The 69,482-nt window shown below is 37.3% G+C and overlaps 2 protein-coding genes across 3 annotated transcripts; one reads left to right on the forward strand and one right to left on the reverse strand.

Annotated features, from left to right (window-relative positions):
- Nucleotides 1-26,066: 26,066 nt before the first annotated feature.
- ENKUR (enkurin, TRPC channel interacting protein) lies at nucleotides 26,067-49,331 on the reverse strand. Its single transcript, XM_084869029.1, has 6 exons — nucleotides 49,226-49,331; nucleotides 48,868-48,970; nucleotides 40,281-40,426; nucleotides 38,668-38,891; nucleotides 32,158-32,304; nucleotides 26,067-27,173 (listed from the first exon to the last, which is right to left on the reverse strand). The coding sequence occupies exons 2-6, from the start codon at nucleotides 48,942-48,944 to the stop codon at nucleotides 27,000-27,002; spliced, it is 768 nt and encodes a 255-aa protein (XP_084725155.1). The 5' UTR covers nucleotides 48,945-48,970; nucleotides 49,226-49,331; the 3' UTR covers nucleotides 26,067-26,999.
- A 329-nt stretch (nucleotides 49,332-49,660) lies between these two features.
- Nucleotides 49,661-59,326, forward strand: THNSL1 (threonine synthase like 1). 2 transcript variants are annotated; one of them, XM_084868363.1, is made up of 4 exons: nucleotides 49,661-49,785; nucleotides 50,160-50,247; nucleotides 55,326-55,389; nucleotides 56,975-59,326. In XM_084868363.1, the coding sequence occupies exon 4, from the start codon at nucleotides 57,028-57,030 to the stop codon at nucleotides 59,257-59,259; it is 2,232 nt and encodes a 743-aa protein (XP_084724489.1). In that variant the 5' UTR covers nucleotides 49,661-49,785; nucleotides 50,160-50,247; nucleotides 55,326-55,389; nucleotides 56,975-57,027; the 3' UTR covers nucleotides 59,260-59,326. The 2 variants fall into 2 exon arrangements, with proteins under 2 accessions (XP_084724489.1, XP_084724488.1); XM_084868362.1 differs by lacking the exon at nucleotides 50,160-50,247 and having other exon boundaries at nucleotides 49,672-49,785.
- Nucleotides 59,327-69,482: the final 10,156 nt, after the last annotated feature.

The following is a 69,482-nucleotide window of genomic DNA, read 5'->3' on the forward strand; positions in this document are numbered from 1 at the left end:
TAGTATATTTTAATATGTTGATAATATTTTGTAATTTAATTACAGTTTTATACTTTGAATAGCATTTATATAATAATATTAATACTTGATGTCACAAATAATATTTTCAAGGACCAATACCCAAGAATAATAATTCATTTGTTCAGGATCTATTCTTTTTAAAAAATATATATTTTTGTTGTTTTCAGAGAGGAAAGGAGAGGGAGAGATAGAAACATCAATGATGAGAGAGAATCATTGATGGCTGCTTCCTGCACACTTCCTATTGGGGATCGAGCCTGCAACCCAGGAATCGAACCATGACCTCCTGGTTCATAGGTGGATGCTCAATCACTGAGCCACACTGGTCGGGCAAGGCAAAATTCTTTTTAAATCTCAAATCATTGTTACATGTCTAGTGGAATAACTTCTAGTAGGATTCCATTTTTTCTAGTCATAATCCATATATGACCTTAGCCAATGAGGCTAAGGCAATTATATTAATAAAGTATACGTCAATGTTCTCATCTGTAAGAGGGGGAAATACATTTCTGTTTTATTGTATATGATGATGAGACTAACATGAGATAACATACAAGAGAATTATTTCAAAAATTCTATAAAACTGTAAGGTGTTATTAGTCTGAGATGCTGTAAAAATGTCTGAGCAAATGTTTGTAAAGTCATTTGATGAGAAAAATGACAGTAATTGCCTTTTAAGATGGGTGTAGGGTGACCAATCAGAAACAAGCTGAGGCTAGTAAGAGAATGGATACAGTGAAATAAGAAAATTACTAACATAAATGGAATTTATTTTAGCTCAGCCATCTTCTGATACTCCTTTGAAGAAGCTGTAAAAATAAAGACATACATCTTTACAAGTAAACATCATTGCATTTTTTTCTGTCATTCTCTTTATCCCATTTTTAGTTGTTAGTTTCCAGCATTTTAAATTGTGCCAGTACCATGGTGAGAACATAAATGTTTATATTTACCCAAATTCTCCCCTAGGCTAAAGACGTTTGTCCTGGAAGTTTATACTGATCTTTTGACAGTTTGGTAAATTTTTTACTTTAGCCAATACTAAAGGCATAATTCAATCTATGCTCTTAGTTGCTCAGAGCTAGTTGCTTACTGACACTAGATTCCAAATACAGAAGAGCATTTCATTCTTTCTGAGTCCCGAAACATGAAAATAAATTTAAAAGAAAAGAAACCTCTCAGCTTGAGAATTGTGTTGAAATACATAAACATATGAAACTTAATGACTCAGATCGTTAGCCACAGAATCACTGGTTAGGCTGGATGAGATCCACTGTGGACAAAGGCCAGTCATAATGATGATGATATTTTGCTTTTCTTTAGTGCTGAACAAAACCCTTTACAAATGTTACAAGTACAAAAGAAAAAGTGGACGATGCTTTCTTCCAGTGTTCAGGCTAAGTAAGAATCTTGCTACCTTTGAGGTATTTTTCTTCCTAAATACAGAAGAACTCTAGTTGCAAATAATTGTAATACAGAGTAACTTAAGCAAAAGCCTCATTAGTATTCAATTAGCATATTCGCCCTCTTTCCTGGCCTCTTATTTGAAGCAGATTGAATCCAATGTGTAGTTTTAGAGTAAAGAAAACAATGGCTCCTTAGTAGTTCTTACAAATAAATCCAGGAGCTACATTCAGAATCATATTTAGTATTACTACTCTGAAGAATACACTGTGGGGTAGATTTAAGCCTATTCTTTTGCAATAATGTCAGGCGTGAGTAATATCACCCACAGTAAGTGCTGGGCTCCTTCAGAAATATCCTCCCACTATCTCCCCATCTGACCGGAACAGGAATGGATAGCTTCAGAGCAAAAGAATAATGTGTCCATGTGTTTCTCCAGATCTCAGAGTCCTGGCAGCCAACCTCAAGTCTCTTGGCCACCATAAAGCAGCCATTGAAGGGACACAGCTGCAGGAACTAGCACTAAATAAATCCACAGGGCTGGAGGCACAAGTCATGTACATGACCCTAACACAATACCTTGTGGTTATGGATGATCGGATTAGCATCTAATGATGCTGTGGCAGCTTATGCAAAATTAATTGGAGCCTCAGCCAGTGCTGAGTTTCTAATGGAAAGATGTCCACTTAAAACACACACACACACACACACACACACACACACACACAAAAGAACAAAACACCACCAAAAAACTCCAACAACAATAATAACAAAATCCAAGGGTCTTCTTTAGTTGATAAAGACTTTGGCTGGTGTTGTGGGGGAGACCAATGGGAATGGGAAGTGAGCTGCTTATTAAAGGTACATGAATTCTCTTCAGATCAGAGTTGATGTACAATATCCTAGGAATTGATCGAATAATTATTGCCAGGCTCTTGGCTTATTTTAGAGTTGAGGTTAGAGAGCTTGGGAAAGAGGTTGGGGAAATGTGTCTTGAGGTCTAGAGTTTTCTCCCATGGGGAAAAAGACACTAATCTAACAAGAATAACACTTCCCAAAGTTATGTTAAGGTGTATAACTTAACTTGATTTACTTTTGTTTATATTTGAAGATGTTGTGGTTTATTAAGTTTGAGAAACAACAAGATAAGGTAAACACACACACATGGCTGTAGAACTTCTAGAAGCCTTTAATATGCCAATGAGCACTACCCGTATTCAGGAAGACTGGCAAAGTGCACTGTTTCCCAAACGTTTTTGATCATAGAAATCTTTTTAGGAGGTGTTTACAGAGGTTTTTTTAAATTGCATTATTATGAAATATTAAAATTTATACCTTTAGTGTTATATCAAACTAAGGGATTTTAATGGTCTTAAAAATACACTTTAAAAGACTATTTAAAATATAACATTATTTTGAAATTGTGCATTGATGTCTCTTCCAAAATATACAATAAGAACTAAATGGACATGGCTAAGGCTACCTCTGAAAGGCCCTGTATTGTAATTTGTGCCATTCTTCAAGTTGATAGGAAACTTTGCATTGTCTTATAAGACAAGAAACTTATTCCTACACACCTCCATTTGTACACACCTCCATGTGTACATTCCCACACACCTTGTTTTGTTCATTAGCTTCTACATGTAAGTGAAATAAAATGGTATTTGTCTTTCTATGACTGTCTTATTTCACTTATCATAATACTTTTCAAGTCCATCCAGGCAGTTGCAAAAGGTAAGATTTCCTTCTTTTGTACAGCTGAGTAGTATTCCATTGTGTAATATACCACCGCTTTTTTATCCACTCATCTGCTGAAGGGCACTTTGGCTGCTTCCAGATCTTGGCTATTGTAAGCAACATTGCAATGAACATAGTGATGCATATATTCTTTTGAATTAGTATTTCAGCTTTCTTTGGATATATTCCCAGAAGTGGAATCTCCATGTCATATGGCAGTTTTAGTTTAAATTTTTTTGAAGGATTCCATAATGTCTCTACCAATCTTCATTCCCAATACCAGCACTTGTAAATAATATATATTCTGGTGCTTTGGGGGTGAAATGCTCTGAAGATATTAACTGAATCTATCTGATCTAGTGTGTCACTTGAGGCTATGATTTCCTTGTTGATTTTCTGTCAAGACTATTCTATTCATGTCAAAGGGCTGTTAAAATCCCCTATTATGACTGCATTACTATTGCTGTCTCCTTTATCTCCATCAAGATTTGCTTTATATATTTAGGTGCTCATATGTTGGGTGCATAAATGTTTACAAGGGTCATATTCTCTTGTTGGTTTGCTCCCTGTATCATTATGTAGTGTCATTCCTTGTTTCTTAGTATAGCCTTTATTTTAAAGTCTATTTTGTCTGATATAATTATTTCTACCCCAGCTTTGTTTATTTCAGTTTGCACAAATTACCTTTAACCATGTCTTTACTTTTAGTTTGTGTGTCTTTCCTTGTCCTGAGGTAGGCATCTTGTAGATAGCAAATATGTAGGTCATATTATATTATCTATTCAGCTACCCTATGTGTTTGATTGGGGCATTTAAGCCATTTACATTTAAAGGGATTATTGACAGGTACATATTTATCACCATTTTATTCTTTATAACTATGTTCTGTTTTTTTCTTCTTCTCCTTAAGGAAGACCCTTTAACATTTCTTATAATACTTGTTTGTTGGTTATACATCTTTTAGCTTTTTCTTTTCTTGGAAGGTCTCTATTTCTCTTTCAATTTTAAATGACCACATTGCTGAGTAAAGTAGTCTTGGTTACACAGTATCAATAACTCAGAAGTTATCTATATATATAAAAGCCTAAGCGACTGTCCAACCATTCATCCGTCCGACTGGTAGTTATGATGTGCAATGACCACTAGGATACAGATGCTCTGACTGTTAGCTATAATGTGTACTGACCACCAGGGGCCAGATGCTCAAGGCAGGAGCTGCCAGGCTGTGGTGACTTGGCAGCTGCGGGTCTCGGGTGATGCACCTGGAACCAGAGAGGAGGGAGTCTGATTCTCAGTATCACCTGAGAACTGCCCTCTCACAATCCAGGACCTCTTGGGGGATGTCAGAGAGCAGGTTTCAGCCCAATCCCTGCAGGCCAGGCTGAGGGACCCCACCACATGTACTGGGCCTCTAGTTTATTTTATAATAAATCTGAAATCTATACACTAAAACTTACTTATTAATATGATTTTGTTTAGTATATAACCAAAAATGGAATTGCTGGATCATATATTAGTTCTATTTTTAATGTTTTGAGGAAACTCCATACTGTTTTATTGTGATGACTGTATCAATTTACATTCCCACCAACAGTATACAAGGATTCCCCTTTCTTCACATCTTTGACATTTATCTCTCTCTTTTTATACTAGGCATGCTAACATATGTGAGGTGATATCTCATTGTGGTTTTGATTTGCATTTCCCTGATGATTAGCAATGTTGAGCATCTTTTTATATGTCTACTGGCCATTTTTATATATTCTTTGGAAAAATGTCTATTCAGATTCTTTGCCCATTTTTTAAAATTGAGTTATTTGTTTTGTGCTATTGAGTTACTTATATATTTTGGATATTAACCCCTTATCCAATAAATAAGTTGCAAATATTTTTTTTCTATTCTATAGATTGCCTTTTCATTTTGTTGATTGTTTCTTTTGATGTTCATGGCTTTTTAGTTTATGTAGTCCCACTTGTTTTTGCTTTTTAAATTGGAAAATGTAGAAAAAGAGAAATAAAACATAAATGCATTTTATTTATTTTTTTTTATTAAATATTTTTATTGATTTCAGAGAGGAAGAAAGAGGGGACAGAGATATAGAAACATCAATGATGAGACAGAATCGTTGATTGGCTGCCTCCTCCTACTGGGGATAGAGTCCGGACACGTGCCTTTGACTGGAATGGAATCTGGGACCCTTTGGTCCCTAGACTAACACTCTACCCACTGAGCCAAACCAGATAGGGCTAAAGGCATTTTAAACATAGTTTGGTGTCTTCCAGTTTTGTGATTAATGGAAGTTCATCTTACATAGTCTGTCTAAATGTTTGCTCTATATTTCTATACCTTGGTTCTCTGCTTCATACTCTAAGTAAAATAAACATACAACACAAGTGGTTTTCCAATTTATAATAAACTCTAAATAAATATTACCTGAAACAGTAATGCCATTATTTATTTAATCTTCCCCCAATGTATTTTTATTACTTCCAAATTTTGGTCATATAAATATATCTAAATAAATATGTTTATAATAAGACATTTATATGCATTTTAACAGTTTTAGAGGATAAATTCTCCAGAAATGAAATTTCTAAGAGAGTGTAATATTTTTAGACTCTTGATATATATGTATTGCTAAATTTAGCTTACAATAATAATGTGTTTTCTTGGAAAATTATAGTAATTCTTATGGGATTTTTAACTGAACATGGATAATATTTTATTGCAAAAACACTTTTAGGTTTGAGGGAGAAGAGTATTAGTTAACATATGTAAAAACTGGGTAATTAGAACTAATAATGAAAGTCAGTTTACATTTGTGATTAATTCTTAACTGTAGACTACTTTAAACAATGTGCTTTTATTGTGGTAGTCCATAAAGTAATACCTAGACTAATGAAAAGTTTATGGTGCTCTGTGTCAGGCTTTTGGCTCCAAGTCAGGCAGACTCGGCTTTAAACTTAGACTTCACCACCTACCACCTGGCCTTGGGCAACTTTTTTAACTTCTTTGCCTTATTTTACAACATCTGTTTAATGAAGAGAACGTTAGTTCCTTTTTCTTACAGTTACTCTGGGATTTAAATAAAATCATGTATTCAGAGTACTGAGTACCTAGGAGTGCCCAGTACATTTTATCAGTTATTAGAATAATTTAAAATGGAATTTAGTATTCAGAATTCAGTTAGAATTTTTGCATTAATAAACAAATCAGTTGGAGAGTTTCAAAGAAATAAACCTACAATTTATATGTTTCTTCATGTAAATAAGCTATCATTTTCCATGAAATTACATTCATTGTGTTAAAAACCTGTTCTCTATATCATGTGTGTCTGTGTGTGTGTGAGTAAAACAAAAGTAAGTTATAAGAAAAGTTTCTGTCAGTACAAACTGTGGTGAATTCTGAATTAACAGGCCTATTTTTTTTAATTTATTGTTTTATATTTTTAAATTTTACACTAGAAAGAAAAAAAATAGCTTGATTTTAATGCTTTTTAACATTTGAAATATGAAGGAAAACAATAAAAGTTTACTTCAAAATTAATAAATATACTTCAAATAAGCTTATATCAAACATAAATGCGTCAAAAATCTCCATATTTACAATTTAGACCTAAGGAACAAATGTAAATGTATCAAACAGAAAACATAAAATTTTCCTAAGTGTTTGTCTAAGGAGCCCTCGGTGAAAGCCTCGGAGTGAAAACTTGTCTCTGCATGCGCTACATTGGGTATTTGTGTGAAGCAGTATTCTGTTTCCATGGGCCGTTTTAGATGCTATTTGGTTACTGTGGTTAGTGGGATTCTTTTTCTTTAGTACTCACTTTACCTCAAATTCTCCATAACTTCTTAGCTCAGCAAGGCTATCATGATGCTCCTGAACTTGAAGCTCAGGCCAACATTGTCATTATGTGACTGTCTCTTGGCTTGAGAAATAACCTTTGGGTTCTCTCTGTTTCATACCAAGCCGAAATAGCAAACAACCCTACAAAGTCAGGTGAGAAATTTCAACACACCTTTAAATTAAGGCCATCCAAAGGAATAAGAGACCAGAAATACCTAGTTTGTATGGTAAGTCCAAATTCTAACTAAGGAATTATTTATTTGGGACTTTAGGATTGATATTATTACATTTTATTCTCAAATTTCTCAGCAGGTTCTGCACAGTCAGTCACAGAATTTATACCCAGGTCACCTTTTACAGAGCATAAAGGAATGAGAGATGGGTGACTCAAGCTTCTCTGTGGGTCTGGGGATTTTGCCAAGGTTTAAGTGATATAGACAGACTGTCTTTGAGATTATAAATGTCATACCTGGACTTTGTACTCATTCCCTTTCCCCTTGATAGTCAAGTTATATTACCTTTTACATTATGGCTGTTTGGGTTACCTGTGACCTTCCTGTATTCACTTTCCAACTTTTTTTTCTCTAGGTTTTAAAACTAGTCTGTGTTTCTAAGTTATTGTGTTAGGCATACTTCCTGAGTTCAATGAAGTTGTCTAATCAACTGGATTAAAATTTTAAAAATAGACAACTTTAAAAAGTGATACATACTGAGACTGGTTACTAAATTTGGTAATTGTTCAGAAACCTCTTTGTGTTCATTCAAAAAAATCTGAAACATAGGTTGCCAATGCTTTTTATTTTTAGGGAGATTAGACATTTTAAAAAGATTTTTTTCCCAAATCTTCTTCTTGTAAAATAATAATAAAAAGGAAAACTCTCGTCTTAAAAGCAAACCATGAAAATGATATAAAATGTCAGACAAGCAATAATTCTCCAAAGTCAGCTTGCTTTGAGCAATGAGAAAAATAGAGAAAGAAGGTGGCAGAAATAATTATCTAAGAAACATCCCATTTCATGCAGCCCATACTATGAACTTGTGAAAATTAATGGAGAATGCAGGGAAAATGTCCCTGTCCCTCAGTAAAAATCTCTAGGCCCCACCACCATGCTGAGAGTCTCTAGGTTTGGGGGTTTAGAAGGTTTTGCCAGTGGTATGCAAGTTCCTGTGCAGTTTAAGTGGTCTTAGACCAGGGCTTCTCAACTTGAGCAGTACCAACACTTGGGGCTAAGTGTGGGAGCTGTTGTGTGCATACAGGATGTTTAGCATCATCCCTAACTTCTATTCCTTAGAAGTCAGTAGCACTCCCAGATTCAGTCATCAAAATATCCCCAGGAAGTGCCAAATGTCCCATATGCGGGAGGGATACAAAATCGCCCCCAGTTAAGAATCACTTTCCTAGAATAACAGCTCTGATGCTGGCCTCAATTGTTTCCTACTCTGTTTTGAAGACATAAAGGAAAACGTTTGTCCAGGAGCCAAAAGACCCATAGGGAGTGAGTCTATAGCCTCCTTGGCTAGGCACTGATGTGAGAAGAGTTTCTGGGTTTTCTTTCCGTCCTGCTTCCTGGAATAGCGAGACGTAATCAAACATACAAAAATATTAGTTATGCTTCAAACTTAGAGAAACATATATCAAAGTTTAGGTCAAAAGCAAACCCAAAATTTGGTTTCTGCACTTTCTTTGTCATATGAACTCATTGGATTGTTTTTCCATTTTCTCCTAGTCCTTCAAAATAGAAATTTTAGTTTATAATATTACTAGTTCTCTAAGGCTTATTAATATTATTTCCATTTCATATAGAGGAAGGCGAGTCTCAGATGAGGCTGAGCAATGTACTAAGCCTGCCCAAAGCAGTGCTATTTTAAATTTAAATGGCGTTTAAGGCAGGATTGGAAAGTGAGTATCCCTTCTTAGGCTTGTCTTCTTTACAGAGCCGTCCCTGCTAGGCTGAGCGAGCCACTGTGCAGGTGAGCCCGCCTGATAACCTAGGCAAGCCTCGAATCAGGAGTCACAACTCGGACGCTACCTGTGCCCCGCCTCTGCCCCTTGCCCCTTGCTCCTGGACTCATTACCCTGAGAAACAGTTCCTCAGTGTGAAAATGGGAACAACCAGGATTAACTGGTGTGATTATTGAGCTGATTACATTACTATCACAATCACTGTCACACGGATGCCTCACTTCTCCTCCTTTCCCTTCATTCTGCTCCACTTGTTTCTGCCCTTGCACACACCTGCTCCCAGGGACCACAGTGTTGGCACTCTCTCCTCAGATTCCGTGGCCCAGCACTGGAGAGCTGCCAACACCTCCCTGAGGTTTTAGAAAACTGAGTGTGCATGCTTCATAGAATCAAGCGAGAGCTTTGTCTATCTTTCAGTTTCTTACTACTTGAAATGGTTTCGTTAAATTTCCAAGTGCTTAGATGTCTAGGAGTAGAAAAAATTAGGTTTTCTGTAAAAATAGTGACTGAAGTCTTAGAGCAAGGGCAGGAGCAATGCCAGAGGTTGTGTGGCCCAGCCAGGAGTCCTAGATAGCCCTCCTGACATACAGCCGGAAATCTTTCTCTTAGGAGGATTCTGTCCTTTGTGGGCAACTCATTTCATTTTTGAGAAGTTCTAATTATTGGGAAGTTCTGATACTGTTCTACCTGCTCCTTTGAGGTTTTCTTCTGGAACAATACTGGTTATATCTCCTTCTTTGTTCACTAATGAACTATCCAGTTGTCAGCACGTCATGGGCCTATACATTCGCTGCATTTAATGACTTGAACTGTGAAAATATCAAATACAAAATAATGAAACATTTTACAGACACACAAGCACTTGAAACCTAGTCTCATTTCTTGCATTTCATGGGGGTTGTGTAACTTGAAGACTATAGAACCTTCAGATAAAATGTTTATAATGAGTATGGCCATCAAAACTTCAGCATAAGAAATCTAATTGGCAGATGAGTTATATTTGTTTTTTAAAGTATATTTTTTATTTCAGAGAGGGAGGGAGAGAGGGATAGAAGCATCAATTATGAGAGAGAATCATTGATCTATTGCTTCCTGCATGCCCCCCATTGGGGATTGAGTGCCCTGACCAAGAATTGAATTGCAACCTCCTGGTTCATAGGTGGATGCTCAACCACTGAGCCACGCTGGCTGGGCTGTGATACTTGGTTTTGTCTGCAATACAATTTGTCTCACCATTCAGATACTGATTTCATAGAGGGTGCCTGTAAGAATTCACAGCCTTCTTCCAGAAGAATGTGTCAAACACACTCCAGGGGAGTATGGACTAGAACTTCCATGATATGCCCAGAAAATAACAAAAGAAACTTTAAAGATGACTCATGTAATTTCATATGGGCGTCTATGCCACCTTTGTAATTAGAGAAGAAAAATGAAATATGTGCAAAGGTCGTAATACTAAAGTGGCTAATAAAGGAGAGATCCCATTACATGTGGTATGTGCAATGTTCCCGTTAACTTTAAAATGCAGTGTGGACTGCCGAAACCGGTTTGGCTCAGTGGTAGAGCGTCGGCCTGCGGACTGAAAGGTCCCGGGCTCGATTCCGGTCAAGGGCATGTACCTTGGTTGTGGGCACATCCCCGGTAGGGGGTGTGCAAGAGGCAGCTGATCGATGATTCTCTCTCATCGATGTTTCTAGCTCTCTATCCCTCTCTCCTCCTCTCTGTAAAAAAAAAATCAATAAAATATATTTAAAAAAAAAAAATGCAGTGTGGACTTTCTGTTGGATGAGAACACTTCTGGTATCCTCTACCCTTTCTCCCCGTGCCATGGACTTTTTCTGAACACCAGAAACACTTTCCACTGAGACACTTCCCAGAACTAACTGGACAGCCTGTGCTGCCAGCCCAGTTCCCCAGGTCCCCTTTTCACTGTGCAATCACCTTCTGTTAGAATGGGCCATTCCACGTGCACAGGCACTCAAGCGGATGGAATATGGTACAAGAAAGATGTTAGAGATTAAGTGAAATCTTGGGGTGTATGCAGTTACCCTTCGGGTGCCTAAGTATGTACTTTGGTTTATGAGCCTAAGTACCCCGACATCAACACTTCCATTGCCAATTGTAAATGGTGAGATCTTGTACCATTGCTTAACCTCCCTATTGCTAAAAGAGAATGATTGTCATACTTATATCTTTAAGTTATTATGAGGATACAGTGAGTTTAAGTTAAGCATTTAGAATAATATAGAGCCTAGAACTGGTATATATGTGTGCTATTACAGAGAAGAAAATTGGCAATGTCTATGTTTCTCATTTTATTGGCTATTCATGGCTTTGAAAAGTCATATAATAATTTAAGTGTTTTTAAAAAAAACCTAACTTAATAAGCAGATTTACTCTCCACTGTGAGCAAGTTCTATTGCTCTCATCATAACAGATCAAGAAGGTTTTAGATTTTAAGGATACCAGGTTCAATTTCTGCCTCCACAAATTTAGATATTCTGAATCCTTTTGCTGGAGTGTGTGTTTGTGTGTGTGTGTACGTACACACGCGTGCACACACACACACACACACATGCTGAAAAAGTGCTGGAGATGGAACCAGCTGGCTGGGACTGCCCATTCTTGTGTCATTATTCTACATAATGAAACGATGTGATTTCTTTCATTATATGCAGCTGCTACCACCTGGTCTGCCTTTAATGGATGCCTTGCTCAGAAATGATGAAAGTTTTTGGCTCTTACAAATGAGAATATCCCTCCAAATGAGCTGAATACTCACAGTGGAGGTAGGACATGAAAGACCGTGAATTCTTTTTTCTTCTTTCTGTTAAGCCCTAGTAGTTTTCATTGCATTACTCTTTTCTTAATTCTATATTTAGATCCTTGAAGAAAAATTTTATAAGACACTTTTTAACAGTCTCACCATGATCCTGGCCCTCTTTTGTCCCCTTGCTTGGATAGTAATGACACATATGTATATAGGACATGTATAAAAGCAATACACACTTTTTAGAAAAATGATTTTAACAGATGCTCATAGACCAGGGTTCCAATATTTCTGGCAATCAGGTATATTCTCACTCAGATAAGAAATAAGATGTTGGGCTACACCATTCCTTCTCCTTTCTCATCCTGATATAACGAGTGGGGTTTCCCCAGACTCAAGAGGAAGAAGAACTATTCTCGTTTGCCCGAGCAAGAGTCCTTTTCCAGAACTGATGATCAAGGAAAATAAAGTGTAAGCCTAGCCATCCTGAGGTGTTCTGCCCATCAGGTCTGAGATGCACTAAGTTGCCTTACATAGCCAACAAGGTAAATGTAGAAAATAGGAAAAGCTTTCTATGTTCTTTACCAATCTCCTCCTTGCTTCTGATGCTGATACCCCCATGCTCCTCAAGCAGCTAATCCTATATAATAAAAGAGCAATATGCAAATTAACCATCACTCTGATACACCCACAAGCCATGCCTATAAGCCACACCCACTAGCCAATCAGGAGCAAGTATGCAAATTAACCAAGATGGCTGCAGCCATAGAGAGAGCAGGAGAGAGGCTTGGGTTTCCCTGGCGATGGAGGAAGCCAAACTTTTTGCCTGCCCTAGCCGGCCCAGGCTTCCACTTAAGACTACAAAGTTTCAATTATAGAAGATAAATAAATCCCAAAAGAAATGGTGGCAGCCATGGAGTGAGCAGAAGGCTTGGCTCTGCTCCAGGCTACAAAGTTTCAATTATAGAAGATAAATCCCAGATACTTGGGCCTCCTCTTGGGTCACCGGGGGGTGTGGCTGGCCTGTAAACCACCACAGACCCCTTGCTCAGGCTGCTCCACGCCCCAAGGGAATCCCACCCTGATGCGGGACACCCTTCAGGACAAGCCACCTGGCCCTCATCCTTGCACCAGGCCTCTATCCTACCTGATGCAGAGTGACCATCACTCCAACACACAATATGGCTGCACCCATGTGGTCAAAGATCCTGGCCCCATGTGGACACAAGATGGCCACCACAAGAGGGCCTGCAAGGGAGGGCAGTTGGGAGAGACCAGGACTGCAAGGGAGGGCAGTTGTAGGTGATCAAGCCTGCAGGGGAGGAAAGTTAGGGGTGGCCAGGTCGGCAGAGGAGGGAAGTTGGGGGCAAACAGGCTGGCAGGGGAGCAGTTAGACATCAATCAGGCTGGCAGGGGAATGGTTAAGGGGTAATCAGGCTGGCAGGCAGAAGCTGTTAGGGGCAATCAGGAAGGTAGGCAGGCGAGCATTTGGGAGCCAGCAGTCCTAGATTGTGAGAGGGATTGGTTAATTTGCGTACTTGCTCCTGATTGGCTGGTGGGTGTGGCTTATAGGCATGGCTTGTGGGTGTATCAGAGTGATGGTTAATTTGCATATTGCTCTTTTATTATATAGTTTGACTAAATGGGCAGTCAGACACCTCTTGAGGGGTCCCAGATTGGAAAGGGTACAGGCTGGGCTGAGGGACAACCTCCCCCCCCCCCGTATATGAATTTCGTGCAAAGGGCCTCTAGTGTCCTTTATAATAAATAGCCTTTGTTATTCAAGGTCTCACAGTGGTGCTATAGCCAGATACACTTTGGATGGTTTCATTGCACATGCAAGACTCTTATTCAGTTTCATATGCTGCCATGACTCCTTCATGTGCCTTCTGACTCCTTCAGTTGGGGCCCTTCAAACTACTTGGGTAATCTAACTCAGTAAAACCTGAGAAGACTTGGTGGTGGCTTTTCAGACACTGTAGCAAGTTGATGGTGGTAGGCAGAAAATTTAGAAACCCGTAATATCACATAGGAAGGCTGTGTCATACTGAGGGCTCATTGGTTCACAGGGACTGCTGCTTGCAGAGGCATAAAAATGGAATCAGGTCTGACCATTCACTCTACTCTCCCAACCCTTGCATTTCAGCTTCTCTTTAAGTAAAACTGGTGTTTTCAATTCTTAAGGAAGTCCACAATGCATGTCCCTTTAGATATGAAGAGTCATTATTTTCGAGTCTATACATCATGTTTGCTGAGGATGGGCATTATGAGCTTAAGATATTATGAACATGTGTCATAACTCTTCTTCTACATGTCTATCACAGAACTACAGTCTATAGATCTTCTAACAAACACTAAAGGTTGTAGTATTGGTGTATTTATTTGCTTTAATAAGATTGTTATATAATTTTTAAAGGGAGAAAACTCATAGAGTCAATGAGTTTGAAGAAAAAGATGGAGAAAACTTTTCATTTGCAAAAATGCAAATAAGAGCATTTTTTAAAACTGCAGTTTATGTGATATCAATAGTCACCAAACCCTTGGAATGGATGAATTTTATCATGTGGTAACATTTTAGGCCATTATTGACATTTATCATTTCTTATCATGAACATTCTTAGATCATTCCCTGAGGAATTCTAAATTTTTTAAAAGAGTTTTGCATCATTCTAAAGTAGCATTTGTTAAGCTCGAGTGCCTTAGGAAAAAAACCATTGTTTTATTATTTTTTTGCATAGCAACATCCCAAACACAGCAAACATGATGAGGAGGCATGGAAAATGGAGAGTCTGAGAGAAAGACAGCCATGAGAAACTGGTCGCGTGTGTGCTCTCAGCAGCCACTTGAGGACCATGTTGCAGCTCTCCCAGGACAGCTGCAAGGGGCTAGGCCCATTCGTGGTTCTCATTTCCTGAAGCTCTTCCTTAGCAAGTCTCACAGAGTTTTATTTTATTCTGAAATTAGGTGAAAAGAAAAAAATGAATGTTTATTGAAAGAAAGAAAAATCCTTTCAAGATGATGTGTACTCCCATAAGGACGGGTTGCATATTTTAGAAGTATAGTAAGTATGCACTGTTCTAAAACAGTTACCATAGAAACAAAACTTTCTCCCCATTAGGTGGAAGGGTAATCACAGTAGTAAATTTCCACACAAACATCTAAGCTACACAAATTAAGCATCGGATGGGAATCAAATCCAGTAGCCTGTGGATTTAATAGGCAGATGTTAGAGGGGGAGGATAAGTGCCATAATATAAGAGAAAATGTTTGCATATCCAACAATCAAAATATAACTTTGCTTTAAATAACCCATAAAACTGGACACTTTGATGCCCACTGCCTTTTATTCTGCTCTAATTTCTCAATAGAGCACCACCCCAGCTCTGAGCTAAACAGTATTAAAGTGGATTCTTTCAACCTAGTTCATAAGAATTTATTCTGAAAAAGACCTGAACAAAACCAAAGTGACATACCACTGCATACGTGCATAGTAGGTATGTCAAGTGGGTCAAGAATCATGGGAGCTTCCATATGAGCTGGACTGGAGCCAGGTTTTTAAAAGACAAAATAGCATTAAGGAATATGAGGGATATTTTGGTAGAAGATCTGCTACCATATTTCATCTATCTCAGGATATACATTTTTCACATTTGAACAGCTCTAAAATGAGGCTATCAACCAGGTGGCAATTGTGATGTGACATGATACACATGTGAGCAAACGTGGTCTTTGTCCCTTTAACTGAGTTTTGTACATTGTTGGCTCTGCATATGTTGAGTTTAATAGATATTAGACATTTAAAATGTCTTATAAAAGATTCTGGCCCCATTAATTCCTGAAATTAAAGTTTTTGTATATACAGATAGTATATTAGTTGAAGGATGTGGTTGCCATTGGATGAAGACCAATATCATCAAAATATGCGGAAGAAGGGTAAGTAGCTGGGAATAAAATCTCAGAGACAATTTTGGAGACCTCTGTGTCTAATGTATCACCCACATTCCTGATAGTCCAGAAAATGGTAAGGTATGGACAATGATGATTTTGCATAGAAAAGTGATAAAGATGAGTCCAGCTCTGAATGTAAAGACATTTTATGATTACCTTATCCTTCATCTTTTTACTTCACATAGGAATACATGGGAAGTTTATATCTAAGTTAAAAAGAAATCTAAAATAAAAATTATTAGTGTTAAGAGAGCACTAAGACAATTTGTTCGTTTTATTGCCTTCTTAGTGGTACATGAGATAGTGATACATCCTACTATAATGGCATTTTAGGTTTAATTATATATGGATATGTGAGAAAGATAAGATGAATATGATCTCAAGAACATTCAATAGAAAAGCAGAAGTTTAATATAGGCAAGAACCATACTAGATAAGCTACCCAGGAAAATATTCGTTAGCAAATATAATATAATAATTTTTAAATTAGTTTCTCTTAAATACTTGAATAAGCAACATAGAACATGTAAATTCTGATGGAACTATTAAAAACAATCTAAAAGTTTTAAGTAGTTTAAAAATCTATTTTAAGAACATTAGTCTCAATATAATAATATCAACCTCAATACTCACTATAATTTCATTCCATTTCATGAAAAATACCTGTGTTCTTAAAAGCACACACCCAAATACCATATGATGAATTAATACCAGATAATTACATAAAATAAACTATAACAATGATAGAATAATGCATCTTTCACAAGGAGAATTATTCTGATTAAGGCTCTGGTTTATATTTTTCCTTTTTGAGAAATTTCCATTATATTTAATTTTAAACAACATAATTGTCAATTGTCATCAACTTGTTCGGCTTATGCTGAAATAATTAAAAGTGTAAAAACTTAGAATCATGGCACATTCTTTATTTTACTTTTTATGTTTATAAAATATATTTAGGAAGAAACAAGAGTCTTTTAGGTTTTATTACTGTGTGTCTTTTAGGGTGTGTCAAAGGGAATTTTATTTTATTTTTTTAAGAAAAAAGCTTTGGGTGCATTACAAAAGGACTAGTAGCAGTTTAATGCTATGGAAAGATGGTTACCCAAATTCTAAGATAATGTTACAATTTAAAGCCTTGCTTGCCAATCTCACTGTTTATATCACCCATACCCTATATGGCTCTCATGTCACTGCTAGTCATCATCTTACTATGTGGGTGGCAGTTGCCTGTCATCTCAATAATTCTGTGGAAAAGCCAGGGAATTTATTTTAAAGTGTTTGTCCAGATGAAACCACATATGGCCTCCAGGGCTCTCCGGGCCTGAAGCCTAAGCCTGCTGGCTGTGTTGAACCATAGAGAGAGCTTGTCCAGAAGAAAATTCTACTGTCTCCTGAAAGCCAATAAAGATAAAAGGAACTTATGTTAGTCCAAAACAGCAGAGCTCATGTGTGGGAATTGCACAAGATGAGGGTTTGTCCTCTGAGCTGGCCTCAGAAAGGCCAGGAAAGTAGACAGCTGCTGGGCCCCTCAGTTTCATCATGTTGCTTGCTTAGAAGAAACTTTTGATTGGATAGTTAACTTGGTCTTGATTAACCCTATTGGTGTATAGGGGGCCTTGTGCATGTAATAGCAAACTCTGGCTCTTATATCTACTTAGATGATAACACTAGCCACACCTTCGGAACAGAATCCTATGAAAGATAATACTTAACAGGCTCTGTGGGCCTTGAAAATATTAAATTTCTCTTGTCATTGAACAGGGTGGCATATAGATGATAGCATAGATTCTTGGGCAGTCTGGAAAGCTATTGACCCTTGTTATTCCACGACAATATATTTGATAAAATTGTCACATACTGTTACCAAAAATCCCCCCACCACATTCCTGTTTACACCTTCATGGGGAGAATTGCTTGGAAAAACTCCAAATATTGTGGTGGGTTGGCTGCTCTCTTCTATTCTTAGCAAGATACTATGAAAGAGAAGAACTCAGGCCAGGGGGGTACAATTTGCACAGAAAGGTGTAAATGAGTAGAGTTGTGTTAAGGGAGATTAATGGAAGAATTAGGAGAGAGATGTCATTAGAGACAAGACTAAGATCATCCAACCATTGTATTCCCAATTACTTTGTATGGATGCAAAAGTTGGACAGTGAAGAAGGCTGATAGGAAAAATATTGATTCATTTGAAATATGTTATAGGAGAGCTTGAGTGATATCCTGACCTACCTGAAAGACAAATAAGTGGGTTCTAGAGCAAATTAAGTTTGCAACATGTAGAGGGCCGCCTGGGAAGGCACACGGGCATTTCTTTAAATTGTTGTCAGCTGAGTCTGAGATGACTGGCAGAGCCGTGTCTCAGATACACATTTCCCCAAGATGGTGGAGAGTTAAATCAGCTTGGCCTTCATATCAGCCCAGGTGTGGTCAGGGGCGGGACTAGATATGTAAATCCAGGCATGCTAGGGCCTACTCAAGAATGCAAATAAACTCCTTTGATCCTAAATTTTGGTGATAATTCCTGGAATTTGGGGTATAAAATAAATGCACTGCATGGACTCATCCTCGCTGCCTCTCCATCAGAGAGAATGGTATCCCACCTGGCTCCCAGCTTTATAAATCTATTTCTGCGGCTTTCTTTCTTTCTTTCTTTCTTTCTTTCTTTCTTTCTTTCTTTCTTTCTTTCATTCATTTCTCAATCTCTGGCCACTTCCACTTAGAAATGGTTCATTCATCTCTCTTTCCGTGCTGGACACAGAAAAGGGAGATCCCCACCATATCTGACTCTATGGCACATAACCCACAAGGGAGTCTCTGAAGGTGGCCTGTGATCTCAAGTTAATGTATACCCTTCCAGTGTTAGAAAAGACAATCAAGAGAGAAGAAAGCACAAAACATAGGAAGCAATAGATACACCAGATGGCATAGGAAAGTAGATACATCTCAGATGGTTATAATGAATCCAGACTGGAAAATTCAACATGGTGTGGCCTAGGAAAGGACAAGGTCCCATATTCATGGTCTTTCTTTTATCCAGAATGAACACATAAGCATAGTGGAAGTCAATAAAACTATTGTTCTCTTGATGGGATCCACAATATTGATGCTGTGTGAGAAAGTAATAAAAAAGTTATTCTTTATATGACTGCTTACACTGATCTATGATGCATCTCTTGGCAAGAGTCATCTGATCTCCATAGACTGTGACAAAGAAACCATGTATCTGTTAAATTGAAGTAATTCTCCAGTAGATATAGCTATCATTATTTTTATGTTACTGGTATATATATATACACACATGCATGTTATATTGCTTGAAAAGATACACAAGAATCCAGTCACAGAGGTTGCTTTTGGAGAGGGGGATTCGGTGGCTGTAGAAAAGGAGCATGAGGGAGAGTTCCTTCCTCATACTCACCTTTGGGCACATTATGAATTTAAACTATAATATGTATATACATCACCAATCACACACACACACACACACACACACACACACACACACACACACACACAGTAAAAAAAAGTACTTTGAATAAAAGTACAATTGCACATATCTTCTGACCTAGTTATTTTTCTCCTGGGAGTGATTTTAACCAAATGTATAAAAGATGAATGTTCAGAGTCACCGTGTCATTGCTTTTGTAGCAAATATTGAAAACAACTTAAATGCAGTAACTTAATGTCCATTGATAGGGCACTGGTAAAATGTTTGTGCAATTTAATACTATGCATCCACAAAAAAAAAATGAAAAACATTTTGTATGATTAAAAAAATGCTCTACAACATTATTAACGGAAAAGGGCAAGTGTTATTGCATGATCTCATTTGAGTTTTTAAAAAGTGAATTATGATATATGACTATGTATATATTTTTGAGAACATATATATTCATTACTTTTATAAGATATTTCTGAAAGGTAATACAAATTGACAATACTGGCAGTCTCAGGAATGGAAAACTTGGCAGCAGAGGTTCAGGGGTGGGGTGGATACTTTTATTCCAAAAATTCCACAGATGCTTTCGACGTCATCAGCAGCATTTATATCAGTGTATAATATATACTTGTCCCATAGACAACACACATGTGAGTGCCTAAATTAAGGCAGTAAAAAAAATATATGTCACCACCCAGACTTACGTCCTATAGAAGCAGCATCCTTTAGAATAAAAATGTCTGCATTTAAAAGCTATTTTTACATGTGAGTTTAAAAATAATATGTGCATGGCCTTTTACACCAACCCTGTGAAACAATATATTCAGGTTTATGAAATAATCAGCATTAGTCTTGCTAACTTCAGTTCTTTCTCATCGAGCACATTGTGTGTGAAGAATAAATGCTGCTCCCTCTGACCTCATTCTGCAGTGAATGAATCAATTTATTATTATGAAGACACTTATTTCTTTTTTTTTTTAATCACAGATATTTTCTAAGAGCATAGACGCTGTAGCACAGCCAGAGAGTATGTTCTTCTATAATTAGAATCACTCTTTCCACCTAAAAGACATCCAATTTCTTTTAAAAAATTCCTCCTGTCCCTCTCCTCATCTTTCTTCTCTCCTCTTTCTTTCTTTCTTTCTTTCTTTCTTTCTTTCTTTCTTTCTTTCTTTCTTTCTTTCTTTCTTTCTTTCTTTCTTTCTTCCTTCCTTCCTTCCTTCCTTCCTTCCTTCCTTCCTTCCTTCCTTCCTTCCTTCTTTCCTTCCTTCCCTCCCTCCCTCCCTCCCTCCCTCCCTCCCTCCCTCCCTCCCTCCCTCCTTCCTTCCTTCCTTCCTTCCTTCCTTCCTTCCTTCCTTCCTTCCTTCCTTCCTTCCTTCCTTCCTTCTTTCAGCACTAGTTTCCTAAAGAGAACATCTATTTAAACTCCAGAGTGAAGAATGCTCCATGGTAAAAATCCTCAAATGGCTTAGATTTAGAAAGTTTTCATCTAAAAAGATCTGAAAACTACTGGTGGTTTTTGCTCTACTTCACATTCTCTTTTAGTATGTCAAATGGCGGGTTGGTCTGATGAGGTTGGTGTACATTGTTGGCTCTGGATCCTAGAGCTTACCTGCAATCTGATCAGTTTGGAGACCAAACTTTTGCTTAAACTAAGTTGAAAATAGTCATATAGTTTTATAGTGATGGACATTAGAATGGAAAGGAGGCGTGGACAAAATCTAGGTCAGATTTTTCTGTTTTACGGACGAAACTAAGGTTGAAGGACAGTAAGTGATTTCCCAGGTCACATAACTTACTATCATTCAAATCTGCTGATTTTTTTCACCATGGCACATTTCAGCAGGAAGCAACAAACCCTCCAGGAAAAAGGATCTTGCTCTTTTTTGTCCCTTATCTATGTTTGTCTCCTACTTGTCATAACCAGTGTTTATGAATAAATCACCTTCTGGAGGTTATTAAGAACTTGGAAGTTAAATTATTGCCCTCTTAAAAGCTAATTATGTTATTAACCAGCATTAGCCTCCTTAACTACTGAAAAATTTCCTTCAGCTATTGAAAAGTTCCTTTCACTTTGGTGGTCAAATTATGTTCACGTGGGCTGTATTAATAGCACATTTTGTCACGTGCTAAAATTATGACATTGGTCAATGAAATCAACATATCTAGAGAGATAAAAAGAATTACAATAGAAGAGTTTTGACTGCAAATAAAAATTGGAGCAGTAGAGTCAATATAGATGCTGACCTGTAGCCTGCTCAGAGCAGGGAAAAAAAGGACTAAGCCAGGGTGTTGAGAGTTGCATTCTCTTGTCAAGGTTCTACTTTAGGGAAAGGATGTTCCTATCTTGAAATTTATTGGCTTCTTTGTTTTCTTCTGACCTCTTAGGACACTCTTGCTTTAAAAAAAAAAAAAAGATATTTTATTGATTTCAGAGAAAAAGGGAGAGGTAGAGAGAGGTAAAAACATCAATGATGAGAGAGAATCATTGATCAGCTGCCTCCTGCATGCCCTAAATTAGGAACCAAGCCCATAACCTGGACATATGCTCTGACCAGGAATCCAACTGTAATCTCCTGGTTCACAGGTCAATGCTCATCCAGTGAGCCATGCTAGCCAGGCAGGACACTCACTTTTTTTTTTTTTTTAAATAAATTTTTATTGTTCATATTATTACAAATGTTCCTTTCCCCCCCCTTCTCACCCCACCCTCTGTCCTTTCCCCACCCCCCATTGTCCTCATCCATAGGAGCACAGTTTATGTTCAGTCTCTTCCCACATCTCCCTCTTCCCTTTTCCCCAAGAATCATCAGTTCACTCCCCTTCCATACCTCTGATTCTATTATATTCAACAGTTAATATTGTTCCTCAGATTTTTTTTTTTTAGTTTCCTTGGTTTTTAGATTCATTTGTTGATAGTTACGTATTTGTTGTTCATAATTTTTATCTTTATTTACTTTCTCTTCTGAAAGAACCCCCTTCAGCAATTCATATAATTCTGGTTTGGTGGTGATGAACTCCTTTAGCTTTTTTTTATTAGTGAAGCTCTTTATCTGACCTTCGATTTTGAGTGATAGCTTTGCTGGGTAGAGTATTTTTGGCTGTAGGTTCTTACTATTCATCACCTTGAATATTTCTTGCCATTCCTGTCTAGCCTGCATGGTTTCTGTTGAGAAATCAGCTGACAATCGTATAGGTGCTCCTTTATAGGTAACTACCTGCTTAGCTCTTGCTGCTTTTAATATTCTCTCTTTGTCTTTTGCTCTTGGAATTTTAATTATGATTTGTCTTGGTGTGGTCCTCTTTGGATTCCTTTTATTTGGAGTTCTGTGTGCTTCCTGGACTTGTAAGTCCAATTCTTTCACCAGGTGGGGGAAGTTTTCTGTCACTATTTCTTTCAGTATGTTTTCGATATCTTGCTCTCTTTCATCTTCTGGGACCCCCATAATTCTGATGTTGGATCGTTTGAAGTTGTCCCAGAGGTTTCTTACATCATCTTCAATTTTCTGGATTCTCTTGCCTTCTAGCTTCTGCAGAGGAGTGTCTTCTGGCTTTTTATGTTCCAAATCTTTGACTTGATTCTTGCGATCTTCTATTCTGTTTTTAGGACTCTGTAAAATATTTTTTATTTCAGACAATGTATTCTTTATTTCTTGTTGATCCCTTATCATTTCTTGTTGATCCCTTTTCATATCCTCATAGGTCTCATTTATTTTATCGGCCTTTTCTAGGAGACTCTTGAAAAACTTTATAAGTGTGGTTTTGAACTCTATATCCAGTCGCTTTTTGTCCTCCATTTCTTTAGTTTGTGATCTATTTGGTTTAGGCATTTTCGCAGGCAGCTTTCCTGATGGGGCAGGGTTTCAGGGTGGAGCCTACAGCCTTGGCTTCCGTCAGCCCCGCCCTATGCGACTCCTGAGACTCAGGGTCCTTCAGTACTTGTTGCAAGCGCCTCTGAGAGAAAGGTGCCCTCGATTTTCGCCTGCTGCCAAACTGTCTATGCTCTCCCCCAATGAGTCCGGTATTGGGGTTCAGTTCAGTTGGAAGTGGAGTTGGAGGTGGCGTTCAGAGCAGTCTGGAGCCCCTGTCTCCTTCCCGTCAGGGCAATCCCACGGCACAGCCGGCCGGCCCTTCTCTGCGCGCACTCTGCGCGCCTCCGGGACCTCCTCTCACCGTTCCCTGGAGTTCTGCCTTACAGCCCAGCTCCCTATGGGTGAGCCTGGGTCCCCAGGGTCTGGCCTAGAATTGGGGTTCAGAGCAGTTGGAGCTGGGCCCAGCACAATCGGAGCTTTTCTCTGCTTCCCGCTTGGGAACGCCAGCCAGGCACTCGGCCTCCCTCCTCTCCGGCTCCGTCCTCTCCGCGCACCGCGTGTCTCCGTACCTTAAGCTTTTACAGCTCCTCCGCGCTTCCTTCTGGTTTTCTCCTTGCTTCTTGTTGTAGGATTTCCAGTCAGTCAACTTTCCTGTAGTTCTGGGTAATGTCCATTCTATATTTTAGTTGTATTTTTTGAAATTGTTGTGTGCGGCTGCGGCTAGTTGCCTACCCGAGCAGCAGCCATCTTGGATTCTCTTCGACACTCACTTTTTTATCTACTTGATCCTTCCTGCTCTCCTATCTGAATTCTAAATGAAAGATTTACTGAGACCTCATGCATTGTCTTCTCACTCAATATGTGTCCCAAATATTCTCATTCATGCTGTTGAATTCCTAGGTTAATTATTCTACTGACTGAAATTATCTATCTATCTATCTATCTATCTATCTATCATCTATCTATCTATCTATCTATCATCTATCTATCTATCTATCTATCTATCTATCTATCTATCTATCATCTATGCAAATTTCCAATTAGATATCACAAGATTGTCATAAACATGTCTATAACCGTGTTCTTGATCTCTTCACTGTAACTTCTCCCAATCTGCAACTCCTTTAGATTTATTTCTCCAACTTAGAAAATGGGACTTCCATAGCTCCCCAGTTGCTCAAATAAAAAATTTGGCTGTCATATTTGAAACCTCCCTTTTCTTTTTTCAATCTCTCATCAATTACATTTTTATTTCTTAAAGTCATCAGCTGCTTTTGTCTTCACTACCACAGTCTTGGTCTATGCCACTCACTTTTTCACCTGGAAGATTATGATGGTCTCCTAAATGGCCTTTCCCATGCATTCCTTCATTTCAATCTATGTAGCAAGTGAGCTTAAAAATATTGATTGCATCAGGCCACCTTCCTGCTTAAAACAGGTCAGTGCCCCCTGATTCCCTCTTCATCTTCAGCTTGTATCTAAGTACAATCCCACCCCAATGCTGCCTTTCTCCTATGTACTGACGGTTTCCAACCCGAGATACCTCAGACATTTTATTCTTCCTGCTTGGAGTTCTTTTCCCTCCACAGCTCTTCTCTTCCCCATCTCTCAAAACTTCTACTAATTCTTTAGTCTGTTTTGAAATGTCAGATCTCAGAAAGGCATTCTTAGAACGGCATCTCCTTATCTATAAAATCTGATTTAAGAATACCTCAATATTCTCTAGTATAGCTTACTACTTTTTTTTCAACTCAATAATTTCAATATATAATTATAAATGTACTATTATTTGTGTGATTATTTCTGTCTTCCAACACAGTTATTTCATTTTTCTGTCGAGCAATCAGAACAGTTCCTTGCAAGCAATATACAGTATTTGTTGAATGATGAATGTTAGCTGTAGAAATTTTTATAGTCTAAATTTCTTTTTTGTTTACATGGTTCTAGTCAAGATGCCCTCTTGGTTATGAATTGTCTTTCCACATAGCTTGATAACTAGGAGAGAATTCATTGATCATTCAGATGAAAGATATTTCTTAGTTATAAAACACACACACAACCACACATGAACACAAAACTAGGAATAGAAGAATTTATCTCAACATAACAAAATTCACAAATTAAAAATCCACAGCAGACATTATGCTCAATGGGGAAAGACTGACAGCTTTTCCTCTTAGAACAGGAACAAGACAAGAATGCCTGCTTTCACTATTTATATTCAAGATAATACTGCAAGTTCTAGCCAGAGCAGTTAGTCAAAAAAAGAAAAAAAAGAAATAAAAGGCATCCAAATGAGAAAGGAGGAAGTAAAATTATCTGTTTGCTGATTATATGATCTTATATGTAGAAAACTCTATTAAATATTTCACATACACATACACACACAAATCTGTTAGAAATAATGCATGAGCCTTGGCCAGTTTGCTCAATGATGTGATTGGCATGCACATCATTGAAGGGTCCTGGGTTTAATTCCTGGTCAAAGGCATGTACTTGGGTTGCAGGTTAGATCTGGACCCTGGCTGGGGTGTGCTAGAGGCAAACAATCAATGTGTCTTTCTCACATCAATGTTTCTCTCTTACTCTCCCCCTCCATCCCTCCCTTTCACTCTCTCTAAAAAGTCAATAGATTAATTAAAGAGAGAGAGAGAGAGAAAGGAAGGAAGGAAAAAAGGAAGGAAAGAAGGAAAGAAGGGAGGAAGGAAGGAAGGAAGGAAGGAAGGAAGGAAGGAAGGAAGGAAGGAAGGAAGGAAGGAAGAATATGAATTCAGCAAAGTAGCAGGATACAAAGTCAACACACAAAAATCATCTGCACTTTGCCCTGGCAGATGTGGCTCAGTTGGTTGGGTGGTCATCCTTACACTAGAAAGTGGCAGGTTCAATTTCTAGTCAGGGCACATACCCCAGTTGTGGGTTCCATCTCTACTTGGGGAGTGTGGGGAAAGCAACTGATTGATGTTTGTCATATCAATGCTCCTTTCCCTCCCTCCCTCCCTCCTTCCCTCCCTCCCTCCCTCCCTCCCTCCCTCCCTCCCTCCCTCCCTCCCTCCCTCCCTCCCTCTGTCAACTTAAATATCCTGTTGCATTTCTAACAATGAACAGTCTGAAAATCACAAAACAATTCTATTTAGAATAGCATCAAATATACTTAGACATTAACTTAACCAAGTAGATGAAAGGCTTGTACAATGAAAATTTCAAAACATTGCTGAAAATATATCAAAGAAGATGGAAATACATGCTATGCTCATAGATTGGAAGGATCAACAACAACAAAAAAGTAACATCCCATTTTAATTAAATACATGAAGTGAACTATAGAATAAGGCACCTAGAGTAGCAAAGTTGTTTTTTGTTTGCTTGTTACTTATTTGTTTATTCCTTCCCCCCACCCCCCCACCTCCCTCCACTCCCTAGATATTGTTAGGAAAGAGGCTGTTCTCTTTAATGATGCATTTTATAACTTGTCTTCTTGATTTTATATCTTCTTAATATCTCTTCCTCTAAATATAAGCTTTCCAGCATGCATTGTGGATATTGAAAATATTTATAGTTGGGAATCGCTGCAAATGCCAGAGCAACCAGAGATTATATGCTGTTAAGTTTGTGGAACTATGAAACAATATGCAAAAAACACTTTAGTAAAAAAAGAATATGCACTATTTACAATTCAAAATACTTAAGAGTTTAATGTTGTGTTCCTTGAATCATGTAGTGTAGAAAAATGTAAAGTTCTGAGTGCTGAGTTTATTTTTCAGGGCTCAGAAATTAATGTTTATGTGAAACAAGTACATAATAGTAATACTTACACTAAAGAACTGGAACAGTTAACATTAAATCTTAGTTTATACATGAAAACCCTGATAGTGATTAAAAAATGTTTTCTTGTGCAAGAAAAAAATCCCATTAATCTTTAAACATTCCTTATGCATTTTGGTAAAGACTATTTTTATTCTCTTCATAGCATTTTCCTCTTCGAAAAACTTAAGTTTCATTTATATGTTTTCCATTTTTTTTCAATGTTAAAATTACTATACTTTAAAAATCCATTGTTACTTATTGGCAATATAAATAACTTTGTGCTTTTCAATGACACCAATGTCATGTTCCAGTTGCTTCATTTCTTCCTCCAGCTTCTGCTTGCGGATCTTCTTCGGTAAGGAATCCACGAAGACGGAGAGGGACTGGAACTCTTTATGCACCTCTTCCCAGTTCTTTTTTAGCCCCTGCAAATGGTAAAGGAAACGGTAACTACTAAAGTCAATGGCCAAAGTAAAGTAAATTGTAAAGTAAACGAAATGATAGAGAAGACTACACTGGTAAGGGAAATGTAAATAGGTTAAAAAAACCCAAACAGACAAAAAGTGACTTTTAATTTGATATGTATTTATCAACTACTTGGCCACGGTAACAACTAATACTGTGCAGAGGCCAAACCCTGTCCCAACTGTGTGCTCAGATCCCAGTGGGAGTATTTATTTGCTCTGTTTTTAATGTTACTGTACTTGTCTTACCATCAAATATGCACGTGCAGAGTTATGAATAGTATAGAACTAAGTAAACAGGAAATGCTTTTTGGTAAAAATAACAACTTAGAATTGATATCCTCAGACATTAAAAAACATTTTTGAACAGAAAATTATTTCTTAAACATTTTAAAAAATGTTTCTTTAGGATTTTCTTTTCAAACCATCATCCTCATTCTTCAACATAAAAACACACACCAAAAGACTTGATTCTGACTTGCATGGTCCTATTTTTTTACACCTGACTAAATGGAATTGTACAAAATACCAAAATTCAATTTCATAAGATATTATCTTTTATGTCTCTTTCAATGAATCAGAATTCCTCCTCCATAGAGCCAAGGGATCTCTACTTTCCATTAATGTATTCTAGAAATTACTGAAATGTCATTAAATGTAACACACATGCTAATTTAATAATGTAGTTAATTTTTATATTCTCAGTAACCAACAATTCAAAATTAGGGATCTCTTAGGAGCAATAAAGGTTATTTCTATCTCTGTGTTGTTACAGTTTCTTATCACAGTACACTGAGGCCCCACTGACAAAATGGTATTAAACTGCTAATTGAATTCATGCAATGAAATTTTGTAAATTAACACTTTATTTTATTCACTAAGGATGCATAAGTTTTTCTTTTTTTTTTTTACAAACAAAAAAGTAAAACTGAAAGTACAAAAAAAGTATTGTCTTGATAATATGGTCCTTGTAAATCATGACCCTGCATTTAAGTTTATGAGATTAGAAGTGTCTTATATAATAATGCCTTCATAATAAACCCTTATAGTAAAAATTTAATCTTGTAGAAAGTTCCCAGAGATAATAAAATTTCAATGAGTTATTTTCATGCCTAGGTAAAAAATAAAGTAATGATAAGATAGGGCATACTACTTAGAACTGGTTGGTTGAAAAAAAAAAAAAAAGATAAATTTTGAACCTTTGAGGAGATTATATCAAGGCTTTGGGAAAGGAGGAACATAAAAGGAAAAGTATCCAGGTTAAATTTTTAAGAGGGGGATGGTTTAGTACAATTCTTAATACCGTATTTTTCGGACCATAAGACGCACCGGACCATAAGACGCACCAGTTTTTAGAGAAGGGAAATGAAGAAAAAAAGATTCTGAAACAAATAGTGTCCTAAAATTTTTTATGTGCATTAAAACCCAACATCACAGTCATAAACACATGTAATCAACCCTGTAAAGTAAACAGCAGCATTTAGAACCATTTAGAACCATTATTAACAAATACAGTCAGCAAAAGACAAAATGTACTGTAAAACACAATAACGAGAGACTTCAGTAATAAATTAGAATAAAGTTGAAGATTTATGGTAAAGGTTCTGCTGAGATCTACAGTACGCCTACCCAGTAGTCAAGCACGGCAACAGAGGGCGGAGAGGAATGATTGGGGGAATAGACGCGGCATTCTTCCGGGCACGGAGTACGGGCCACCAAGAGGTACAGGCGATGATTACGGTTTGGATTATGCAGTTACCGTACACCGCACCTGGGCTGACATGGAGATATGGCTGCAGCGAGGGCATGGAGGCTGACTACCATACATGGGAACTCCTCTACCACTCGGGGTTTACAGAGCGGGGCAGACACTCTGGGCATGGAGGAATGGACAGTGGCTGCAGCAAGCACACAGAGCCGGGCAAGCACACAGAGACCACACAGAGCCGGGCAAGTAAAAAAACTTTTTTTTTAAAGTATATGTGTAGGCTATATTTGGACCATAAGACGCAGGGACTTTTTCCCCCCACTTCTGGGGGAAAAAAAGTGTGTCTTATGGTCTGAAAAATACGGTAGTTCTTAATAGTACATGAGCTATAATCCAGATGGGAAATATATTCCCACAATGCTCCACAGGGGTATCTATTGCAGAGAGGAAATTTATACACTACAAATATCAAAGGTTGTTTTTTAGTTGGATGATATTATTTTTTAAAATGTATTAAGTTTTTAGTTGGGTGATAGTTCCATATTATTTGTGGTCACAGCAGCTACATTTTTTCCTCCATATTTTCTTTGGAAGGATAGTTTTCTTTATCCTCCATTGTGTACAATAACGTTTGGATCAAAGTCAATAGCCAAGAATGGCCATTAAATGTAACTAATATTTCATATTATTGAAATAATCTCTTAGCTGTTTTTTAAGACTTTTCTTATCTCATCTAAAAAATCTTTTATCCATTGCAACAATAGTGATTCTTCCTTATTTTAAATTCTGAAATCTTCTCTCCTTTATTTTTATGCTGAAATATGATTAATTTTGGAAAAACTTCAAATGGGGAGAAGCAGTCATAAAATAGTGCCTTCATTCAGTTTCATGCCCCTTTTGTACCCCTCTCCCATCCCATCCATTCCTCACCTTGTCTTGCACTGTGACTAGGCATGTGGTGGCGTGGGTTGATTTTTGTAGATTATCTTCCAGTCCCCAGCGCTTTTGTCCTCCAGTCTCTGCCCAGTTTGGCCAAAGGCGGCACTGGTGTGAGAGACAGGTAGGGCCTTTCTTTTACTTCTTTTTTTAACATTACCTGACACTAGTTCTGGCTCAACCATCTGTGATAACACCTGCCAAGTGGCCCATCTTCCAGGTTCCAGTTGTTACCTTCAAGCCTCAGGTGGTGGTGGATTCCCACTGTCCTTAGTCCTGGGGGCCTCGGTGTTCCTTGTCGGTTCCCTTAGCCTTGCTTCACATCTGTAAATAGTTCCTTCAAAAGTCTTAAGATCCCAGCTGAGTGTCTTCTATTTCCTGCTGCAGCCCTGACCGACTGAGCTGTCTTTGGTTAATTCCTATGCATGTGTATATAACGCAGTGGGAAAATACTGGCCTGGGACTTGGCCAATCTGGACTTTAGTCCCTGTTCAGCTAAGGACTACATTTGTTTTGCTCACTACAGTTTGGGTACAAAGCCTAGAACACAGTAGATGTTCAATAAATGAATCCATGGATGAATGAACAAATTAGTCCACTTAATATATTTGCATTTTATACCCTTATCCTAAAGTGAGAAGTTTAGGGTTGTTAGGCCAGATGATCTCTTCCAGGTATAATGAGACTGTTATTTTATAAAGAATCAGCAGGAGAGTGTGGCGGCCCAGGGACATACAACCGCATTGTCATAGAACTATGTGCAACTCAACCACGGAAGAAAGCCTGGTTCAGGGCTTGTCACGAGCATAGCTAGTGACTTTGTTTTCACAGTAGCTACACTACTACCCTTCCTGGCTAATCAGGCATCTGATGGAGGATCTGTCACTTAAAGGATAAACAAAGAAATTCTGTAGTGACTATATTAGGAAGCTGAGGGCAGTTTATATGTTACAGCCAAAAAGGTGCAGGGCGGAAGAGCTTTTTCTTTCTAAGGGAAGTTCTTTTTCTCTTTCCCTATTTTTCAGTATCACTTAGATATACAAATCTGGCTTTCATAAAAGCATGTATTTTCTGAAAATGGTCGATGCAACAGAGAGAGATAGAGAGAGGGGCCAAAGCTAGATCTGTCAGTGCCCTGCCATTCCATCTTCCTTTCCTCTTTCAGGGCACCATTAGGAAACACCCATGTTCATACGGGCCAGTGGGTCAGGCACCCGGGAGCCTGCTGTCATGCAAGGGACACAGTAGTACAGTCTCTGCCCTTAGGCCACTCCTTGGATCCACTCTTACTCTGCAGTTTCAGGCCCAGCTAATGACCTTCTTGTATCCTTGGAAACTTATAAAACTTAGGCTCTATACACACACATATAATTTAATTTATCCATCAATTAAATGACAATATTCCTGCAGCAGAAATGTTCACATACCCTTCTTAATATCTTCAGGGCTTAGCATGATACTGTACGTGAGATAGGCATTTTAAAAATGTTTATTGATGATTATTGAGGCATTGTTAACTGTTAAGAATTTATAATGCATATGAGTCCATTTATCAACAGAAATGTGGTAAGAAAACATTTTTTTATGTTTTTAAAAGGTCACTAGAAATGGCTTTGTAGAAAGCTTTCAAAAATAATAGGTAAAGTACTACTTTTACTTCTAGAAGAGATGGGATGACTATAGAAGAATACAAGTAGGTACATAGCTAATAAATACAACCTTGCTCACATCCCTAATATTTTAAGTGCTTCAGATAAAATCTTGTATCAAACACTCTGATGTAAATATTATCTTTAAGTATTTTTTTTTCAAAATAAGAAAAATACATGTAAAATCTTACATCTGGTAAAACATCAACATTTGTCTTATAGAAAAGAAAAATAAATGTTGGTCTAGGGAGAGTTTCAATTATTCTAGAGCTCCATCTAGTGAGAAATGTCTATTTTGTGGGTATTATTTTTAAAAATTCAGAGACATGAGGATAAAAATAAAAATGCTCCTTTTTCTGTGCATGCATGTTTGCTGAAGAAGAAGGTGGGCTTCCTTACAACACTAACTATTTCAGGAAAAAACAGAAGCTCACCAAATTGGAAACAGGTAATAATCCCTATATTTCAACTTTTTGTTTTCCCTGAAGAGTCATCTTTGCTGCATGTAGTTGTCACCCTAACTAAAAGAGAGCCATCGGATTTCAAAGTCAAGGTGCCTGCTTTGCCAATCATTACTAGCCACTGGCACCAGACCTTTCCTTAAGAGGTGTTCTAAAGAGCCACACAGAACCGGAAATCACAGGACACTTACCTGCAGCACTCCTTCCCTTTCTTCATCAGAGAGCCTTTTCATAGCTGCTTTCCGGAGGCTTTCCTGGATATAGTTATCATACTCTTCCTGGGCGTTTTTCATTTCCTCATTCCGCTTACATATATATTCAGGTGTGACACCATAATCCTTACAAGAATTTTTCAGAGGAAAAAAAAAAATCAATATCCTGAATGCACTCTTAAATGCGTCTGCATACCAATGAAATGGTACAGACTTAAAGCCTTTACTTACAACACTGCAAACTGACGAAATTCAGTGACTTTCCCTCTATTGTGAACTAGTTGATTCTGGTCTTTTAAAACCATTTGGGCTGTTATTTGTGGCAGCTTGTCTTCCCTCTTCTGAATGTTTCGAGACCCTTCTCCTGGCTGATGACTCAGCCCTTACTTTACCCCTGAGAGCTGGCTTTTCTTTATTTCTTGTACTACTTCAGCTTTTACCTTGAAATATCTTAAATATCTTGAGGTCTCTTTCAACAAGGTCTTGTTAAATAAGATACTTACTTTCAAGGCATCATCAAAACCAATTCTTGAAAGATACAAAGCACATCTGCTTTACGAGAAAATTGACTTGGGACCTGTTTGGGGAAATGCAAAATCTTGGGCTGCTTACAAGGACTCATAGTGAATTAATCAGCTGTGATTCTCTGAGATTAGTGAATATGTGTGATTGATATCACTGTTTTGAGAAACAGAACTATTCCTTGTTTATTAAAAGATATTTTTGTACTTAGTGCTAGATACATTAGTGAATAAGAAGGGCAACATTTCTGTCCTCATGAAATGTGCATTCCATGGTGAAAGAAACTCACCAAAAATAGGATATAAAATAGTATATATATATATATATATATATATATATATATATATCCTATCTAATAAAGAGGGAATATGCTAATTGATCCTCAAGCCATTGCAAAGAGGGTGGCACCCACAGCCAATAAGGAGAGAACGCCAGGCTGAGGGACCCCCCTCCAGTGCATGAATATTCATGCATCAGGCCTCTAGTATATATAGAGTGGCCAATGATTATGATCTCTGAACACTTAATAGTCTGGCCACTCAGTGTGTGTGTGTGTGTGTGTGGTGTGTGTGTGTGTATAATGTAGCTGGCTTGCCCACCTGCCAGTTGAACTACTGGTCGAGGGGACAATTTGCATATTATTTTTTTATTATATAGGATATAACTGAATGGCCAGATTATTATGTGTTCAGTGATCATAATAATCTGGCCATTCAGTGTGTGTGTGTGTGTGTGTGTGTGTGTCTATATATATATATATATATATATATATATATATATATATATATCAATATCAATATATATATATATATATATATATTCATTCTACCTAATAAAAGAGTATTATGCAAATTAACCATCACTCCACTCCACAAGCCACACCCACAAGCCATGCTCACCAGCCAATCAGAGTGAGTATGCAAATTATGCAAATAAACCAACCAAGATGGCTACAGCCACAGAGAGAAGGAAGCCAAGCTTTCCACCTACCCTTGCTGGCCTAAGCCTCCACTCAAGGCTACAAAGTTTCAATTATAGAAGGTAAACAAATCCAAACAGAAATGGTGGTAGCCATGGAGCTGGAAAAAGCAGGAGGCTTGGCTCCGCTCCAGGCTACAAAGTTTCAATTGTAAAAAGTAAATATATCCCAAATACCAGGGCCTCCGCTTGGGTCGCTGGGAGGGTGTGGCCAGTCTGCAAACCACCACAGGCCCCTTACACAGGCCGTTCCACACCCCAAGGGAACCCCCACCCTGATCCAGGACACCCTTCAGGGCAAACCAGCCAGCCCCCACCCATGGACTAGGCTTCTATCCTATCTAATAAAAAAGTAATATGCAGACTGACCATCACTCCAACAAACATTATGGCTGCCCTTATGTGGTCAAAGATGACTGCCCCTATGTGGACACAAGATGGCCAGCAGGGGAGGGCAGTTGGGAGGGATCAGGCCTGTAAGGGAGGGCAATTGTGGGTGATCAGGCAAGTAGGGGAGGGCAGTTGGGAGGCACCAGGCCTGCAAGGGAGGGCAGTTGAGAGGGACCAAGCCTGCAAGAAAGGGCAGTTGAAGGTGATCAACCCTGCAAGGGAGGGCAGTTAGGGGTGACCAGGCTGGCAGAGGAGGGAAGTTGGGGGCAAACGGGCTGGCAGGAGAGCAGTTACACATCAATAAGGCTGGCATGGGAGTGGTTAGGGGATGATCAGGCTGTCAGACAGAAGCGTTAGGGGCAATCAGGAAGGCAGGCAGGTGAGCATTTGGGAGCCAGCAGTCCTGGATTGTGAGAGGGATGTCCGACTGCCCGTTTAGACCCAATCCCACCAGGCAGTTGGACTTTCCTCAAGGGGTCCCCAATTGGAGAGGGTACAGGCTGGACTGAGGGAAAACCCCATCCCTAGCCCCTGTGCACAAATTTTGTGCACTGGGCCTCTGATATATATATATATATATATATATATATATATATATATATATATATATATATATATATTTATATATATTCCAAGGTAAAATAAAAGTTAATAAGGGGAAAGAAAGAATAGTAGCTAATTTAGATAAATAACAAAATCAGGAAAGACCTCTCTCAGGAAATAGTTGTTCAGAGAGATGATAGTCATTAAAACTATTCAGAAATATTCTGGCTTTTCTCCCTTTGGGAATTTGGTAGGACAACACTTTCCTGCTCCCTTTGAAGGTCCCTTGGCATGTTACCTGACTTGCCCAATGTGAGTGGAAGTGACCTCTGTACCTTTTGGGTAGAAGCTTTAAGATTTAATGGATGACTTACCATGTTCTTTTTCTGTCTGGAATAGAGATGGGAGATGTTTGGGGTTGCCTGGGTTGTGAAATGAGGACAAGAAGCAGAGCTTCCAACAACCCTCAATGGACATGTGGCACAAGCAAACTATAAAACTTAGTTGCTTTTAGTTACTGAAATGTGGGAGTTGTTACCTCAGCATAACCCAACCAATTAGGCCTGAAAAAGGGGTAGAAATCCTAGTTGTGAATGTGTTCTGGAAAGTTGCAAGCACTCTACAAATAAACTCTAAGAGCACAGTATTCTTATTAGTTAATGAAGTGGTAAACAGTCTAATCCATTCCAGAAAACACTGAGGGAAACACCTCATTATAGCTCAGTACAATTACTTAGGGTCATAATAATGATTTTGTGCCATCAAAAAGATTAAATTATATTTGGCATACTCTGTTTAATAAAGGGAATCATATGATACATTTTAAGAAAATCAGCTATCTCACAAATAGCTAAAAGCTTCAGTGATCTGAAATATTCCTATGTTTTGGATCATTGAAGAATAATACATACTATTGATAATAATAATTGCATATATTATAATATCTACTCTTTACTGAATTTTTATTAATGGCCAGGTCTTATGTCAAGTGCTTAATATATTTTATATCACTTAATCCTCACTCTAACCCTGTGATAAATTAATAACTTGTTCAAGACTATAGAGTTAAGTAAGTGGCAGAGGTAAAATTTGAAATGATCCCTTTACTACTATTGCACAAATGGGCAAATATTTTATCGTATTTGGAACTAAAATGAGAGATTTACTCACTTTTTACAAATGATCTTGCCCTTAAAAAGGACTTATGACCTCACTCACTAATAATAGATATTTTTGAAAAACATAACTGATAAGTGAAAAGTAAGTTGAGTAAGTCTGGCATGAGCCCTGATTGCTCAGCCAGCAACAACAAGGGGACAATAATATGGTGTTTGTATGGCTTGGTAAACAAGCACAGGTAGACATACTTAATATTTTTCTGTCTCTGTAATGTATTTTTACTTCCAATTTTCTGTTCAAGGCAGAAAATACACTGAAGTGGACAACTTAGGCAGAAGGTTGCCAGAAGTAGGGGAAGACTATATGGCAATTGGTGGTATTACTATCAAAGGAGAAGAGTTTTTAAGTGGTGGTGGAGAAATAATGGAATGAAAATAGCTTTGAAGGGCCAGGAGAGTGAGATTTCTGCTTTTCCATACCTCATGGGACAAGGGCTACCTGCAGCCTCCAGGGGCCACAGAAGGAGGAAGTATCCGGAGAAGCCTAAAGTAAATTATTCGGCACATGCTATTAACTCCTAGATTCCTGCTAACATCTTCCAAAGGTGCCTTAGCCTACAGTGTGACAATTTCTCAGGGGACAAGCAGTGTCCTCTGACACCAGCCTTAAGGTTCCTGTTGGATTGTGAATAGGCACGGGACTTCTCATGGTAGATTACTGGATTACCTCAACACAAGCCCCTCATACGATTTTGTTTCTCTTCTTTCTCTTCCTTTCTTCCTTCTTTCTTTTTTGCCACACCTTATTATTTTGTACAAGTGACCTGGTGCACAGATTCATGCACATTGAAAGGAAATTAATTAGAAGGTGACCGGGGGGGTGGGGGGGGTGGGACTGGGTGAGATGGGCTGGCCACGCCCTGGAGCCAGCCTCCCATGGTCCCTCCCTGGCATCTGTGGAGTGAGCAGAGTCCTTTCAGCAAGTGGGGTCCCTTGGTATGGCCTATGGGGATTGGGCTGAAACCAGCTCTCCAACATCCTTTGAGGGGTTCCAGAGTATGAGAGGGCACTCTGCAAAGTTGCTGTCCTACAGAGTGTGGAATGCAAATGCAAGTGTGCAGTAAACCAGTTTGGGGGGTTACAGTGCCCCAGCAACAACATAACCCACAGCCGAAGGTGGAATCGTGTAGCCCCGTGAGGAACTGGACTCCTTTCTCTCTGGTTTCAGGGTGAATCACCCTAGAACTGCCACTGCCAAGTCATTGTAGCTTGGCAGCTCCTGCATTGAGCATTTGCCCCCTGGTGGTCAATGCATGTCATTGCGACTGGTTTGATTGTGGGAGGGACACTTAGCATATTAGCCTTTTATATATATATAGACTAGTGGCCCGGTGCATGAGATTCATGCAATCAGTGTGTGTGTGGGGGTGTCCCTCAGCCTGGCCAGCACCCTTTCACAGTCTGGGAACCCTTGAGGGATGTCCAACTGATGGCTTAGGCCCGCTCTGCTCCCCAAAGGGAGTGGGCCTAAACTGTCTGTCAGACATCCTTAGTGTTGCTGCCATTGCTGCTGCACTCACCAGCCATGAGCTGTGAGCCGTGAGCCTAGCTTCTGGCTGAGCAGCACTAGGAGGAGCGCACTGACCACCAGGGGGCAGCTCTTGAATTGAGCATCTGCCCTCTGGTGGTCAGTGTGTGTTATAGCGACCAGTTGATTTGCATATTACCTTTTTATTATATAGGATTATTATTTTTTAAGGTTTTACACTCATATTTGTCATGTGTGTTTTGCACTCATATTTACCATGTGTGTTTCAAATACCTTTATGCTCTATACTAGAGGGCCGGTGCACAAAAATTTGTGCACTGGGAGGAGGAGGGTCCCTCAGCCTGGCCTGCACCCTCTCACAGATCAGGAGTCCTTGGGGGATTTCCAATTGCAGTTTAGGTCCGCTCCCTCCTGGGAGCCGGCCTAAGCTGCAGTCTGGCCTCCCTCTGTGGGAGGTGACCAGCGGGCCAATTGGGGAGGGCAGGGGGGATGGGACGGCATTGGTAGGTAAGCAGCTGGTTCCCCCCCAATCACCCCTCTGCCACTGCTGGTCACTGCCACCTCCTGATCGCCACCCCCTCCCTCTGCCCACTGGCACCCACCATGGCTGGCCTGGCACCACCTGCTCACCAGCCCCACGCCCCGCTGACCAGTCATTCCACCATTTGGTTTATTTGCATGTTAGGCTTTTATTATATAGGAAGTATACAAAGTAAAATAGGTTTTGTATTAGGTATTTTTTGGTAAGCTTTTTTAATTTTAAAGATCATCTATATTTAAACAATTGATCCCAAGCTTCTATAATTTTCACCAATGAAATTATATGTTCATCTGATTAGTACCTTTTCAAATAGAAATGAAGGTCCCTAAAGATTACTGTCAAGTACTTTCAAGGTCTGCTTTACTTCAAACTAACAGCAAATGAATACATTCAAGTTGAAATAAAAATGTGAATTAGCTACATTACTCTAATAGGATGGATAGCTCTAAAGTTGTTTTATTCTTCATTTCTCTCATTCTGCTATAAGAGACTGAAACCTAGTGACTAAATCTTAAGCTCTTCTGAAAAGGTACTGCTTTTAAATTTATAGTAATGACTATGCTTTTAATGAGTGTTGACCTAAAATTAATATATTTTAGAGAATGTTCGTTATAATTATTAAATATATTAAAAATTAAAATGAAAGAAAAATAGTTTTCCTCTACTGAACTATATGGTATTCATTTCAAGATTTGCACCAAACACAGATTTCAGAAGAATGAGAACTGGTAACCCTTTGATAACTTGTCCAGTGAGAGCACTATTACTTATAATATGGACAATTATTATGAATATTACATTTAAATTATTTGAACCTCAGGTCTAAAATTAATATATCACAAGGTTACCTTTTTATTGATGTACTTTGGGACTAGTCCAGAATTTTCAAGATCATGCTTGTCTCCAGTTCTTTTGTCAACGTAAGTTGGTTTAGGCTTTTTAGCCACTCCCATAATGACATCGGCTGCGTTTGTATTGATAAAATTTTTCCCACTCTGCACACCCATGACTGGATGATCAGTCCTCAATGGCACAGGAGGCTTTTTGGTATCTAACCGATCAAACTTTTTTTCTGTTAAATATAACATTTCCTTGTTAATATTAAACTATAAACATTGCTACTTGGTGCTATCTATAACATCTAGATATGTTACCACTAGTATATTGAAGTTTCATTACAATATATTCAAATGTTCAAGATAAAAAAAAATTCAGTTATCATAAGTGTAAAAATTAAGTGCAACTTAATTAACATTTTGAAGAACAGTATAAAAGTCTAAGGGAAGAAGATAAGCACCCAAATATATGTTAGCTAACTATTTTAACTAGTTATTATGAAAATATTTTCTTATAAAAATTTCAACAACGAAGTTCAGCTTTCCCATTGAAAAAAGTTCAAACTTTAAAATTTTTTTATGAGTATTGTCAGTATTATGAACAATTGTTTCTTCAGAGGAAAGGTACTGTAAAATCACCACATACCATAAATAAAATAAAAAAACTTGATGTACTGAAAGTCCAAGAATCTATTTTTTTTCCACTAAAACTACTATTAATATAAGGTACCTAACATACAGCTTAACAAATAAAACATTACCGATATAATTGAAGTTTCCTATTCACTCCTCCCTGATTGCAGCTCACCTAAAATAACTGCTATGCACAATTATTTTATTTCTCTATACCAATTCTCTTCATTAGCAGCAGGTGAAACTGTTGTATTTTACACAGTCTCTTCAACCTGACCAATCCAACTCATCCTTTTTGGCAGAGCCACATCAAAAAGGCTTGTAAATATGTTAAAATGTAAAATAATTTTACATTTTAACCCCTACCCCCCGCTAAGGGCCAAAGGCAACAACTCTCTTAAAAAACCTTACTCAAATCTTAACCCCATCACAATTACGAGGGACTTTGACTATTTATTTCTTCATTGTTGGAGCATTTTATGAACTTATGTAATTTTTATCATTTATTAAAAAAAACAATACAGGGTGGGGCAAAGTAGGTTTACAGTTGTAATGTAAATAAATAATATAATCATTAATAAATAATAATACAAGAATAATCTCTGTTTCATGTATTCACAACTATAAACCTACTTTTGCCCCACCCTCTACTTATTATTAAAAGTCTATGGACTAGATTTACCTTTTGTTCTGGGCTGAATTGTGTTCTCCCAATGTGCATACATTGAAGACCTAACCTCACATTGGGGCTGCATTTGGACAGAGGATCTTTAAAGAGGTACTTCAGTTAAAATGCGGTCATTAGGGTTGGCCCTAACCCAAGACACACTCAGAGGGAAGGCCATGTGAAGGGACAGGAAAAGACTGCCACCTACAAGGGAAGAGAGGCCTGGGGAGAAAACCACCCTGACAGCACCTTAATCTTGGGTCCAGCCCTCAGAATGGTAACAAAATACATTCCTGTTAATATTAAAAAGAGTGCTAAAACGTACTCGGTGGTACAGCTTTTTCCTTTGAATGTTTCTTCAGGAAATCCTTTGGAGAAGGTACATCAACTTTTGGTGGTCCCATAGTTTTCATTGCAGTTTTAGATTTTTTCATGTCCTCTTGTACAGCTCTCTTAAAAACTGATATGTACCTAAAATTAAAAGAAGTTGCAGCATTTCTATTTCTAGTAAAAATTATTTAAAGTTTAAAAGGTGATATACATGTCTAAGTTAGGTAAGTCTATATTCCGTGTAAAATAGCCATAAAGCATAATTGTCAGAGCCCTGTCTTCAGAAGCTTTGCCCTAAGAAAGTAGTGTTTCCTTATTATTCTTTGCATATATGAAGCACCAATTGTGATTCCACATCTGTGTGTGTGTGTGTGTGTGTGTGTGTGTGTGTCCCAGTCTCTCTCTTCCTCATCCCCCCTTTTTTTTCTGATCAGTCTGGCAAGGGGTTTATTAATTTTATTGCTCTCCTCAAAGAACCAGATTTTCATTGATTTTCTCTAATGTTTATGTATTTTCCATTTCAATAATTTCTGCACTGATCTTTACTACTACTTATTTTGAGTTTAATTTGCTTTTCTTTTTTTAGTTTTTAAGGTGCAAGTTTAGATATTTTACTTCAAACCTTTATATTTTCCTACGATTACAAGTATTTAAAGCTATAAAATTCCCTCTATGTATAGTTTTCTAGCTGCATAACACACATTTTGACATGCAATGATTTCATTCTTATTAAGCTCAAAATACTTTTTTAATTGCCTCCTGACATCTTTGACTAAGGAATTTGTTTAGATTTTTTTGTTTGGTTTTCAAGTATTTTGGGATTTTTCAGATATCTTAATGATTTCTAATTATTTCCTACTTGTATTATTTCAATCTTTAAAATTTTCTGAATTTTGTTTTATGGAAAAAGTATGGTCTATCTTTGCAAATGTTCTATATATACTACATAAGAAAGTGTACTTTGCTATTGTTGGCTGGAGTGTACAATAAATGACAATTAGGTCAAACTAATTTGTAGTGTTCTATTAATTACTGAAATCTCTGACTAAAATTGTAGATTTGTCTGTTTCTTCTTAATTTATATATTTTTGTTTTATATATTTATTGGACAGTACTCATGTATAAACCAGATAAATTATTCCTTGAATTAAACAATATAGTGAAACTAGAGGCCCGGTGCACGAAGATTGGTGCAAGAATGGGCCTTCCTTCCCCTGGCTGCTAGCACTGCCTTCACTCTGGAGCCACCTTTCTGCCTTCATACTCTGCCAGGAGCCGCTGGGGTGGTTGCAGAACACCTGCATTGTCGCCACGGCAACGGGGCATGTGGAACACCTTCACACAGTCCAATCCCCGAGTGTTCAGCACCTGCATATGCAAACTAACCTGCCATCTTTGGTGGGTTAATTTGCATACTCACTCCTGATTGGCTGGTAGGTGTCGGGAAGGTGTGGTCAATTTACATATTTCTTTTTTATTAGTGTAGATAGTTGCATACATCATCTCCAGACACATCATATCCATGCTTCTATTTGCTTTTGTTATGTTTTGGCATATGACCACTGGTCAATAATGAGAGCAATATTAGACATATGAAACTCAGTGTCTTTAATGTAAAAGTACAGCTAAAATCTTTTTTACATTACATGCATCATTTCTCCTCTCTACAAATCAAGGAGGATGTATAATCCTGGCTTCATATCAAGATTACTTTTCAGCTAATGCTTTGCTTTCGTCTTCTGGAAAATGTGACTTACAATGTAAGTGACCTTTAGAGGGAAGCATATTCTTCCTTTGTAGGTTGCCCAGTTTCTAGTTAGCACTGAATCAAATTTATACCAGACTTCATGCAAACTTACAATATTTTAAAGCATACATTTCATGTACAAGGAATTTCATGCTCATTTGTGGTATTATTTTATTTTTCTATCATTATTTTTTATTTGCTTTGATATCATTATTTTAAAAATCTTCTTACAATGTGGAAATATTTAAATAAATAACAGTATCTAATACATGTTAAATTATCTGAAGACTAAAATACATATGGTATTGAAGCATCAGGTACTCATTAGGTTTGTTCCAATTAGTTACTCAGATTAAAAGCAGTGTGCAAGCTGATTAAAGTTATATACTTCATTGTCAGACTAATCATTCAACTTTAACTCTTGTTCATTCTAGCTACCCTAATGTTCTGGGCCTGAGTTTCTTCTTTCCTAAAACTGATAATATCATAGGGTTCTTGTGAGAATTAAATAAAATAATTATTGTATAAAACAGACCAGTTCCTGGCACATTATAAACACCAATACATTGAAAATATTATCATCACTTTTATTAGTAGTATTCTTATTGTTACTATTATTACTGGATATTCATCTTGCTTAAATAAAAAAAACACACCTGTTTGACCTTTTTCTTGATTTTACCTGTATCCTAATAGAAAGTCTTATTCTCTAAACAGCTGAATCATGGTATATAAATCATTATTACAAGAGACAAACACAAATAGACTGACATACTTTCCTGACTTGTATACATATACATCGTGGTATGAGAATACATAGATTCTCATACCATGATGTATATGTGTACTATGTTTAAGAACTTGAACCTTGCTCTAGAATGTAATAAACTTCTAAAAAATGAATCACTCACAAAAGTTCACTTATTCACAAACTTTCCTGACAATTAATTTTAAGAAATATTTTTGGCATATCTCCTTCTCAACATTTTTAGGTACATGTGAATGTCAGAGATAGGTGCTAATATACCACATATTATATATAACCTATAGAAATCTAAATGAGAATCAGTAACCCACAATGAACAAACATTAAGACAGTAAATGGAGTGGAAGCTGCCATCCTCCTTGCTGACAAAATCCTGAAGAAAAAAGGTATCTTCTCCAACAATCCCTTTTGTTACTGGTTTCCCAGGTCTTCAATTCTTCTGCATTAAAAAAAAATCCTCACTCAAGGATATTTTTGTATTGCTTTTAGATAGAGTGAAGGGAAGGGAGGAAGTGAGGTGGGGGGGGGGGGGGGAGACAGACAGAGAGAGAGAGAGAGAGAGAGAGAGAGAGAGAGAGAGAGAGAGAGAGAAACATTGATGTGAGAGAGGCACACCGATTGGTTGCTTTCCATATTCACTCCGCTGGGACAGGAGCAAACCTGCCATTCAGGTATGTGCCTTTGACCAGGAATTGAACCTTCAGTCCTTAGGTCTGCAGGCGGATGCTCTTAACCACTGAGAACACTAGCCAGGGCCCTTCTGCATTCTTTAGGTGATTCTATTAATTACATCACATCTTAATCTATGTGTTTACTTTTCCTGGTTTTGGAATCTATATGAACTGTGAATGAGTATCCTACATAATAAAGATGTGATATGCAAATGGCGTTACGCCGTGAAGCATAACTAGGGACCACATAACTACCGGATCAGGGATCAGCAGGAGAGCGGGGCAGCAAGCTACAAAAGTGCAGCGGAGGGCTAAAGGAGGGGGCAAGGCAGCAAGCTATGAAGGGGGAGGGGTAGAGGGAGCTACAGGAGGGGCGGAGAGCTATGGGAGGGTGGCAGGGAGCTACTGGTGAGCTACTGATGCATGGATTCATGCGCAGAGCTATTAGTATATATATAAGAATATATGTTTATGTCAAGAATGAATATATATAAGCATGAGAGTGCACTTGGGTAAAAACACACAAGAGATGAAGATAAGTATTATTATTGTGTAAGTCTGCAGAGAGGGATAGCCAGATGAAAAACCTGAATATTGACTTCTAGCACTAATTAAAAAAACTGTCCAAGACCATGCATTACAGAATGGGAATTTTAGCGTAAAATTTCATTATGCTAAAAACAAAGACATTTGGATATTCTAAATTCTCTGTAAATATAAATTCATTTAAAAAGACTACTGCTTTCCCCAATTCAATTACTGGCTATAATTAGTTAGCAAAGAAGATAAGTACCTCAGAAGAAAGTAACTATGTCATCTAAAATTTCATAATAGTCAAGATTGCTTAGCAAACTGAGATACATAATTGGACTTTAAATAAGAAGATGTTACAAACCTTCAGAAAATACAGATATAACAGTATTAAAATTGAATAAAATGGAAGGTAATCCAAGAAAAATGCAAAGCTCCAAAAATGAAATTCTGACTACATGTCAGAATTATTCCACTGAAAATTAGAAAGGCATAAAAAAGGAAACAACTAAAAAAAAAAAAAAAAAAGGAAACAACTACTGAATGCTTATGACATTAAATATTTCATTTTCAAAATGCATGTATCTAGAAACTCCATACCGATGAGCCTGATAACACTTTCAAAGAGCTTCTAAAAATTTGTAGAGCAGCAATGATTGAATGAGCCATTTGGAGTTTTAGATCACTGAAATGAAGATCTTTTTTTTTAGTAGGAAAGCAACTTTCTCAAGGTGATTTTTATTACTTATTTATTTAATATATTTTTTATTGATTTGAGAGAGGAAAGGAGAGGGAGTGAGAGATAGAAACATTAATGATGAGAGAGTATTATTGATTGGTTGCCTCCTGCATGCTTCCTACTGGGGATTGAGCCCACAACCCAAGCATGTGCCCTTGGCTGGAATTGAACCTGGGACCTTTCAGTCCGCAGTCCAATGCTCTATCCACTGAGAAAAACCAGCTAGGGCATCAAGATAATTTTTAAAAATATAAGACTCACAAATCAGGAAAATACCTTAGACATAATATACATCTTGATGTTAGTAAAGCTTCTTATTAAATAGTTACTGATAAGGTAGAGAAATATGAACTGATTAATGGATGCATTTGGATGGCTGACTAAATCCTCAAAAACATATTGTCAGTCTAGAAGGAAATATCTAGAGGCCTATTAAAGTGCAAAGTACATGCCAAGGCCGGTTTGGCTCGGTGGATAGAGCGTTGGCCTGCGGACTCAAGGGTCCTGGGTTCAATTCCAGTCAGGGGCATACCTTGGTTGCAGGCACATTCCCAGTCGGGGGTGTGCAGGAAGCAGCTGATCGATGTTTCTTTCTCATCAATGTCTCTGGCTCTCTGTCCCTCTCCCTTCCTCTCTGTATAAAATCAGTAAAATATATTTTAAAAAATAAATAAAAAAGTGTAAAGTACTATCTCTATTCAATGATGGGTGGAGATATAAAAGACATTAGATCTGAAAATATCACAAAACAGGGAGGGGTGTTTAAGAGAGTATATGAAAGATTCAAAATTCAAAACTACACCCATAGATTAATGATGTTTAGATAAAAAGAATCATCTACACAAGTGTAAGATCGGCGAGAATAAACTTAATCCTAATTCATGTGGGAATTTCAAAGTGAAACAATGATAGGACGTGACTGTCATAATGCTAATGGATGCATAAATAAAAGTACTGTGCATCAAGGAAAGCAGATCATAATTAACCATTCAGGCCATATTTGATATCACTTTCAACAAAAGGGAAAGAATGATTACAGATATTAAATAATAAGTTATCAATAGAAGGGTCGCAAATTTGGTGAAGATCTTGGAAACCATCTCATACATCATGAGCAACTGAAAATTTGAAAACTGATTAATGGTTTTCCATTGAGTTTAACATAAAGTGACCAGACGTCCCGCTTTTGGCGGGACAGTCCCTCTTTCCAAAAATCGGGACGCTTTTAAAACGCCGCAGGACGCGGGACAAATTGTTAAAAATCGGTTGTGTCCCGCCAAAAGCGGGACGTCTGGTCACCTTACTTTAACATGTGTTGGTTTTTTTTTGTTTATCCTCATCTGAGGATATTTTCCATTGATTTTTTTTTTTTTTTTTTTAGAGAGAGGGAAAGGGAGAGAAGGGGGAGAAAAAGAGGGAGAGGAGGTGGGGGGAGAAGGGGGGAGGGGGGAGACAGAAACAGAGAGAGAAGACAGAGCGAGAAATGTCAATGTGAGAGACACACATTGATTAGCTGCTGGAACCTGAAACACAATCATGCCTTTACCTGAGAATCAAACCCAAGACTCTTCAGTGCTCAGGGCTGATAACACCGGCCAAGGCTGCCTTTAACATTTTTATATCTTAAGTCCCAGCATATATTGTAGTTCAACTGCCAAGGGTTGCTCTTTGCCCCACTTTGGTTACATATATCTATATGGTAACATATTTATTTCATTTAGTATATCAATATTTTAATGTTTATATTTTTGCTTGCCAAGGAAACTACACGCTGATGTATGGGAGATCACAGTACAGTCAATTTTTTTTTTTTTTAAATTTCTCCCAGGAATCCAATTCTGTATGAAAGCTGGACAGTCATCTTGCTAGTCTTGCAAAGAGCCGCAGAGAGCTTTCTTGAAGCTGGGTTTATGATTCAGTAACACAGATAAACCTTACAGTGTAACACATTTCTTCTGATTATGTAATTTTTTACTATCAGTAAGGAGATTAAGACAGGACAAGTTTGTGTTAATGTGATGAGAAAAAATTGTGATTGATTATACTCTGTTTTTTTTGTGAATTAGTGGTTTTTGTGCATGGCATCAAATTAAACATTCCTCCTGACAGTGTAGGCTGATTTAACAGAGAAAGTTCTGTGGCATCACATTTGGATGCCTTCTATTCCTTTCACCATAAGTTCCATTTTCTTTTAAAAAAAATATATATATTATTGATTTTTTTACAGAGAGAAGAGAGAGGGAGAGAGAGTTAGAAACATCGATGAGAGAGAAACATCAATCAGCTGCCTCCTGCACACCTCCTACTGGGGATGTGCCCACAACCAAGGTACATGCCCTTGATTGGAATCGAACCTGGGACCCTTGAGTCCACAGGCCAACGCTCTATCCACTGAGCCAAACTGGTTAGGGCATAAGTTCCCTTTTTTTTTTTTTTTTTTTTTTTTTTTTTTTTTTTTTTTTTACACACTGCTTAATAGCAAACCAAAAAGTTTGTGCTCTCACTGCAACACTCCCCAAGGGCAATATTGTACACCTAATGGGAGCTCAGGTAATGCTTGCCAAATGAAGAATGATTGTTCCTATAAAATTTCTTGAAAAAAATCACCTACATGCATAGTAAAGCTTTTAAATTTACCAATGAACAGAACACCTATTTAATACAGTATCATACCATTCAAATCCAGCCCTCTATAGAAAATACAATCTACCAGGTTACTGAGAGGAGGAACTTTATCTTGTACAATATACAGGAATTCTGGACCAAATGTCCATTTACCAATAGTTAATTTGAACACTCCTCATAAACTGTGCAATGGTGTTATATCTTCTTACTTTATATCCCCCTTTCCAACTTTTACTAGATTTTGAGAAACTAATGGAAGTCAATGTAGGTGCTTAAAGCAAAGATACTCAGGCCGGTGGTGCTCAATGATTAGTCTCAGTGGGTGTGCTGAAGGGTTTCTGGTTTGCTCCCCAGCCCAGGTCATGACACATTAGGGAGGTTAGGGAGGTGATGGATCTTTCTCACATTAATATTTCTCTCTCTCTCTCTTCCCCCCCTCCCCTCCCTTCCACTCTCTCTCAAAAATAAATGGGAAGAATATCCTTGTGTGAGGTATAAATAACAAAAATATAAAAATTAAACATAGGAACTTGTTGAAGATGATATGCACCCCAAGTGATTACTAGTAAAAATAACTGACCATTAGACTGAAAGGGGCCATAAAGATTCAAATGAAAATTTATTCATGATCCCCAAACCAATTAGTTGAATCCCCTGTTTTTTGTTGTTGTTGGTGGTGGTTTTTTTCTCTCCTAGTGCTCTTTCAATGTGGTTTTCACTTAGTGCTCTTTCAATGTGGTTTTCACTTAAATCAGGAAAAGGAGAACGGTAAAAGACAGCCAAGTTTTAGGAGAGACGAGATTTTCTCCATTTCCTACTTATTTTCTCCCCATAGATGTAAATAAGTTCTAAGTCTCTATACAGGAGCATAAATGGATGTTTACTTAGTGATGACCTTTTTGAAACTGGGGAGTTTAGGAGGTCCTATCACCTATGTAAAATTTTTAACTGAGTTAGATCTTTTTGGTTTTCCATCCACTCTTCCTTCCATTTATTAGACCTGTAAAAGACCTTAGAAACTATCTAGTCTGTCTATTTTGTTTCACTGATCAAAAAATTGAGGCTCAGAAACAAATTTATACTTGACAATAATCTTGGGGAGAAAATAAGTACTACACCCTTAGAAAAAGAGCAGTCAGAAATAAAACAGTGAACTGTGAACTATCCTAACACAGGACAATAAAATTGTAATTTTTTTCAACGAGAAATTTCACACTATTATATATCATGTGTGAACAATCAGGTAAATTACAAAAACAGTTACATGCCCTATTACAGGAGACTAACATAACATGGCACTGGATCGCCCTCTCTGTTTTTGAGATACTAGTAGCTACATTTTGGAAACTTTTCTTTAAGAAGTTATCATTCAAGGTTACTTCATCGAGACAAAAGTATCTTTTTATTTCTTTTTAAAAGTCATATGATGCTTTGATTAACCCTGAAATAAAAGAATTATTCCGCATTCTTGTTTTAAGCGATAATCTTGGATGGCCCACATACCTAGGAGGCGGGGGAGGCTCCTTCCAGTCACTGGGTATGAGGTTGTAAATGCTCTCAGAAGGGCATGCTGGATCCATGGCCACCAAAGGGCTCCTCCAAACTACTTAAAAAAAAAAAAAATACCAGTATCTCCGTCCCTTTCTTCACTGCTTCCCCTTTCCTATCCTACTCTCTTGCCTTCTCAAGGGACTAAGGTTTCTCTCTTTCACACAGTTCCCCTTGGACCCCTCGCCGTCCTCTCTTGGGAAGAGGACAGCTACCCTTTCTCTTCCTCTTGGGGTTGCTGAGCGTCTGGACCGCGCGTTTGCCGTGGAAACAGTTACTAGGCAACGGGGAAGTGGGCGGCACCGCTGCAAACCATGCTTCCCCTCTCCGGTCGCCGCAGCTAGTTCTTTAAAAGCTCAATATGGACACCACTGTTTACGTGTGCCTTTGGGAGCCACGGGGTGCAAAACGGCGTCCCCCTAAAATTTTTTTTTTCTGTCTCTGTATGTATGGAGAAAGAGTCAGACACACAAGCCCAGCGGGCGTGCTGAGGTCACACAATAAAGCTCAGGCGCGCAGGTCCCCATCCCGGCAGGGGCGGGGCCAGAGGCCGAGGCCACGCCCACGCAGGGCTCACGTGGAGAGCGGATCGGGTAGGGTAGGGGCCAGAAGTAGCTCGTGGGAGGAGCCTGGCGGGAGTCACGTGCCTGGTGCTGGGCGGCTCTGGAGGTGGGTGTGGCGCGCGCGCCGGAGGGCAGGGCTGCCCGGCGCATGCGCAGGCGCGGGGGGCGGTCCTGGAGAGGTCGTGGCCTGGGCTGTGGTCAGGGGGCCAGGGCCGGCGATGTGGGGTTCGATCCCGAGGCGACACTGGCTGCTCCTGGACACCCCCTCCCATTCTCTCTCTTTCCCCGTCTTCTCAGTGTGATTTTCTTGGTGAGTTACTGCAGGAGAAAGAAAGGGAGGCCTACACGAGTCCGCCCCCATCGCATGCCTTTCTCCTCTTCGCGCCCTCCCCTCTCTGCGCCTCCTGGTCATCGCCGCTCATTTCTCCGCCGCCCCGGCCTCGGTCCTCGGCTGGCGGTGCTCGCTGTGCGCCCGCGGCCGCCGGGCCTGCCGCCCACCTGCCTCCCCGCTCCTCCCTGGGCCCTGCGCCTCTCCTCTTCCCTGCTTTACGCCCCTCTCCCCCTTGATGGGTCCCATCCTCTTAGGTCTTTCTCCACTAGGTTGTGGCCTTGTTTTTATTATTTATTATTTTTTATTTTTATATATTGATTTAAATTTTTTTTTTTTTTTTTTTTTTTTTACAGATAGGAAGGGAGAGGGATAGGGAGTTGGAAACATCAATGATCGGCCGTCTCCTGCACACACCCCACTGGGGATGTGCCCGCAACCAAGGTACATGCCCTTGACTGGAATCGAACCCGTGGCCCTTCAGTCCGCAGGCTGACGCTCTATCCACTGAGCCAAACCGGTTTCGGCTGTACTTGTTTTTTAAATGATTAGCCTGAACCAGAGGAAGCCTTTTATATGGGCTCTGTAATTTTGCCCATTTATTTATTTATTTTTTTGGTGTCCATTTTTGAAAATTGTCTTTGTGAGAAGCGGTTTTTTGTCCGTTCTCAACCCATTTGATCTTCTACATAAACCAACTTGCACACGGGTGATTGCTGAGAGAAATTCGTTTAAAAGCTTTTGCCATCCCCATCCCTAAAAGACATGTTGGCAATGTGATATGGGAAGGAAGATAGTCAGAACCACCTTACAGTGGCCACTCTGTTCAAGGAGAATAAAGATGTTCCAAGATGGGAGAGCGCACCAAGTTTGGTCCTCTCAAATTTTTTTTTTTTTTTTTTTTTTTTTTTTTTTTTTGCTTAGCATGAAAAAAGAAAAATTTTGTTCTCCATACAAGTTAAGATTTGAACTAAGGGCTCAGAATGATAATAACGTTAGCCAAATAGATAGTCATTGGCCAAAACTTCCACAAATTTTTTAATTAGAAGGAACACTTGGGATGGTTTGTGTTAATCACTTCCCTAAGGGCAAAGAAAAGCATGTCTTCAGATAATAAGTACCAACTGGCCTTAGCTAACCTTAACTTCTTGGTGTCCTGGCTACAGTGTTCTTACTGATGTCAGTATAGTTATTGTGGTTTTAAAATTACTAAGCAGAATTTAAGATCTCACTATAGTATATTTAGTTTACAATCATGATGGAAGTTGTTAAATCATTTGGAAAGGAACTTTTTTTTTTCTTAGATGCTTGATCTGTAATTCTGCTTGTTTTTTTGAAAGTAAGTTTACAAAGAATATATTTTTGATTTCTATATTTTCCTCAAAACGGCAGTCCTGTTCAAAGGAAATGCCTGTGTCCAATATGTCCACACGAGATTAGTGTTGGTGTGCCATCAGAGATCATGCACCTTTTCTGTAGGGGCTAATGAATATTTAGGTCTTGCCAGGTCAGATGGTTTCTTGCAACTACTCAACTCTACACTGTAGCTCAGCAGCAGCCAAAGGCAGTACTAAACAAATGCACAAATGGAAGCAAAATTGTGTTGCTAATTTGGCCTGTGGGTTGTGGTTGGCACAGACCCTTGTTATAAATGGTTTCACATAAAAAGTAGGTGTTTTTTTGTTTTTCCTAAAGATTAATGGAATCTACTTAGATGAATAAGATAGGTGTAGGTGGGAATACGAATATGATAATTGGGAGGAAAATAAATGCTTTATAAAGACAAATATACTTTAAATATTTTTCTAAGTTATAAAATGGAAAACTGTACTTTAAAAGGGCTTGATTTAAATACTCAAGACCATTAAGAGGATATCTAACAGCAAAAGGAAACAACAGGAAAGCTTAGTCAGCTTTGATACTGAGGTAAAAGCAATGAGTAGGAACTTGTAAAATCCCTGTGATTACCAGGTGGCATGGAGTGTGTGATCCTTTCACCCTCTCCACTTCCAATTCCTATGGAAGCAGGAGCTTGTTGAGAGGATTTTTGTTCAGAAGCCATAGAGCTTTACCTCCCCCTCCCCCCCACCCACCCCCACACACATCATTAGTTTATATCCTAGGACAGTGGTCGTCTAACTCATTAATCAACAGAGCCAAATATTAACAGCACAACAATTGAAATTTCTTTTGAGAGCCAAAGTTTTTAAACTTAAACTTCTAACGCCATTTCTTCAAAATAGACTCTCCCAAGACATGGTATTTTGTGGAAGGGTCACACTCAAGGGGCCAAAAAGCCGCATGTGGCTCGCAAGCCGCAGTTTGCAGGCCATGGTCCTAGCATATTTTTATTCTTATTACTTGGAAAATAATTTAATGCTATAAAATGCAGTAATTTAAAATAATTTTTATATTAAAAAATAAATAAATTAATTAAAAAAATAATTTTTAAAAACCTCAGTATCTTCATAAGATAGTGGATTAGGTTTAGTCATCTGAGAAATTTAGAGATTGCATTAGTATAAGATGACAAACTAGTTCATTGAACTATATAGCCAGTTCTCATCAGGAGATAATTTTTGAAGTACTATGTCTTATTTTATTATGGAAGAGAATTATAATAGCAAATATTTTAAATGGGTGAAAAATGTTGAATCATTTTGACTAGGAGGATTCTGACAGTTTCCCAGAGGAATTGAAAACTAGGTAATTTTTATTATGGCCAAGAGATTTGGTCTTTAAGAAAATGTTTTTGCTTTCTGACTCCTGTGTGATTGACTTTCATTTAATTTCAAATAGTTTTGTCCTTTGGCTAAGGAAAAATTTCCTGTTCATGACCATTATACTGAAAAACATGCTAACATATAATTAAATTAAAAAATGTCTAATAACATGGCTTTGAATCAGAAGAGAAAATGATATACAGTTGATCCTCACTTTTCACAGGTTCCATATTTGTGAATTCTGGCGAAAATTTATTTATAATCTCTAATTAATACATGCAACAGTTTTGTAGTCATTCTCAGATATGCACACCGTGGTGAAAAATTTGAGTTGTCTGATGTGCATGTTCCATGCCTTCTTGCTTCAGCTCTCATACTGTAGACAAGTGTCCTTTTCATGTTCTATTTAGTGCCACATTTTTCACATTTTTGTGCTTCTAGTTGGTGATTTTGCTGTTTAAAATGACCCCCAAGCAGAGTGCTGAAGTGCTGCCTGGTGTTACCCAGGCAACAGTGCTATCAGTGCCTCACAGAGAAAATGTGGTTGGATTAGCTTCATTCAGGCATGTGTTAAGAGTGCTGTTGGCTGGAGTGCATTGGTAATGAATCAACTGTATATGTTAAATAAGATGTCTTTAAACAGAAACACGTATAAAACAAGGTTATGTATTTCTCAGAAGCAGTGGTTTAATATTCACTAAGTTAATATTCTTGGTAACTTTACAGAACACAAGTGCCATGAATAACAAGAATTGACTGTATTAAGTAAAATTCTGTTTCTAGATAAAGTTACATGCTATGGGCATCATTCCATCTTCTCTTGTCATTTGCTTTGCTTGCAGTGGATGTTGAAGTCCTAATTAGTTTGTGGCTAAATTTTATAAAAGCAAAATTAGTATGTAGCTTAAGAATTCATCTTTATTTTGCTTTAGAAAGACAATATTTGTTACATGTGCTAACACTTAACAGCATTTTTTTCTAGAGTCAGGAAGATTTTTATGATGAAATAGTATTGATACAGAATTAATAAATTGAACTGTCATGATTTTTCCCCTTTTCTCTAATTCTCACCCAAAGATATGCCTTTTTGATGTTTAGAGAGAGAGGAGGGAGAGAGAAATATCATTGCCTCCTCTATGCATCCCCGCCAGGTATGTGCCTGACTGGGAATTGAGCCCGCCACCTTTTGGTATGTGGGACAAACACTCCAACTAACAGAGCCACCGAGCCAGGACCATGATTTTCTGTTTTACTTATTTATTTATTTTTATTGATTTTGGAGAGGAAGAGAAGGAGAGAGAGAGAGAAACATCAATGATGAGAGAGAATCATTGATTGGCTGCCTCCTGCACACCCCCACTGGGAATCGAGCCTACAACCTTGGCATGTGCCCTTGACCAAAATCGAACTTAGGACTCTTCAGTGCAGGCCAATGCTCTATCCACTGAGCAAACCAGCTGGGGCCATAATTTTCTATTTTAAATTCATATTAAAGAAGGGAAAGTAGGGCTACAAAAGATAAAGTAACGCTAACACCTTTGTGTTACGGTCTTCTTTTAATGGAATTGATATTAAGTATTGTACAATAGTAACCAGCATAAAGTGGAAGAAAGATCAGTTAAAAGACTTGTGTCCAGCTCTGGCTAAGTGGTTCAGTTGGAGCATAGTCCCATACACCAAAAGATTGTGGGTTCCATTCATGGTTGGGGCAGGTATGAGAATCAACTGATTGATATTTCTCTCTCATATGCATATTCATTCTCTCAAAGTCAATTAAAAAAAATATCGTCAAGTAAGGATTAAAAAAAAAAAAAAAAAGACAAAATGTCCATGAAAACAAACCAGCTATTCAAGTAATATGGAATTATTACTAATACATCAAAAATTATGCATTGGGAAATAAAAAAAGAAGACATTGTGGTTTTATAAGCAAAAGTCTTTTGATTAGAAGGTTAATAAGGCTGTCTTATATACAGTCCCTCAAAATTAGCTAGTGTATAATATTAGAATACAGGTTAATAAAAGAAGTTGTTGATATGTTTCAAGCATATAGTTCTCTGGCCCTTGGTTTACTCTAGGCAAAGGATTAGACTGTGTACCGTATGTCAAAACAGTTAATTTACACTTGAGTACCACTGTTTTCTCTGAAGGCTTATAAATAAACAAGACCATTACAAAATATGCCTAATCTTTGTGCTAAGAAATCCTGATTCAGTTTATATCTTTTTAGCCCATTGTCACTGAGTGACTATGATTAATGTTACTATACATATGAATATCTCTGTGTGCCAGCCACTGTGATACATGCTTTGAATATATTACAAATTCATTTAAATGGGCTAAGAGGTACCTGTGTGTGGCAAGTGCTTCCTTTCATTTGTGCTTTTTACAAGTGTGTATTAATAGATGCAAATTATGTCTTGATTCAGATTCTCATTTCATAGCTTTATTCCATGATTTATTTTCCTCTGATCGCTAAATATACAGTTAAATTCTTAAAATTTTAGGTGTCATTGTGAAAGATTTTATATATTTTATTATTTGGTTGTATTTTATATAGCTTGATGGCAGAAATTTCTTCAATACGGTTTAGTAAAATTATTTTCTATGATAAGATACTGTTGAAAAAAGCAGTATCTTCATCTTTTAATAACAGACTTGGGAAAACGTGAAAAGGGTCCATTTTTTTTTTGCACTTTAAATATTTCAAATGGGTATTGTAATATTAGAATAGTCTATGTGTGGAATTTTGTGATACTGTATGCAGTTATGATTAACTTGACGTTTTTTCCATTATAGACTCCACTTTTTTTTTGCAAAGATTGACTTTGTCTCAGCATCTGCAAACTCTTCATCAAGATTGGTACGTGTGTATCATATGTTTACAAGTCACTGGGAGTTAAGCACAACACATATAAGTTGAAAAGCCAAATAAAGAAATGTATTCCTTCTCTTGACAGTTGCAATTTAACTTGTAAATTAAATTCAGTGTTAGTTTAAAATGGCTTAAATGGTTAATTATAGAACAAAGTTTGAGTTGAATTGATAATCAGAATAGTAAATTAAAGTTTTCAGAACATATTTAAGTGTATCATCTAACATTTATTATGGTTTAGTTGCATTTTGGTTCTACTACAGAATGTGTGAAAAGCCCCACTGTGTAGTGGTCAAATTATCTTAGTCAATTTAAATGAATGTTGCAGAAGTATTAATTTGAATTTTACATGTGACTAAATTTTTTACTTGTCTGGCATACATTTATGTTTTAATGGTGAGTATATTTCTAAAAGCAAGAATTTGAACAGTATCCAAAGCTGCTTTGGATTCCAAAATAAGTTTTCCCTCTTGTCATTGACAACATTCTTTTTTATCTATCACTCTGGAGTCTGGAATTTGAATTAAGTCTCTTCACTGATGATGTTTATAGAACAGAGACCAAAGTGATGGTCCCATGCAGATAAGGTTATAGATATGTGGCCTTTGACCTTGCTGCCTATCATCACTTTAACTATTTGCATAATGTTATAACTTTCATTCTAGCTTATTTTAAAAGGTCTTCAATATGAAGAATATGTAAGAATGATTCTTAATAGTATGCATAGAAAAGTCACATAGAAATAAAAGATCATACCTGTGCCCGATAGTTTGGAAAGTTATTTAAGCATTTTATAAGCAAATATTTTATCCTGGTTTTCTGTTGTGAATACTGTATCTAAGAAATGTATGAGTAACATGATAGTCTATAAACATGTTCATATAACTAAAGAGAAGTTAAATATAAAAACCATCATCTTTTTGTGAATTCTAAACAACTAACATTCCAACATTAAATAACTCTTATTATATGGGTTATAAAACATAAAACAATTTTCATTACAGGAAAAAGAAATACTAATTTGATTTAGTATATTTTTTTCAAAAAGCACCTATGATAATGGCATTTTCTGAATAAAGTATCTGTTGCTTAATTGCTACAAATTATTAAAGTTTTGAGTATTCAGTGTCTTGAGATTTGAAAACACTTTTAAAGACGTAATATGCAATATATGAGAATTTGGATTCAAATACTTTTTTTAAAAAATATATTTTTATTGATTTTTTACAGAGAGGAAGGGAGAGAGATAGAGAGATAGAAATGTCGATGAGAGAGAAACACCGACCAGCTGCCTCTTGCACACCCCCTATCGGGGATGTGCCCGCAACCAACATACATGCCCTTGACCAAAATCGAACCTGGAACCCTCAGTCCGCAGACTGACGCTCTACCACTGAGCCAAACCAGTTTCGGCTGGATTCAAATACTTTTAAAAAATATCCCATAAATTTGGAAGATTTTAAAATAGTTTATGTACTCTGGACATGGTTATATTCACTCCTGTGAGGATTTTAAGACTGTTGAAATTATTGTAGTAACCAAATGTCCTTTCTTGTATTTATGTTTTGAAAAGGATTAAAGCCAGTTTTTAGATTGGCTTTGGCAAAAGAAAAAAGTGAAAAGAGAATGCTCCACTTTAACCGATGTCAACATCTGAAACAAATAACCCAGAAATGTTTTTCCTTTATACACGCTAAAACGGATAAACATGCACAGCTATATCTTTCAAGAACCTTTGCACTTGCAGAATTAAGGAAGTCATGTCACTCAATTCACTCTCTTGTTGGAGACAAAAATATTATCCTGATGGGATTGCCTGGAGCTGGGAAAACAACAGTAGGCAGAATAATAGGGCTGAAACTAGGCTGTTGTGTCATAGATGTGGATGATGATATCCTTGAAAAAACCTGGAATATGAGTGTGTCTGAAAAATTACAGGATGTTGGTAATGAACAATTTTTAGAAGAGGAAGGAAAAGCTGTGTTAAACTTCTCTACAGCTGGAAGTGTGATTTCCCTTACTGGGTCTAACCCAATGCATGATACTAGCATGTGGCATCTGAAGAAAAATGGAATAATTGTATACCTGGATGTACCTCTAATAGATATAGTTAATCGTCTAAAATTAATGAAAATAAATAGGATTGTAGGTCAGAATTCTGGGACAACTATGATAGACTTACTTAAATTTAGAAAGCAGTATTATAAGAAGTGGTATGATACCCGTGTTTTTTGTGAAATTGGGGCTACCCCAGAGGAGGTAGCTGACAAAGTGCTTAATGAAGTTAAAAGATACCAAGATGTGGACTCAGAAACATTCATTTCAACAAGACACATTTGGCCCAAAGACTGTGAACAGAAGGTTGCGACAAAATTCTTTAGTGAAGCTGTGATTGAAGGTTTAGCATCTGATGGTGGACTCTTTGTTCCTGAGAAGGAATTTCCAAAATTAAGTTGTGGGGAGTGGAAAAGATTAGTAGGAGCAACCTACATAGAAAGAGCACAAATACTGTTGGAAAAGTGTATACATCCTGCTGACATACCTGCTGCCAGATTGGGAGAAATGATTGAAAGGGCTTATGGGGAAAACTTTGTCTGCTCAAAAATTGCCCCTGTCAGGCATCTTTCAGGCAACCAGTTCATCCTGGAGTTGTTTTATGGACCAACAGGATCATTTAAAGATTTGTCTTTACAGCTTATGCCTCATCTTTTTGCACACTGTATTCCACCCAGTTGCAATTATATGATACTTGTAGCAACTTCAGGAGACACAGGGAGTGCTGTCTTAAATGGTTTTAGTAATCTTAATAAAAATGACAAGCAAAGAATAGCTGTGGCCACGTTTTTCCCTGAGAATGGGATAAGTGATTTTCAAAAAGCACAGATAATTGGCAGTCAGGAAGAAAATGGATGGGCAATGGGTGTCAAGTCGGATTTTGATTTTTGCCAGACAGCTATAAAAAGAATTTTTAAAGATTCTGACTTCACTGGCTTTCTCACTGTGGAATATGGAACAATCTTAAGTTCAGCGAATTCTATAAACTGGGGCCGACTGCTTCCCCAGGTGGTTTATCACGCTTCTGCATATCTCGATCTTGTTAGCCAAGGCTTTATTTCCTTGGGAAGCCCAGTGGATGTCTGTATTCCCACAGGGAACTTCGGTAACATTTTAGCTGCAGTGTATGCCAAAATGATGGGAATCCCTATTCGAAAATTTATTTGTGCCTCTAATGAGAACCACGTTTTGACTGATTTTATAAAAACAGGACATTATGACCTAAGAGAAAGGAAATTAGCACAAACTTTCTCGCCAGCAATAGATATTCTTAAATCTTCAAACCTGGAACGACATTTACACTTGCTCGCTAATAAAGATGGACAATTAGTGACAAAATTATTTAATCAATTAGAAGAGCAGCATCACTTTCAGATAGAAAAGAATCTAGTTGAGAAACTTCAGCAGGATTTTGTAGCCGACTGGTGCTCTGAGGGAGAGTGCCTAGCAGCTATTCACTCCACCTACAACAATTCCGGGTATATTTTGGATCCACACACTGCCATTGCAAAAGTGGTTGCAGATAGAATGCAAGACAAAACGTGCCCAGTGATTGTCACATCGACAGCTCATTACTCCAAGTTTGCACCTGCTATCATGAAGGCATTAAAGATTCAAGAAATAAACCAAACTTTGTCAAGTCGGCTTTATTTATTGAGTTCATACAATGCATTACCTCCCCTACATGAGGCATTATTGGAGAGGACAAAACAGCAAGAGAAGATGGAGTATCAGGTTTGTGCAGCTGATGAGAATGTCCTGAAGAGTCATGTGGAAAAACTAATACAAAATCAATTCATGTAAGTTTTCTGAGTAAAATAATTTTTTTGTTAATAACCATGCAATAATAAATCACAAAAATTTATTTGGAGTACAATAGTTTGTTTTTTTTAATTTAGCTATGTCTATATTATTATCTTTTGGAATTTCAATATCCTAACCTCTAGGACTGAACTTTCTACCTCTACATGCTCCTTGGATCCTTAAAAGGTACCTGTCACTTAATCTAGAAGTGGCAAAAAGGTAGCATAGTGCACAGACCCTTGTGCTATTGTGTTGTTCTGTTTACTCACGAGGGATACATCAGTTTTCACTTCCTACCCCCACTTTTAGGTGGACCAAAATTCCTGGTATTTAATTTTGCAATTAAAATATTTAAACACAGTTGTTCACAACTACTACATTTGTAACCATTACTAGTTCTCTTCTGATGAGAAACATAATTTACTGCTCAAATGGCTAATTTGTATGGAGGAAGTAGGTTATCTTCTAAGATAGAGCCAGTGTTTTTAAGTCAGAATTCATTTGGGCTACAAATAATTATGTGTAAGTGACACCATCCAAATTAAATAAGTGTTTTGTTTTCTATTCTCTGTTGGATGTTTATAGTTAGAGTGAGGTAGTTTGAAAATCAGGACACATGATTTAAATCCAGGAAGTAATAATCAACAGACCTACTTCGAAGTGGATTCAGAAATAAAATGGCTTACCTATTTCAAGAGAAATTTTTTCCAAAATTCAGTGTATTTGAATAGTTTTATTACAAGTATGTTTATAGTTGTAGGTACCAGTTTCCCTGTATTATGTGGAGTCCATTCTTCTATGCATATTGTCTCCCTTTTTGATGAGCATTCCTTTTTTTTGACAACTAAAACCACACTCATTTGATGCACATATTTAATTTTTCTTTCTAGTGTAATACATTTTAACCATAAATTTGTGAATTTGCTGGATGTTCTATTTCTGAATTAAAGATGGTCACTGAAAGGAACTGTTAGTATAAGGAACTACTCTCAACCACAAGATGGATTTCCTAACAGAATTTGTCTTCGCTGATTAACATTTCACCTCATTTTTTGGTAGAATTAGCTCAAATAAAAATTGTAAAAACTTTTACCAATTGCAACAGCATGGATGGACTGGAGAGTGTTATGCTAAGTGAAATAAGCCAGTTGGAGAAAGATAAATATCACATGATGTCATTGATATGTGGGTTATAATGATCAACATAATTTGATAAACAAGAATAGATCGATCTATAGACAAATGGGAGGGGAGGGTTAGAGAGAAACCAAAGGACTAATATGCTTGCACATTAGCATAACCAATGGACACAGACACTGGGGTGGTGGGGGCTTGCCTGAGCTGGGAAGGGATGGGGGAGGGGGTCAATTGGGGAAAAAGGAGACATATGTAGAACTTTAGACAAAAAATTGTAAGAAAAATAATAGCTTAATGAGCATGAATTTTTTAAAACATGCAAACCAATTATGTGTTAACCTTGACTTTCTGTCTTAACTTCTAAAAAGGCAGAGGTTTGGTGGAGATGGGCAAAGGATGTGTGTAAATTAAGGACATCTGTAATGCTGTCAACAATAAAACAAAGTTCTAGAACCAAAAACTGAAAACCAGGAACAGTTATAAGAATAATAGAGGTTTCGAGAAAGAAACCAAGATGGTGGCATAGGTAAACACCTATACTGCTGTCTCATTCAACCATTTTTAAAAATGTAACTGTAAGACAGAGTGGACATCATCCAGAACCACTGGAAAACTGGCTGAGTGCAAATTCTACAACTAGAAAGAAAGATAAAAGAACACTGAGACCCAGAGGAGCTGTGGAGGACAGAGGTATGGAGTCCTGCATGCAGAAAGGGTGGGTGGCCGAATACATGGCTGGCTTGCTTACGGCATGCAGAAAGGGCAGGCAGCAAGCACGCAGCTAGCTTTCTCTTTCAGGAGGGAAACAAAACCTCCCGACTGTGCTGAAATCCAGTTCTGAGTGAGACTTTGGATACCCAGACTCATTCGGGGAGAAACTGGACTGTTTGGCAGAGGGCAAATCTCAAGGGCAGCCTCTCTCAGAGGTGCGTGCAGCCATTGCCACGGGACACGAGACACAGGGGCATCATAGGGCAGGGCTGACGGGAAACCAAGGCTGTCTGCTCTGCCCTGAGACTCCGCTGAGCACAGAAGCTCTCCCAGCGGAGTCACAGCTGATCATCACAGCCAACTGGCCTGGCGGTCAACTCCCCCCAGTGATACTAACAATCTAGGCTTAACTACAATAAGACTGCACACACAGCTCACAAAGAGTGTCCACCTCAGGTAACTAGAGAGGCTGAGCCACTGGGCCCTACTATGACACCTAGCACACAAAGCCACTCCATCAACTCAGGGAAGCAGTCAAAATGTGGTACAAATGAAGGAAATGGAGGAAAGTAAATGACTGGATATAGAGTTCAAAACCACAGTTATAAGGTTTTTAAAGAATTTCCTAGAAAAGGCTGATAAATTTAATGAGACCCTAGCGGATATGAAAAAGTATCAACTAGAAATTAAGCATACAGTGACTGAAATAAAAAATATTATACAGAGACCTAAAAGCAGACTAGAGGATTGCAAAAACCAAGTCAAAGATTTGGAATACAAAGAAGTAAAAAACACCCAACTGGAAAGGCAAAAAGAAAAAAGAATCCAAAAAGTTTAAAATAGTGTAAGAAGCCAATGGGACAACTTCAAGTGTACCAACATCAGAATTATGGGGGTCCCAGAAGAAGAGAGAGAGCAAGATACTGAAAACCTATTTGAAAAAATAGTGACTGAAAACTTCCCCCACCTGATGAAAGAAATACAAGTCCAGGAAGCACAGAGAACCCCAAAGAAAAGGAATCCAAAGACTACCACACCAAGACACATCATAATTAAAATTCCAAGAGCAAAAGACAAAGAGAGAATATTAAAAGCAGCAAGAGAAAAACAGTTAGTTACCTACAAAGGAGCACCCATATGATTGTCAGCTGATTTCTCAACAGTAACTATGCAGGCCAGACGGGAATGGCAAGAAATATTCAAAGTGATGAATAGCAAGAAACTACAACCAAGATTACCCAGCAATGCTCTCATTCAGAATTGAAGGGCAGATAAAGAGCTTCACAGGTAAGAAAAAGCTAAAGGAGTTTACCACCACCAAACTAGAATTATATGAAATGCTGAAAGGTATTCTTTAAAAATAGGAACAAGAAGAAAAAGGCAAAGATAAAAATTATGAACAACAAATATGTATCTATAAACAAGTGAATAAAAAAAGCACAAGGGAATAAAAAATCTGATGAACAGTATAAACTGGTGAATATAATAAAATCAGGGACATAGAAAGGGAGTGGACTGACAATTCTAAAGGGAAAAGGGCAGTGGGGATGCGGGAAGAGACTGGACAAAAAGCATACAACTAAGGATGAGTACAGTGAGGGGGGGGAGGTAAGGGCAGAGGGTGGGGTAGGAACCTGATGGAGGTGAGCTATGAGGGGGAAAAACAATTATAATAAACTGAACAATAAAGATTTATTAAATTAAAATAAAACCTTCCATGAAACCTCAAAAAAATAATAGAGGTTTCAAAATTCATTTTCAGTTATTTTATTTCCTTTAAGGATATTTGTTTCAGTAGATGGCATATTTAGAAAATACATCCAGATGTTCACTGTGTATGAGAATACACTTTTTCTGAAAGGAGGGACAGTGTTTAATGAAAGACAATTTCTGCCCTCATTTTTGCTACAATGAAAGAATTGTAGTTAAGGAGACAATATAAAAAATCATATACAATACAAAAGAGTTATTGCAAGACAGTCTGTGAGTAAGTGAAACATGAGTCATATAGTCAATTGTAAGATTTAAGGAAAGGATTGCCATGCAATAGTCAGAAAAGTTTTCAGAGGACAGAAGATGTGGTGCGTGTTGAAGGATGGGAAGAGTCTCTGGAAAAAAGTGAAGAGGAAATACATTGCAGACAGAGACAAAGGAAATAGGTAAGGTAAAATGTCCAAGAAAGCACCTGCATTTACCTGTGGTCAGTTTGTTTTCAGGTACTTTCACTTTTTCTGAAAACCACTTTGATCCTTTCCTTTCAGCTAATGATCTTTCCTCATTCAAGAGGAGGAACAAGCCATCAGATATGATATACCTTGGTTTCCCATCACCAAATGTATAAATCTGCTCACCTGTTTCTATTCTTCTTTATTCCACTTTGATTGAAATTAGGTAGAATCCCACCTCCTTTCAAAGGTTGATCTCTTCAGGTGTGCTTTGGACTGTCCTTCCAAATACTTAAGTTAACTTGTTACATCAGTTTTCTCCTTTCTTGTTTCTTCAACTTCTCTCCAATGTAACCTTTCTACACTATTCAGCTCTTGTTTCCTATCTTAAAAAGTTTAAGAGCACAACAAAATCTAAACTTTCACATCTTTTCACTATTTTTTATTTTTGTCCCAATCAAGGTGAAGCCTCTTCAAAAAGAGTTGTCTACATACAGGTCTCTACTTTCCTCCAATTTTCTTCAGAGTATGTACAAAGAATACATTTAAGGATGAATAATTAATACCCATGTAGTCACCACCTCTCTTTAAGAATAAAATATTACTCATAACTTTGATACTCATTATAGCTCCTCTTTGATACATTCACTTCCCTCCTCCAGAGGTACCACTATTCTAGGTTTTCTGTTCATCATTCCCTTGTTTGTATTTGTATTTTTGCACTGCTTAGTTTTGCCTCCTTTTAAGTGTTATATAAATGGAGTCATACTATATGTATGCTTCCATCACCTTTTGCTGAAAAACTTTAAAATCCATCCAGATGAATGAAGCCAGAGTTCATTAATTTTTTATTACTATGTAATATTCTATTGTATGAGTAGCACAATCTATCCATTTGACAGTTAATGGACATTCAGATTATCTGATTTTTATCTGTTCTTATATCCAATAGGCTATACTGTTTTTTAAAATTTGAATCGAAGGCTAATGAATATGGACTTCCAAACATTTGTTATCTTTCTGATGACATGTAAGAATGGATATCATAACATGGCATTATTAAAATAAAATTTATGGTTTATGAAATGAAAATTATCAATTTTTAGGCTACAGTTATAATTTCTAGCTTTTACTATATTTGAAATTATTTTAAAATGTCATAAATATAGTGAATTTATAAGATTTTTTTAGAAGAAATTAGATTTTTAAATTACATAATAAAATTGTAATATATGCTTCCATCAAAATAGAGTTTTGAAATTGATAAATTGTTTCATATGAAATTTTTGTTAGATTTTAACAGAAATTCACTTTCAAAAATAGTTACAGCAAATACTGTTTCAATCCATGAAATCCTTTATAAATATTTTATAATTTAAACTATTTAATGTTAGTGAAAAAGAGCTGTTTTTTTATGTGAATTTCATAGAAACATAAATAATACAGATTTTGTCCCAATCAAGGAACATGAGTAAAGCCTATGAAATAATTATTTGTGTAAGCCTCATCTGTGTACTCCACAACCATAAAATTATTAGTTTTAACTCTTTGAAACTTTGAAAACAGCCTCCTTCAAAAATCAACGTTAGAATAAGCTCCTCTGATTAAAAAAAATAACACCAAGTCAAGAAAATTGTCAATGTCTTGGGAAAGGTACTGGTCAAAAACAATCAAATTGTACGTATAATGTATAACAATGTTCTGATCAATTGGCAATATTTTGACTGAAGCCCTACATACAAAATTTGAATTTATATCCCAGAGAAGGTTGCATTGCTCAAGTTAGCTATTTTTCCTTTTAAGCTCTCATTCTGAGTTCTTGTGACTTTCTTCATCTAAATAACAATTGTCTAGAGATGTCACTGCACTGAAATTACTATGCAGCTGTGGCATAACTTTTTCAGTTATCATTATAGACTTCATTAAGATGCTTTAGTGGCTATAAAATGCAGAGTTACTAATATGGATTAAATCTCTTATGTAAATATTAGGGGAAATTATAATTTTAAATTATATAATTCATAATAAATTTTAAATAAATCCTCATATTTGGTAAGTCCTAAAAGTAGTCAATGGTATCCTTGTGAGAGTATTTGTTTTTTATTTGAGGGAGAGAGAAACATTGACTTGTTGTTCTACTTATTTATTCATTCATTGATTGTTTTCTGTATGTGCCCTGACTGGGGATCAAACTCATAACCTTGGTGTATCAGGATAATGCTCTAACTAAATGACCTACCCAGCCTGGGCTTTGTGAGAGTTTTTTTTTTTTTTTTTTTTTTTTTTTAACTAATGCTTTATTACTGTTTGACTACTCTAGATAACTCATATTAGTGAAGTCATACAGTATTTAACTTTTTGTGACTCTCAGCACAATGTCCTCAAGTTACCATTTATGTTGTACCACATTTTGTTTACGCATTCATCCATTGATGGTCATTTGGGTTGTCTCTACATTTTGGCTATTGCTATAAACTTGGGTGTACAAATATCTCCTCAGGACCGTGCTTTCAATTCTTTTAAATATATACCCAGAAGAGTTGCTGGATTATATAATTCTATTTTAATTTTGTTTTCTATAGCAACTCACTATCTAATATTATCATCAATGGAAACTTGTGTTATTTTAAAATTTTGTTTTTAAAAAGTTATATATACATCTAATTTTAAAAATCCAATAGTTTTAAAAAGCTAAAATGAATCAGTGATCCTCTGTATTTATCCTTCTCATACCCACTTCCCAGAGGTAACTATTTTCAAATCAGCTTTTGCTCTGGTTTTTTTTTCTTTCTTATTTTTTGATAACACGCTTAACTGCTAATATGAATTTTAGCTTTAGATATTATTTATTTACATTCTTGTATGAAAGATATTTCTCCTACTTCCACTGTCCTGCCCCACTAACCATTCATTTCCTTACCATCTAGCCTCTCAATATTGATATGTTATCATTTTGGGTTAGATCAGTATTAGTGTTTGCATTATTACAACTATATTATTCACAGCTAAATTACATTATGTATTATAATTTTTTATTTTGTATTATTTTTGGAGTTCATAATTATATTTATTTCATTTGCTTAGCTTCTCAAATATATCCCTTTTGGAGCCATCTGTTTTCCTATTCCAATGCAAATTGTTTGATCTTGGCTGTTACACAACTATTAACCATGGATCTCTAGTTATCTCCTTTCTGTTCACATTGTCTTTTCATTTTTATCCTGAGTTGGATCCAATTTCTTACTCTGTCTTAGTTTATTTACTAATTTTGGTAGAATCCATCCTCTAGTAGTTCTGAGATAGTATGCATGGGATTGTAATTATTTGAGAAATTGCTTGTCTAAAAGTGTATTTCATTTTATTTTTATTTTTACTTTTTTAAAAAATATTTTATTGATTTTTTGCAGAGAGGAAGAGAGAGGAATTGAGAGTTAGAAACATCAATGAGAGAGAAACGTCTATCAGCTGCCTCCTGCACACCTCCTACTGAGGATGTGCCCACAAGCAAGGTACATGCCCTTGAGCAGAATCAAACCTGGGACCTTTCAGTCTGCAGGCTGATGCTCTATCCACCAAGCCAAACTGGTCAGGACTATATTCCATTTTAAACAAGATTGATAGTTTTTCTAGGTATAGAATTATAGGTTAGAAGTCATTTTTCCCTCTTGGAATTTTGAAGCTATTGTTTTACAATATTCTATGTTCTATTTTTGTTTTAGATAAGTCTACTGTTATTTTGATTCTTAATTTTTAAAATGTAACCTTTTTAAAAGAAGCTTTTAGGATGTTCTCTTTATGGTCTAACATTTCATGACAGTGTTTATTAGTATGTATCTTTTTGCTTGTTTATTTTGCTATTGGAGCTCTGGTAGGCCTTTTCCGTCTAGAACTTCACATCATTCAGTTCTGATAATTTAAAAGTATATTATCTTTTTTTCCCCTCATTTTTTTAAATTATGGTATTATATGTGTCATACCTTACCAATCCCCACCCCACCCCCACTCCCATACATGCCCTTCCTCCCCAGAGTTTTTCGTCCATTGGTTATGCTCATATGCATGCATACAAGTCCTTCGGCTGATCTATTATATCCCCCATATCTCCCTCCCCTCCGCTCTGTAATTTGACAGTCTGTTTCTTTTACTGTCTCTGTATCTATCTTTTTGTTCATCAGTTTATAATGTTCTTTATTATCCATAAATGAGTGAGGTCATGTGGTGCTTCTCTTTCATTGATTGGCTTATTTCACTCAGCATGATGTTCTCCAGTTCCATCCAGGTTGCTGCAAATGATGAGAATTTCCTTCTTTTTTATGGCAGCATAGTATTCCATTGTGTAGATGTACCATGGTTTTTGGATCCAATCATCTGCTGACGGGCACCTAGGTTGTTTCCAAATTCTGGCTATTGTAGATTGTGCTGCTATGAACATAGGGGTGCATATATCCTTTCTGATTGGTGTTTCTAGTTTCTTGGGATATATTCCTAGGAGTGGGATTACTGGGTCAAATGGGAGTTCCATTTTCAGTTTTTTGAGGAAACTCCACACTGTTCTCCACAGTGGTTGCACCAGTCTGCATTCCCACCAGCAGTGCACGAGGGTTCCTTATCTCCGCATCCTCGCCAGCACTTGTTGTTTGCTGATTTGTTGATGATAGCCATTCTTACAGGTGTGAGATGGTACCGCATTGTCGTTTTGATTTGCATCTCTTGGATAATTAGTGACTTTGAGCATGTTTTCATGTGCCTCTTGGCTTTCCTTCTGTCTTCTTTTGAAAGTATTCTATTTAGGTCCATTGTCCATTTTTTAATTGGGTCATTTATCTTCCTTTTATTTAATTGTATAAGGCAAGCTGTCTGTAGATGTTGGAGATTAAACCTTTATCAGTGATAACATTTGCAAATATGTTCTCCCATACAGTGGGCTTTCTTGTTGTTTTGTTGATGGTTTCTTTTACTGTAAAAAAGCTTTTTCTTTTGATGTAGTCCCATTTGTTTATTTTCTCTTTAACTTCCATTGCCCTAGGGGCAGTATCAGTGAAAAAGTTCTTTCTGCATACATCTGAGATTTTGCTGCCCGTGGATGCCTCTAGTATTTTTATGGTTTCCCATCTTATGTTTAAGTCCTGTATCCATTTTGAGTTTATTTTTGTGTATGGTGTAAGTTGGTGATCTAGTTTCATTCTTTTAAAAATAAAATAAAATAAAATAAAAGTACATTATCTTCTAACTTTCCATCCCTTCTTCACTTTTCTGTTCTTTTTAAAATTTTTAATATTTTTATTGATTTTTTACAGAGAGGAAGGGAGAGAGATAGAGAGCTAGAAACGTCGATGAGAGAAAAACACCGACCAGCTGCCTCTTTCACACCCCCTACCGGGGATGTGCCCGCAACCAACGTACATGCCCCTGACAGGAATCGAACCTGGGACCTTTCAGTCCGTAGACTGATGCTCTACCACTGAGCCAAACCGGTTTTGGCTACTTTTCTGTTCTTTTTTCCCCTCAAACTTCTATCTTGGGAATGTTGGAAATACTGAAGTCATCTTATGTGGTATGGAAGATTGATCATAAAGACAATGGCCAATAACCCCTCCAAACTCTTTATTCACACTCTGATCCTCACATTAACAGGTGAACTCTATTATCTTTCTCATAGAATCTGGGTTGGTCTTTTGAGTTGTTTTTCCAATAGAAAGTGGCAGAGTGATGTTTGAGACATATAGGCCTAGGGTATAAGAGGATTGGACATGTCCCTTTTATTCTTTTTCTTCTGTAAATTAGCTTAGATTACTGAATAGTGAGAGGTGATGTGGAAAGAGGCATTGGAGAGTGAGAGGGCATCTTGGATTAGAGCCCCAAGCAGTTATAAGTCAGAATATACTTATGTCACTGCCTTAAGCAAAAGAGGAAAATACCTATATGCTAAGCCCAGTCAACCAACAAATTTATGAAAAATAATAAATTGTTTTAATTCACTAAGTTTGGGGGTGATTTGTTATGAAATAATAAATAACTGATACATTATCTCATTCTCTAATACCTTCTATCCCATTTCCCATTTCTTTTCTATATTTAAATTTATTCACACATTCTTTTTTAGGAGGATTCCACTTTCTGGGTTTTATATTTCTCTTTTAACTCTTCTATTAAAAATTTAATTTACATTATCATGTTTTTAATATTCAAAAGCTATTTTTTCTTTGAAAA

This window comes from Pipistrellus hanaki, assembly GCF_964339955.1.
Source record: "Pipistrellus hanaki genome assembly, chromosome: 1".
In the NCBI taxonomy this organism is placed as follows: Eukaryota; Metazoa; Chordata; class Mammalia; order Chiroptera; family Vespertilionidae; genus Pipistrellus; species Pipistrellus hanaki.

Bases quoted from the DNA above. Each gene is read 5' to 3' on its own strand.
- THNSL1 (XM_084868363.1), top strand. From the start codon at position 57,028: ATGCTCCACTTTAACCGATGTCAACATCTGAAACAAATAACCCAGAAA.
- ENKUR (XM_084869029.1), bottom strand. From the start codon at position 48,944: ATGGATCCAGCATGCCCTTCTGAGAGCATTTACAACCTCATACCCAGT. The intron at 38,892-40,280 runs GTACGTTTTAGC...TATATTTAACAG, and splicing joins GGAAAAAGCTGTACCACCGA to AAAAAAAGTTTGATCGGTTA. The intron at 32,305-38,667 runs GTAACCTTGTGA...AATTCTTGTAAG, and splicing joins CAAAGTACATCAATAAAAAG to GATTATGGTGTCACACCTGA.